Below are 72,089 nucleotides of genomic sequence, written 5' to 3' on the forward strand. Positions count from 1 at the left end.
CATAACACCAGTGAAATCTCACAGAGCTACATTGAGATCTTCTGTGACAACAACACTGTGAGGTTCTGGCAGGCCCAACTCTGTTGCAGAGTACAAATACCTTAATGCCAGTTCTAGTGTTTGAAAATGTGTAAATGGGACGGATAAAAATATACATCCCCGTAATATATACAAGCGCGAGGCGGCTAGTAGGGAAGGAAAAAATCATAGAAAAAGATGGAAGTTGCAGAGGAAGAAAGCAGGAAGCAGTGTGGAGAAAGCTGGTGCGTGAGTGAGAGGGAGAAAGAGAAAGAGAGAGAGAGAGAGAGCGCTCGTAGGCAGCTGAACAGTAAGCCCTAGCATGGTGTTTGGCCAACACCTATGGCAGTTGGTAGTGGTCACTCCCGCTGAGCATTGTGAGGAGCGGGAGTGACCAGCAAGAAGGATGTCTCGCCACGGAAGACAGCGGGAGTTGTGAGGCTTAGGAGGTGGATTCCCCAATGTGAGTGTCCTGGCCATTGGGTAACAGCCAAGTCTCTGTCTGGAAAGTGCTAAACCGAAGCCAGGGATTGGGAAGCCTCCAGATCAGGAATGGAAAAAAGGTCAGCTGCAGGTAGGGTGACTCTCCTGTTGCAAAGCCCGATGGGAGAAGCAGGGGAGCCGCCAGGTAAAAGAAGGCACCTTGCTTTGGATTTTAAAGAGACTGCTTCCAGCCATTGTTTTAACCTCATTTTAAAGGATTTATTTATTGTTTTAACCTTCACTATTTCACTTCTGTTTTTATTGGATTATTTATTTAAAAGATTTTGGAGACACTGCACTTATTTATTTGGACACTTTGTTTTTGTTGTTGTTTTAATAAAAGCACTTGACACTTTTACACCATCCCCTTGCTCCATTTGTTGTTCCTCACTGCTGAGCTCACCGGTGACATTACTGGCGGTGTCAGGTTCAAGGTCTCCCAAAAGCAAGAAGGGAGCATGGAGCAGAACCTGCATTGTCACAATAATAAATACTGTTAAAATAATCAAATGATGAGTGAGAAATAAATGGGCTAACAAAAAATAGGAACACTTGCATAATTCTCATTATAAAGATGTACTGATTGAAAAAAAGGATTATGCCATGATGGAGAAGATAAGACAGAAAGAAATGAAGACAAACCAGAAAACAACCTGAACTATGGATAGTGCTCAAGGAACCAGTAAGATACCTGTAGGCTTCCTAATAAGCAGAATAAATTGAAATGAATGAACTGCGAAGAATAAGGAAGTAAGAAATTATGAACAGAACAATAAAATATTCACTGGACAAAATGGACTGTAAATGATACTCTGTGGTGTGTCTATTTTGATTATCACAAGACTTAAGCCTAGACTAAATTACTCTGCCACTAATAAAGGAAAATCTAATAAGAGAAAACTGGAAAGAAATTGCATAAGAGTAAAGCGAAGTGCTGATTTTAAATAGGAAGAAAATAAACTTCACAAAAGTGAAATAGTAAAACAAATGTTAGTTAAGATATAATTCATCAAAACCAAGTTTGCACTATTCCAGGGAGAAAAGTGACTGATTGTTTATTGAAAAATGTGATATAATATAAGAAATGCTGTACATCTTAAAAACTAGCCTGAGTTAATTAAGACGTGGAAAAATTTTTTGATAAAAGTGAGAAAAATTACATTTCCAGAAGTTAGTACACTAGTTTAAAGTAATTTATAGTCACCTTATTACTATGGTAAGAGTTAAAAACAGGTTAAGCAAGGTTATAAAAGATTACAGAGGTGAAAGACAAGGTCTTTCCTTTTCTACACTTCTGTTTAAATGTCATTTTAAACCTAATGCCATCAAAAAAGCTACTGTACATTTGAAAGAAAAATTTCAACCCGTTAAGGTGTTTACACAAGGCTGTTGTTACTTTGTTAACTAGTGATAAAAAAAACACTTGATAACTCCACTGTACCTACACAAATCTTTAGCATAAAAGAATCTTGTTTAAAATTAAATGTAACAAAATGAGCATGCGTGCCATGGTGAGAATGGGTGAGGAAGCCACAAGGAATAAATAAAACAGAAATGATCAATGTACTGTACAATTTGGAAATTAACAGACAAACAGTGAAAATTAGGAGACATTATTGAGAGTATTAACCTAAAAAAGTTGTGTTATGATTAACAAGAAGCATAAAGATGGAAGGGGATATTTTGTTAATCAGATCATTTTAGCCTCCATGAAGATGTATTTGACAGTAATATTTTTTAATGAAAAAGGATTCTGTGTAAAATAGTGAAAACGTTATTTATATTTTGGGGTTTGAAAAGATTATGGAGGATGGGTGAAGTGTAAGCTGAAAAAAGATGATGTAAGATCTACAAAATACTTGTACTTTATTGATAAAGTTTATAGCAAAAGTTGTTAGACTGGCTATAAATAAGGGGTGTAATACAACCGATAAGAGGAGCTACCATTAAAGATCATGCTCACGAGCTACAAAAGTTGACAAGCATTTCAATGATATGATAATAATGTTTCATCTGCTTGACCACTGTAAGTAGGTGATTAAATGTTTAAAGATCTGAATATGGGTGAATCAAAAGAAGGACATTTGGAGAAAATGAAAATAATTAATGTAACAGCAGTATTTTACCAACAACAAACATGGAAGACAAGGCCTCATAGTAAGTATTTGTGTAGGAATATGAGGTAGGAACTATGAACGTTTATAGCAGTGTGTTACAGACTTAAAAAATATCTTTAAAATCAGAACGGTACAGCAAAAAACAAAAAAAAAAAAGAAGAAGAAATTTGAAGAAAATGAAGAAGAGGAAGAAAAGTAAATGAATTTGAGAAATATCTGAAATTATTCCAAATTAGAACCAAAACACTAGAGCAGGCAGAAACATATAAAGAAGCAAATGATGAAAGTATAAACTTAAAGCAAACCAAAAGCATACAGGGGATCAGAAAGACGACTTTTACGCTGAGCTTTTCTAAGACATTCAAGTTCATAAGTGAATATGAAAGTATACAAAATGTTCACAGAAGACAGCCATAAAGAAATAATTAAAAGAAAAGACTAAGTGAGATGTTTTTGTTGATTAATATGGAAGCCAACAGAGAGCAGCAGAGGAAGTAACAAAAAAAGTAAAATAAAAATGTACAGAACAATAAATTATGATGTTAAAAACCCAAGCATTGAAGAAGCCTTTTGGACTCAGCAGTCTCTGGATAACTGCAGAAATGGGGAATAATTGTCATAGATGATGAAGGATTTCATTCAAAAGGCAAACACTCTTGAAACTGCTACTTAAAATTATTCTTGCCATGAATATATGCTTCAGAAAATCCTCTTGCATTTAATTTTCCTTGCAATGTTGCTGCTGCTGGTGACAGAGTAGCTTTCTTCTTCAATAGATCTTGTTGAAACAGGGCCAGTTTACAGTATGTGGAAATCATCAGTGGGCTTATGCATGTCAGCAACAGTATGGTTGTTTCCTTGCAATTGCAAATTAAATTGATTTACTGTAGGTGATATCACACAAAAATGTGACATTAGTCATTTCTTTGCTGTCAGTCAGGAAATCCACAATAGTGTGAACATTTTCCTCAGCAGACTGGCTATAAAATCAACAAAGTCAGTGTATTCTCTCCAACATTATGCAGAAACAATTTATGATGTTCGCTGACATTTCCTCCACTAGGACCGTGAAGAGGCAATGCTCTAAAATTCTTGTGAATTATAGTTATTCGCCTAACAAAAATTATGCTTTTTTTATAAATTTGGTTACTCTGTGTTGTTGATAATGGTGGCTCAGAAAAATAATTTCAGGTTTTCCTTTTTTAACTTTCTGATTTAGATGTTTTCATTTTTGCTTTTCTAGTTTTAGTTTTTTTGTGTTTTTGTGCTCAGTATGAAGTCATTTGTTGTGTGAGTTCAAGTTGATTGTATGCAATGTTACTTTCTTCAAATAAACTGAATTATAAAAAATAATTTCAGGTTTTTATGGAGAATATCATGTCATTTCCTAACCTACTTAATCCAGACATGGATCAATTGGGTGGGCACAATTAGCATAGGGCACAAGGCAGAAACAAACCCTAGAATGGGTGTGAGTCCATTGCAGAGCAAACACATACCACCAATATACACACTAGGCCCAATTTAGCATCACCAGTTAACCTAACCTGGACAGTGGGAGGAAACCCACACAGACACAGGGAGAACATGCAAACTCCTTGCAGGGATGACCTGGGACACAAACCCAGGTCTCTTTACTGTGGGGCAGCAGCACTACCATTGCACCACCGTGCTGCCCTCCATGGAGAATGGATGTCACAAAGTTTACAATACAATTTGCTTTAATGGATCTCTTACCCAAGAGCCCTGCCTTCAGTTTAAAAGCTTGACATGATATAAGTAACAGATAGAAAATGTATTATTATTATTATAGCATTACTTCCCAAAAAACCTTCCTGTTAAAAAAAATGCTTTCTTTAGATAAGACAGTAGGTAGGACATTCCTATCTTTATATTTGATTGACTTGGGTTAATGGGATTTGTATATGAAATAAAATTAACAAGCCCATAAGTAACCTAAACTATTAAAAAGTGTTGGTCCATTCAGAATCTGTATGTTTTCATTAGAAACTGTATGCTTTTTGGCACTGGCAATGGCATTTGTGCAAGCAAAAGTTCTTCATTTTCAATAGCTGAGTTGCTATAGTATATTAACAGTAGGCTACCTATGCCACTCTAACTTTTGGAGATAATGAAATGTAGCCAAAATACAAGTATTTATGTAGATCTACATGCTAGCAGTAGGCTAATGGTTTGATTCAGCTTACTGATCATCTACAGTGTATTATGCATTTGTCTGAAATGACAGTGGTCCAGAAGCTGTCAAATGAAAATTGCTCTCTTAGTATATCTAAAATATTACACTCTGTCACCAAATTTCATATAGAATAAAGTGAATAAAACAAGAAAAACAGAACACTGTCACTATCATTCATTTGAAGCCAATTTTGTAATTGAAGGAGAGAATAAAGCCATGGAGAGAATATTCAAACCCCTAAAAAGATAGTGATCTGAGAACTGAACTATTGTAATAATGTGTAATTTAAAATATGGCACATTTCAAGATTAGATGAAAAGAAACACATACAAATGATGCTGCAGCGAGCTTGATAATGGTATGTTATGCTATGTACTAGTGATTGCGATAAGCACTGAGCTCTGTTTGGTATATACAGCCTAACCTGACAAGACCTATTGGAAGTGGCTTGTTAATTTTAACTAAATGAGTGGGGCTTGAGTAAATGTTAGTTATCATTTGTGGCCTAGTCTTGTTCTAAGCTAAACTCATCTGTAATAAAGTTAGTCAGGGAACTGAAAAATTAAACTCCATATGCTGCAAACTATACACACAGAAGCATCTGAGGAGCAGCAAAAAGGCATAAGTGGAAACTGCGTGGAAACTGCTTAAATATGAAAGAATCAGCATGATCTCTGGATAAACGGATAAACTTCTATAAGTGCACATTTAATGTGCTCTAAAGTAAGTGAGAACCATGAGCCTAATCCTTTATGACATTTATTAAAATAAAAAAAAATACTCAAAATATGATTATCTTTTTAAAGAAATAAAACATTTTTTTATTTAAATAAAAAAACATTTCTTTATGAATATTCTGCAAGATACTCTTTGAAAACACGTTGCAGAAATGCTTTTTTTTTTTTTCAAAAATGTATTTTCCGTGATCAATCTACAGTGGAGGTTTAGAGAGACAGCTGGAAACCTGGCAAATCTGAGCACGTTTGAAGCAAACACTCTGGACGTATGGTCGACATGGCCAGCCAGCCAGAGTGGAATCTTGCCAGGGGAGCCCAAACCAAAAAAAATATGAAAAAGGGTGCGTGCTCCATAAAGTGTATAGTATGTACACAGAGGGATGCCATTTATGTAATTGGAATCTGATAATACTGTCTGCGTCCCATCACTCAAGGGATGCCATTTATGAAAGTGAAAGAGCATGCCCTTCATAAATATTGCTGTATGTTCACAGAGAGGCTCTGCTTATGCTACTGATGGGACACGTGCTCTGGACTCCAAGGAGACCCCCAGAACCCACCCGGTCTTTTGTGTTTAATAGAACAGAGTGTCCCCCAATTGGCGCCGTCTCCATTCCCTCACCTAGGGATACAAATAAGTTTTGACTGGCACTAATTGTAGATAACTTCTTACAACTCCAACTACAAAAAAAATGGGACCGCATGAAACATGCTAATAAAACAAAAATGAATCATTTGTAAATTTGCTTTGACTTGTGTTCAAACAAAAGCAATATAAAGACAAATTATTTCATCTTTTGCCCAATCAATTGCATTGCTTTCTAAAGATTATGTTTATTTTAAAATTGATGACTGCAAAACCATCCAGAAAAGTTGTGACAGAGTAATAATGAGGTAACACATTGAAATAAAGTGATATTAAACAGGTGAGGCAATCATGTTATAGTGTAGGTTTCCAACAGGTGGGCCAGCAAATAATCCAACACTTTGAGAACATTTCCCAAAGACAAATCAGATGGATTTTGGGCATTCCACCTATTACTATGCACAACATAATTAAAAAATTGAAGGAATCTGGTCAGATCGAGGTGTGTAAAGGACAAGGCTGAAAATCAGTTCTGAATCCGCATTATCTCCAATCCCTCAGATGGCACTGTCTTAAAAACTGTTTTGCTTCTGTAATGGATATCATGAATTGGGCTCAGGAATACTTCAGTAAAACTTTGTCAGTTGCTACCATTCACCACTGCATCCACAAATGCAACTCAAGGCTTTATTGTGCAAAGCAGAAGCCATACATCAACACTGTCAAGAAGTTCCACCAACTTCACTGAGCTTTGTCTCATCTGAGATAGAAAGTATCTCAGTGGAATCATGTTTTATGGCATGACGCTTCAACGTTTCATACATTTCAATGCCCATGGCATGAGTAACTTGTACATCTGTGAGGGCACGATTAATACAGAAAGATATGTACAAATGTTGGAGCAACATATGCTGCCATCCAGACACCATGTTTTCTAGGAGGTCAATACCAAACCACATTCTGCCCAGATTACAAGTGCATGGCTGTGTAAGTAGTAGGCCTACTGTGAGTAGTGTAATTAAAATGAGGCTCATGTTAGAGATTTTTGTAGATAAATGGAAATCCATTGCTCTGTTCACTGTACAAAGAAGAGCTGGATAAAAGCCTGTGGCTTTTAATTTTAAAATATTATTGATTCCTTACAAAATGTAAAGCTATAGATGTGTGTAAGTTTATTTTATATGTAAATTGGACCTTTAACTGAAAAATGTCTGCTATTAGGAAATTATTAAAAAAAGCAAAATACTTTCTTATTTTACAGAGAAGCATTTCAGACTTACTGTGTTAATAAAATGACAGTAAAGCATGTCACAAGAACGAGACATACACAGATAAAGGTTTGAGGCAGCCACCCGTATAATCTGGTATCCTGGCTGCAAAGTCGTTTTCTTATGAAATAACAGCACTGATGTGCCTACAATTGAGTCCAAAACAAGACTGAGGAATTAGGAAAAGGGCAGGGTTTTAAAGGGGAAAACAGGAAGTGAGGTCATAAGGATCAGGCTCATGTTCTTTATCCATTGGTTCGAGCCTGGACGTGATTTCAGAGGGGCCGGAGCCAGTAAGGTCTCCTTCCATTGGCTCGGTCCCGGAAATGATGTCAAGAGAGCCCGATGGAATCTCCCGGGAATGGTCTGCAGGCAAGAGAGAAAAAGAGTCAGTGCACTCTGCAACATCCCGGCATGCCTCAGAACTGCCGTCACTCAAGCCCTTTAGCTGCCTCCCATGCGCACATGTGTGACAAGCAATATTACTGTACTTTATATCATAAAAAAACATAATTAAAACTGAACTACAAATATGCACTGTATATCAACCTTAACCTTAAACATCCTGTAGTTTTTGATAATTACTCAGAACCTTATGAATTTGGAAAATCCACCAATAACTAACGATTGTGTGGCATCTGATATCTCTGCTGAGGAAACACTCAGGGTGTTGCTTCCATCTCTTACTGACTATAGTCCCTGGGTGGCACTGCTGGGCAGCATGCCTAGGGTGCTGGAAATTACAAACAGTGGGTTCTACCACTCTGCTGTTGATCTAGCTGCTTACCTGTAATGCAACTTATTATGCTTCTGCTTGCACTGCCAGCTATAAATGCAATTGAAAAGAAAATTTGTGGGGGTTTTATGTGTTCAATCATATCTGCAGAATTGCCATAAATTGAGACCATCGTAACTTGACACTTGTATGTATCTAGGTAATGTGCACTATCAATGCCACCGGTAATTTTTTAATATGATATATATCCTCTGTAAGAGAACAGACAGACCATGATAAAGAGTTGGGGTATCACCCTGGTGACCCTGTATAATTGAAGTGAATTAAACACAAAGAATCATGCAATAATTATGGAAACATCTTTGCAGATGTGAGTTCCCAATTGAACTGCCTCAAGACAGTGGATCTTCCAATCTTAAGTCCTTCCAGCACGTAGGTGGACAGACAACTGTAAGTGATGACAGTGGTGTTATAGCTGTCAATCTTCTGGCCTGCAGAGGGTAGAGGAGAAGAGACATTAGGACACAATGGGAACTGCTGGATTTCTGGGGAATTACATTTATCAGAGCTCTTAAGCTGTCCTCTATACACATGTGAATGACACCTCAGAGTATCTGAGCTTCTAGAGGTTCTTTTTATCTAAAAATGTGTAAAAATCTTTGGTCTCAAACCAAACATTAGTAAATGAATGGACTTAAATATTACATTTTACCAAGAAGCAGCTATTCATACAAATAATACAAATTCCGAGTATTTTACTCTGGGATGCAAAACTAGAAATCATTAGCCATTACCATCAAAGCTATCATCTATTGCTATTTATATCACCTCCGCAAAATAACTAGAGATTTAGAGGAACTGTAAGGAAGGACATGAGGACAGAGTGTAATTTAATCTTAATAACAAGGTGTTCCTGCGGTGGGCTGGCACCCTGCCTGGGGATTTGTTCCTACCATGCACCCTGTGTGTTAGGATATAGTGGGTTGGATAATGACTGACTGACTGACTGACTGAAAAAAAATCTTATTTCCCAAATTCACTCTTGATTCACTCAGGACCCAACCAATTTCTGCTTTTTCAATGTTTTAGTGTCAATAAGAAACAACAAAACTGGACTTGCTGTTTTTATTTTCATTTTAATTGCAATGTAGCAAGCATTTTTATATGTTATGGGGGATAAGTTAGTGGTTTTTATTTTCATTTTTAAAAATTTCATCATTATCAACATGATTTTCATGCAAATTTCCAGATATTCTGTTATTTAAGCCAATAGTTACTAATGACTATATTAATGGGTCAAAAATTGGGATCTCATAAATTAGCAGGCAGATCATTCCACAGCTTTGGGTGCCCATAACTAGCTTGAGGTCCCATTGTTATTTAATTAATCGTTGGAATTTTAAGAAGACTGACTTCTTGAGATGTCAATGTATGATCTGGTTTGTAAGCAATGAGAAGTTTACAGTAGATAAGTAAGCAGTTTGTTGGCCATTTAATGCTTTATATGTTTACTTGGAGGATTTTGAAATCAGCACAAACTTTAACTGGGAGCCAGTGTAAGAACTTGAGAACTGGAGTTATGTGTTCATATTTTCTGGTTCGTGTAATAATTCTTGCAGCAGCATTTTGAATTAAATACTATATATAATTATATAACTATAAATGACAAACATACAGACAGCATTCCCAAATTCTATCAACTGATATAGTGAAAAGTCAAGCAAAATGACACTTTTATTGGCTAACTAAAAAGATTACAATATGCAAGCTTTCGAAGCAACTCAGGCCCCTTCTTCAGGTAAGATGTAATCATTACATACAGGAGTGTTAAACAAAACAAATGAAAATTGAAAATAGAGTAGTATGGAGGTTATTAGTTAAAAAGCCATGTTCTGTAGAGGTGTATGTAGAAATTAGGAAAATTTATAAATGACTTCAACCCTCACCCTTGAGCTCGAATCTGGGGAGGCATTTTGTTCCCTTTTTAGAATAATAGATGGTATCATAACATCAGTGTCTCCTCCAGAAAACATCTATCAGTCAGTATAGCAAGCAGATTCCACACTCTGGACTGGTAAATTCCTAATTATTATTAGAAATGAGATCAAAATAAACTAAACAGTGTCGCAGGTGGCTGGGGGGGCGACCCGGCTGGGACGCCCTGTAGGACCGGAAGAGGGCTTACACCCACCTCAGACCATGTGGGGGCAACCACCCTGGTTGCTATGGGGACCACGTGTACAGAGCTTTGAAGCTCAACCCTGTAGGGGCACGTGGTCATTGCCAGGGGGTGCCCCGATGCCTTGGGAGCCCTGGACCTCAGCACTTCCGCCACACCAGGAAGTGCTGTGGGGAAGAGGAGCAGGGACACCTGGAATGCTTCCAGGTACGCAGCCGGCACTTCCGCCAGGAAGCACCTGGAGCACAGGTGTGTATAAAAGGGGCCACCTCCCTTCATACGTTGACTAGAGTCGGGTGGAAGAAGGACAAGGTCTCTGGAGGAGGCAAGGAGGTGGCCTGAAGAAGTAAGGCATTGTGTTTGTGTACAGGATTTTGGGGACTTTTGGGGACTGTGGAGCACTTTTGTAAATATGACTTTGTAGAATAAACGTGTGTGGGGTGATTCAAACGTGTCTGCCTGTCTGTGTCCGGGTCATGTTCCACAACAGTTAAGCTCCACAGTCCCTTTCCCAATTGCTCTAATTATAGAATATTGTTCAGATGTGTGCAGTCATGGAATTTAAATTATTTAGAAAATAAATTCATATTTCGCCTCATGTAAGGCTTTCTTCTTTTTTCTGCTGTTCCCGTTAGGGGTCACCACAGCGGATCATCTGTTTCTATATCTTCCTGTCCTCTGCATCTTGTTCTGTTACACCCATCACCTGCATGACCTCTCTCACCACATCCATAAACCTTCTCATAGGCCTTCCTCTTTTCCTCTTGCCTGGTAGCTCTATCCTTAGCATCTTTTTCCCAAAATACCCAGTATCTCTCCTCTGCACATGTCCAAACCAACACAATTTTGTCTCTCTGACTTTGTCTCCAAACTGTCCAACCTGAGCTGATCCTCTAATGTGCTCATGTCTAAACCTGTCCATCCGCATCACACCCAGCAGAAATCTTAACATCTGTTTTTTGGCCAGTGCCACCGTCTCCAGCCCATATAACATAGCTAGCCTCAATGCCTTCCTGTAGACCTTACCTTTCACTCTTGCTAAAACCTGTCTGTAACAAATTAATCCAGACACTCTTCACCCATTCCAACCTGCCTGAACTCTTTTTTTTACCTCTTTTGCACAATCCCCATTACTGATTATTTTCAAAAGTTACAATTATCTTCCGAAAATACCTCTATTATTACCTCAACATGTATAATCTTAAAGCTAAACAGTTTCTATATTCATTGGGTGCCAAAAACTGTAGTAGAAATTTAAAATCTTATTATAAAAGAAACATCCTCTAAAAGAATGACCAGAATGATCAGAGAAACAAAGAATAGGGGTTCATTTTATAAACTATTGAATTTATATACAGTGTCAATCACTGTATACATTTACTCTGGTTGGTTAGTTGGTTTACACCCAAATGACTTATATAAAATAAAAGTCAATTATATTATATTCTGGTTCTTCTTATACCTTTGAGTTGAGCCACCACTCTTGAAATTTCTGTGCATATAACAACTATCCATTCTGGTTGTTTACAGGGCATCTACTGATTACTTCGTTAACTCTTAGTCATCTTTCAGCACATTTTGTTTTTCACTTGACCCTCATCTGGTTTCCTGATATGCCTGCAAAGGTTTCTGACATTTATTAATCCTTTATTATATTTCTTTAAGATGAAAGCTATGTTACCCTAAAATTATTCATCCACGCGTCATGTGTTGTTGACCTTACTGTTAACACTGATTCATGTGAAGCATTTAAGCACAGACCTTTCCACATCATCCACATGTATATTGTAGCTGCATTTACCCAAAATTACCAAAGTTCAACAGCTCTAGTTAGCAAATGGGATTCAGCAAAAGCTTGACGTGCTGAAATGATTCCGCAGACAACATATCTTCTTTTAAAAACTTTAGTAAAAATTCAAAGTAAAACAGTTTACACAAAAAAAATTGATATAGCCAAAAAAGAAAAGTTCCTGTTTAGGAGAAGTTCTGTTTAAAGCTTATAAATCCTGTTTCATTTCTTTAAGTTTGCTTACAGTTGAACGATCAGTTCTAAACAATCAGAAAACTGTATGTCTATCCCATTTTCATGCTGTAAATGGGACTTTCAGTCCCTGCTAGCACTGGGACCTGTTCTAAACACAACTGACTCAATTAACGCACTGTATCTTAGTTATAGCAAGAAAGGTATATCTCATATTGACTTACAGGGATTAAAAGGCTATACCATTGTCTATGACTATGAAAGAAAATTATATTCTATTCAAATTAAACAAACACTAAAATGAGTTTAACTCAAAGCTTTAACTTTCTAAGATTGGCTCTTACATTTCCAGCCACTAATTAGCTATGCAGGAGCAGAGACAATTACTATATTTTACTTCAATATGAGCCAACTAACTTTATTTTTACATTAAGTATTGTTTTCAAGTCACTAGCAGTAACACAGCAAACAAACATTTAAAAATTTCTTATTTCAAACTGTTTCTTGAACCAGGCACAGTTTATTATCTGTCCAGTGTGCGGCTTCGACCCATTACCCAGGAATTGCAGGGTCCAGCATCTTCTTGTTTCAAGGTATTTTTGACTTCTTGAAGTATTGGCAAATACAATACAATACCATTTATTTTTGTATAAAATCACAAAGAGTGTCGCAATGGGCTTTGACAGGCTTGACTCTCTAAGAAGACAAGAGAAAACTCAAAAAAAAAACCCTTATAGGGAAAACAATGGAAGAAACCTTGGGAAAGGTAGTTCAAAGAGAGAGCTCTTTCCAGGTAGGCTGGGCGTGCAGTGGGTGTCAAAAAAATGGGGTAAATACAACACAATATACAGAACAGAACAAAAGTAATCCTCAATACAATATAATAGTGCAATAGAAATATTACAAGTACAGAGCAGAATTCAACAGGAGATTAATTACATAATACAATTTGGATTTTTTCAGAGTCCTGGAGACCTTGTCCATCAAGCTGCCTCCACCAGTTGGCCATTCCACAGCTGAGTCAGTGCTGGGCCAGCCAATCCGATAAAAGGACCCCTCTACCCAATGATTCCTGCAATCCTCCATCAGAGATGACTTTACCTTAGGCAGGCAAAACAACTTGGCAGGTGGGCAGTGGCATCAAGTGCCACATTTGAGTACTGAGAAGACAAACAGAATAGATAAGGATTTTTTCAGAGTCCTGGAGACCTTGTCCATCAAGCTGCCTCCACCAGTTGGCCATTCCACAGCTGAGTCAGTGCTGGGCCAGCCAATCCGATAAAAAGACCCCTCTACCCGATGATTCCTCCATCAGAGATGACTTTACCTTAGGCAGGCAAAACAACTTAGTAGGTGGGCAGTGGCATCAAGTGCCACATTTGAGTACTGAGAAGACAAACAGAATAGATAAGGGTTATTAACAAATTATAATTATCATATTACTAATGTTTTAGTGCTAATGACTAACAACAGAGATGCAGCCTGTACAGTTAATCAGCAGCTCTAGTCATGATATACTAAACTGAAGTAGCGAGTCTTCCGATGGGATTTAAAAGCTGAGACCGAAGGGGCATCTCTTATAGTAGCAGGCAGACCATTCCACAGTTTAGGGGCCCTGTAACTAAAAGCTCAACTTCCCACTGTTAATCCTTGGAATCATAAGCATTCCGGCATCTTGAGATCTTAATGTACATTCTGGTTTGTAAGTCATGAGAAGTTCAGACAAGTAAGCTGGACCTTGGCCTATTTAAGGCTTTATATGTTAAAAGGGGGATTTTGAAATCTGCCCTAAACTTAACTGGGAGTCAATGTAAGGATTTAAGAACTGGAGTTATGTATTCATATTTTCTTGTTCTTGTAATAATTCTTGCAGCAGCATTTTGGATTAACTGGAAGCTGTATAAAGAACAGTTTGAACATCCAGTAAACACCACATTGCATTAGTTAATCCTACTAGAAATAAATGCATGAATTAATTTCTCAGAATCCTGCTTATTTAGAAAATGCCTTAAATTCCCAACATTTACTCTTTAGACCATCTTTTCCAAAACAAATCAGCCATGTATTGAAGTTGCTTCCAGTGTCTTCAAGTGTACTGGTCATTTTTATAATAGAGTCCAGGAGGCATGTTGGGTTGTGTCTTCAATAACAGCAAGTCATTGGGTGTGAGTGCCTTCAAATCATTTGGGTCGTTTGATGTCTTTGTGAGGGGTCTGTTACTGATGATTGATTCAACTTCACACATCACTGTTTGGAGACTTTCTATCATCAAGAATTTCTTGGTTAAGTATTGAGTTTAGAATCTTATGTTTCTGATTTGTCTCTCCCATACTCCACCTTGATGAGAGGCTGATGGTGGATTGAAAATAAATTTGATTTCTTTCTTCATCATAGCGTTACTGATTTTTTTCTTGGTCAAAATTTTAATTGCTTCTCGTAGCCCTCTTTCTCCTCCAACAAAGTTTGTTCCATTATCTGAGTGCATGATTTCAACTTGTCCTTTTCTGCACATGAATCGTTGTATGGCATGGATACAAGAATCAGTGTCCAAGCTGTGTGCAATCCATATGTGCACAGCTCTGATTGTTAGACAAGTGAAGATTACTCCATACCTCTTTACCAGACTTCATCATCTTTTAACTTGAAAGGAACCAAAATAGTCAACTCCAACACTGGTGAAAGGTGGTTGGTTGGGTACTAGGCGATTTTCCGGCAAATCTGCCATTTTTTTGCTTACCCGCTTTCACATTGTATCTTCTGCATTTTGTGCACTTTGCAATGATTTTTCTGATAGCTGAATTTGCTTGTGGTATCCAGTATTTCTAGCGTAACTGTGCAAGCATGTAGTTGTGCCCACAATGACTGATTTCTTTATGAATGTGCTGCAATATAAGAGAAGCAATATGTGAATGCTTGTGAAGAACTGCAGGATGTTTAGCTTCTTCTGGCATTGTAGCTTTGTTGAGTCTTCCTCCAACTTTCAGTATTCCATCTTGTATGACTGTCATATTTAAAGATTTGAGTGTTCTTTTTTACACACAGCGTTTTTCTTTAAAGCCTTTAATTCTTCAGGAAATTCTTGCAGTTGACTGAGGCATATAAGCTCTGTTTCGGCCAAATGTTCTGGAGAAATTGGATTTGGTTTTAAAGTTAGTTTATACTTTTTCATGTGCTCTGTGATGAGTATTTCTTGTTCTTCTGGAGAATTTCTTGATTGACTGACTTTCTTTCATGTTTAAGTGCAGCAGTATGTCTTTACACTTGAGCCAAGCCACTGCTTTCTTCAAGTGTAGCCAATCTGAAAAGTGGGTGATTAGATTGTTGATGGGTTTGGTAAACTCTTCTACTCTTCTCATGTTAACTGTGATTTCTAGATCATCTTCAGAAAGTGAATAGTTCAGTTGATCTGTTCTTTTTGGCTACTTTCATTCTGACTTCAATAAGAAACCTGGACCTTGTGACCATGTGGCGCTTTTGAGAAATCTTTCTATGCTTAGCCCTTTGGATGCTTGATTAACCGGATTAAGAGCAAATGTGACATACCACCACTCTGAAGGTTGTGAGTGATCTCTGAGCACAGAGATTCAGTTGGCAACAAAGGTCTTGAATCAAGTGCTTTCATTTGAAATTTATTTCAGCACTGTGGTGCTATCAGTAAAAAATGTAGATTCTTGTAGGGGAATTTGAAGCTCACTTTTTAGCATTTTGTCCATTTTGACTGACACAGCGGCTGCTGTCAGCTCCAATCTAAGAATCGTGACCTGCTTCAATGGTGCAACTCTTGATTTGCCCATCAGGAATGAACAATGCTTTTTGCCTTCTTCTTTGGTTAAGACAAGTTATGTGATATGTGCAATTTCCATCTTCACTGATATCTGCAAAATGGTGCATTTGCGCTGTCTTTATGGTTCCAAACCATGCAGGTTTAATGCATCTGTTCACATTGTAGTCTGTTAGTAACTGTAATTCATCCATCCATTTTTTCCATTTCTGAACATGTTTGACTTCTACTTTTTCATCCCACCCACATTTGTCTTTTCACAAGTCTCTTAGAATAAGCTTTGCTGGCAGTATGGGGGATGCTAGAAAGCCAAGGGGGTCATAAACTGAGCTAACAACAGATGGAATAACACACCTTATAGCGGGCTTGTTTTGTAACTTAATATTTAATTTGAAACTGTCTGTTTCTGTGCACCACTGGACACCCAGGGCATGCTCTGTGGTAACAGACTGTGGCTCAAGTCTAAGTCCATTTGTTCAAGAGCTCTGCCTTCTTCAGTAATAGACAATAAAACTGCTCTGTTGTTACTCACCCACTTGGTCAAATGAAATCCACCTCTGAGGCACAGAGCTTGAAGGTCCTTTGCCAGCTTTATTGCTTGTTCTTCTGTTGCCACTGACTTTAAGCAGTCATCCACATAGAAATTATTGAGTAATGTGTTAACAGCTTCTTCAGGAGATGTATCTCTGGCATCTTCGACTGTTCTACGCAAAGCATAAGAAGCACAACTGGGTGAAGAAGTAGCACCAAAAAGATGTACTGTCATTTTGAATTCTTCCAAGTTTTTGCTTAGATTACCTTCAGGCCACCACAAAAAGCGTAAGAGATCAGTGTCTTTATCTGGGACTTTAACTTGGTAGAACATTGACTTAATATTTAACATTAATGCTACTGGCTCCCTTCTGAATCTTGTAAGGATGCCAATGAGGGTGTTAGTTAGGTCAGGACCTTTCAATAATTGTTCATTAAGTGAATTTCCCTGGTAGGTGGCTGTGCAATCAAAGACAACTTGTATCTTATTTTTCTCTAGATGATACACTGTGGTGGTTTGGCACCCTGCCCAGGGTTTGTTTCCTGCCTTGCGCCCTGTGTTGGCTGGGATTGACTCCAGCAGACCCCCGTGACCCTGTAGTTAGGATATAGTGGGTTGGATAATGTATGGATGGATGGATGATACACACCATGATGTAGAATGTACCACATCCTGCCTTCATTGCAATTCAGGCTTTCTTTGGGTACCTTGACAGGGCAACCCTTGTCTATAATGTCTTTCATGAAGGCTTTATATTTTGTGGAAGCCTGAATTTTTGCTCAGTTTTCTCTTGAGCCCAAGAGCACACTGTTCAGTTATACAGTGATTTTTTTGGCACTTTAAGTGTTTCATCCTTCAAATGCAAATTTAAACAATAGTGACCCACCTACCAGACTTCCAGATTCTGAGGCTATGTGCATGAACCTCATGTCCACCTTTGACATTTCCTCATTTTCTTCACAGCTGTGCTCTGGAAAGTCTGTGTTATACGGTTGAAGCAACATTTCTTCTATTTCTGTTATTGACACACGACTTATTGAATGTTTAGCCAGCTTACCACTATGTTATGTGAAGTCGTCTGTTTCTTGTATGTCCCACAGATCATCCATCCAAGTGTGGTCTTTATGGCGTGAGGTTCACCTGGTTTGTTTGGTATGATTTGCCACGGCTCGAAGGCCTTGGGGATATTGGCACCTATTAAAAGATCAACTTCAGAGTCTATGAATGGTAAACGTACCTCTTCAAGTTATGTCCACTTCTCAATGTCTTCTTGTTGGGGAATATTTTCTCTTCCCACTGGAATAGACACCTGCATGTAGACCTTTGGCAAATCAGTGTCAGTCAATGTCCAACCCGCTATATCCTAACACAGGGTCACGGGGGTCAGCTGGAGCCAAACCCAGCCAGCAGAGGGCGCAAGGCAGGAACAAACCTCAGGCAGGGCGCCAGCCCACCGCAGGATACACACACACGCACCAAGTACACACTAGGGACAATTTAGGATCGCCAATGCACCTAACCTGCATGTCTTTGGACTGTGGGAGGAAACCGGAGCACCCAGATGAAATCCACGCAGACACGGGGTGAACATGCAGATTCCACGCAGGGAGGACCCAGGAAGCAAACCCAGGTCTCCTTACTGTGAGGCAGCAGCGCTACCATTGCATCACCGTGCCACCTTTGGCAAATCAATATATGCGTTATCATTGAGACCACAGACTGATAAAACAGAGCATTTTCTTAGTATTTTTGAATCATCATCATAGTTACTTAGTTTTGAGGAATACTTGTGTTCTTCTCCCTTGAAGTTTTAACTGTCTCAGAAGCTTTTCAGTGCAGATTGTTACTGTACTACCGGGGTCTATAAAGGCGAATGTTTCTACATACCTTTCACTCTTCTTGGATTTTACCTTAATGGGATCCACATGCAGTGTGCATTCTTCTCCAGCCCCAGTAAAGGCACAAGTTCCCATCTTGGTTTCCCCTTCAGTCGATGTTGCCACATTTGCTGTAGCTATAGATGTTGCTCCACCCTCTTTTTTGATATGCAGGATATCTGGGTGCTGCAAAGAACATGTCTGACATTTCATTCCTTCTTTCTTTCTTATCAAAGTGCCCCTGTTTTAGACAACAAAAACCATAAACCTTTATATTTTAAAAAGTCAATTCTTTCCTTATGCAGCAGTTCTTTGATTTTACTACATTCAGTGAGAGTACGCTGGCCACTGCAGACTACACAAGAATCCCCTTTTCAGCACTGTCGGAAATACCATATTTTTCGCTCCTTAAGATGCGCCTGACCATTAGACGCACCTAGGTTTAGAGGAGGAAAACAAGAAAAAAAATATTCTGAACCAAATGGTGTACTAATATATTTAATAAAATATAGCAGAATAATATTTCAACCATGTAAAGTCAACAGCGGTATTAAGAACCATCATCACTGTCATTAACAAATGAGGAGAGACTTTAAGGTTCAAGCACTCTTCTAGTTTTCTGGAAACCCCAAGAACTCCTCATTGCTAGCTCAGTTGCTCACAATCACTTTACAGGAGCACGTACAGTACCTATCACGCGGCATAACCTGTCCAAAACCACCAGGGGACAAAGCACGCTTGGACCAATGCTCCCTGAAGTTATATCGCGAGTCTAGTCCATTCTGCATTTATAATGCCACAAAGCCCTTCATCTTGTCTTTTGTTGTGGGGTTACACTTTGAAAAACGAGAATGCGGTGCAAGTGCAGCCCGCAATTCAAAAAATTGCTCTGCATGCCTGTTTGTCTCGTCTGACAGTAGCTGAAAGGCAGCCTCCGGAAAGAACAGCCTCAAGTAGTCCAGTGGCTGGTAATCTGTCAAGTCCAAAAGCAAGCCATGCTGTCTTGTGAAGTCTGGTAGCCAGTTTGGCTCCCACGGATCAATGTCTGGGTATTCCTCCCACACGAACCTTGCCGTAGGTCCATCGGCTATGCGAATGCGCTCAGCTGGGGCAGCATCGGCTGCTGTCCGATCAGCTGATGCCAGTTCCTCACTCCCTTGCTCGATCTCCTGATCACTCTCAACAAAATCAGATTCTGAAAAATCAGAGTCCGACTCAGCGATAATGCTCAAAACATCGTCTGCTGAGTATTTTGTTTTCTGCACACGCTTCACTCCCTCGTGAGATGTCGATGCCATCTTGCCTGTGTTTACATTTGTTTGCATTTCGTAACTCACGCACACGCAGGGATTAGATGCTGAGTCAATGAGTCTAACATTCCTCCAAGCAGAGAGGGAATGCCTGTAGCGTTTTGTCGCCATTAACAGCTGATTGTCACCCTCTAACCCTGAATGTTGACTTTTGTCAGGTAATACACATCACGGTCTGTGTCACAATATTCGCTCCATAAGATGCGCAGACATTTCCACCCTTCTTTTGGGGATAAAAAAGTGCGTCTTATGGAGCAAAAAATATGGTACTTGTAGTGAAAATACTTCTTGATCTCTGGCCACTCTTCAGCGGAGACCTACCCTTGTTGGTCTTTTCCTTTTTCTCTGTGCTACCATGTGGAAAATCTCCGTACACGGGATGCATCATCAGTTTAGCCTGTTGGTCAAGAAAGGCAGCTAAGTGGTCAATACCTGCCGTTCTATCTTCCCTTTCTTGAAGTTTGTAAGCCGAGTTTCAACACTTACCTCGCAAAGAATATGGGAGCTTTCAGAGTATTGTACGTATGTTTTGATTGCTGTTGAATGCTCACGGCTCCCTATTTTGGTCAAGACGTTCATACAGCTATTAAGAAAGGTCGCATAGTCTCTTAGGTCTACACCATCATTCTGCTTTATTTGAGGCCATTTCAATACTTTTTCCAGATAAGCATCAGCTATGAATATTTGGTCGCCATAGTAACTTTCAAGTTGCTTTCTGGCTTCTTCATAGCCTTCCCTCGATGGCAATTGTGCACAGCCTTTAGCCATTTCTTGAGGATGTCCTCTAGTACACTGGACCAAATAATCTAATTTATCTTGGGGGTCCTTTAATATGTCACCTACAGCATGATCAATGGCTCTGATAAAGTCTGCATACTGTAAGCCAATGGGTCACCTGCGAATAAAGGGACTTGTCTGTGTGGTACTTCACCTTGCAGTGCAGGAAGAGCAGGAGCAGGAACAGGAGCTTTCTTTTTTGGGCTAACGTTTTAGCCATTTTAGTAACTGCCTTCTGACATTATACTTGATTTTGCATGAGCACGTCAATAAGATCATGTCTGTAAGTCTGCAAATGGGCCCCTGCATTAGTTGCAAAATTTTCTTGTCTTTCAGACTTGAGTTCATTCAGCCTTTGTAGGATGCTATCGAGTGTTGATTGTTCAACCACGACTGTCACAGGGGGTGACATTGCCATGGTGCTTAGCAGGGAAGACAAGCCACATTTATTATTGAGAACGTGCTTTAACTGAGAAGCTTGCAGCACTCTGGGCTTTGGACGATCTTGTAATTGCATCTCTCCGAAGTGATTACCAAGCTGTTCATCAGGTGGATGTGCTAAAAGGCTCTTCATATCTTTAAGACATGTTTCTGTAGTGTCAATACATTCATTACAGATCTTAGAGCTTTCTGCAAATGTCGTTTTTGTTTTTTAATTGCGACTTCTTTATTTAGCACTGATATTAGACTTCTATTCAGCTCCTCAACCTGACAATGCATCTCACGAAAGGTTTCAAACTTCTTCGCTACTTCAGTGAGGTTTTCTGGAATGTCTTTAAGGCTTTTGATTTCAGCCTCAAGCTTAGAAAGTCGATCTTGCCTTTTCTTTATGTGATCTTTAAGATCCCTAATCAAATTCTCTGCCTTTGAGTCTGTACTCAGATCACTCCCGGTAACTTCACCTAAACTATGCTTGGACATCACCATGTTCACAGCAGCTCTTGTCTCTGACAGCGTGTTTCCTAGCCACAGCTACATCACAGTTGGGTTCTCCAGCAGCACAGAGGGTTTCCTTTCAGCCAGGCCTCCTTAACTCAAGCAAAAGCACACATGATCCTCCACTATGCCTTGCATTATATCACAGTCACTTAAATCTTCTCAAATTCAGGTACAGGTGACCTTTCTTTCATTTACATTCATACAGAAATAGAAGATAAGGGGGTTTGAATGCATGCTAAGGAGTTGCAGTCGGATCATCTGCTGGCTTCCTGCTGCTGCTGCTGCTAGCAAGCTGCGTGTTCTGCTTGTCGTTTGTCGTTGTCTTAAGAGCTGGGAGCACATGATGTCTGACTTCCAAAAGCATTCCAACAACTGCTTGGTTAGATGTCCGTGAACTTGTTTCAAATGTTGTCTCACTGCCTTGTCTCACATGACGTTACAGTGTCTCTCGCGGGATGTCAAATTGCAATCTCTTGGCACCAAGTCTCATGTTTAAGGTCCCTGCGAGACGCTCCATGGCCAATCTCTTTCATCTCATGGGTCTTTTAACACTAGAATTACCAGAACCTATGAAAAAACTCGTAGATCCGTCCCACCTTAAATCGCTTCTTAAATCCGTTCGCAGCTCTCCGCCAGTGTCTTTTGTCTTCTACATGTGCAGATAAAGACAAGCTGCAAGCAGCCGTCTATTCCACCCCCCCACCAACTTAGAACGTGCATGAACTTCTCCCAGCTCATGCCTTGATTGATTATCTGGGATTGAAGTGGAGTTTTAGAGTGGAAATAATAGATTGTTATTTGGAACACACGCATTTCATGTGTGTTCCATTTCTACAGTAATCTGTGTAAACACATTTTTAAAACAGAAATGTTTTTCATATTCTAGTAGTAAATGAGAAAATGTAGGCATAAACTATATAATGTATGAATCCTGAAGTCCAAATATCAAAGAAACGCTTTCACAAAAGGTACAGATATAACAGAACAAGTGCGCTTTTATTCAAAAATATAACTGCAGGAAAAAAAGCCGCCTTAGCATGTGACATTGACACATATTTATCATGACTGCCGCGGTGGTGCAACAGTATCCGCTGCTAACTGGGAATCAAAAGGTCACGAGTTCGATCCTGCACGACTCCCTTTTGAGAAGTGAACTGCTCTTATTTTTACTATTTTAGAATAAAAACATATGTTTGATTTCAGTCTGTAACAGCCGGTGTAATTTATGATACTTGTAAAGGTTAGCTTTGTCTTTTTTTTTTTTTATTCACTTTTCATTTTCTCAGTCGCGTTCAGGATCCTTCCCCTCCCCTCCCCATCTGACACTGCTGTTTACACATAAAGACGTGCTATAGCTCTGCAGTGTATCATGATACATACTACCGCTGTTTCTTTTGTATTCCAGGACATGCAGAGGAAAGCATAGTAAAGAGCAGTAACTTCAGCGCTATATGAAATCATCAGACACTCCCCATCTGACACTGCTGTTTTTACATAAAGACGTGCTATTATGCAATATTATTTTTTAAACGAACAGCGTCAGATCGGGTGTAAATTTATACTGACGCTGTTAGAGTCAGATCAGAAGCTGAATAAGCTCCTGTTCTGACTCTAAGTAAAAAGCATGAATTAATCAACAGAAATAACCGCGATCAACATTTTAAACTTAATGATTTACAGTACATACCAATTTATAAATTTTATGTCCGTTTGAGGTTAAAAAGAAAAAAAAAACAACACTTTCTCCCCAGCTGGGAATCGAACTCAGGTCTCGGAGGCACAGTAGGGTTGCTGCGCTCTGAGTCAGCAAATCTTAATGTTATGCCATGAAAGGTGTCGTATTGTTCTTGAACCTTTTGTGAAAGTGTTTATTTGATCTTTGGAGTTCAGGCTTCACACATTCTATAGTTTATGCCTACATTTTGTAACATTTATTACTAAAATATGAAAAAGTTTCTGTTTTAACAATGTGTTTACACAGATTACTGTAGAAATGGAACACACATGAAATGCATGTGTTCCAAATAACGATCTATTATTTCCACTCTAAAACTCCAGCAGTTCAGTCACTCCCACATAATCAAACAAAGCATGAGCTGGGAAAACTTAGTGAACGTTCTGCGACGGTGGGGGATGGAATAGCTGTCTGCTTGCTGCTCGTCTTAATTGCCATATTTAGAAGACAATATATGCTGAGAGGTGAGAACGGTTTTAAGGTGGGCTGGATCTACAAGTTTTTTCGTAGACTCTGGTAATTCTAGTGTTAAGTGTCTTCCGAGAAGATCACGTCTCATCTCCTTGGTCTCCCTTCCACCAAGATTTTTTTTTATAATAGAGAGAAAGGTTTGGCAAGGATTTTATTGCTGCATGTTCTTAATTTTGTATTGCAAACACAAAAGACTGACAGTCAAACTTTACATGCTTTCTTTTTTTTCTTTTCTTGAGTTTCTTATAAAGAAATAAAACGTTTCATATTAGTAAGCCTCTGCAGACTGTTGTAACAGTTAATTTAAAAGCAGGTTTTATACATTATGGCATACTGTGTAATTTACTTTCTAAATCTGTTCAAAACAAGCAGAAACTCCTAGTTTTCACAGGCAAGAATCGACCATCTGGCAGCACTTCTTGGAAATGCATATGGCCTGGTTGACTACAAACTCCAATGTACGTGCAGACTAAACCTAGGCAAGCAGCAGCATTGCAAATTCAAGATGAAAAGGATATTTTTATTGTCTCTTAGACTTACAATAATCAAGGAAATAATACTCAGTTTGACCCTCCTGACATTACTCCATGCACAAAGCAAACTAAAAAATACATCAAACTAAAATCACATGAAAAGTAAACACAGGGAGAACACAAAATATTAAAAAGATTGCAAACAAAGCATCTGGCCCCAAGGCTTTCCTTTGTTGGTAAATGATTGGTCCATCTACTTAGGTGGCCTCCTACTTCTCTTCCCGTTGGTAATGTTTTAACATGAGTTTCAGTCTCAGTGTCTAAGCACTCTGAGTCTATATTCTATGAACAGTGTAAAACAAGAAGAACCAAAAAAATGGATTGATTTGGATTAGTGAAGGGTAGTTAGTCTATTTAAGGGGTGTGCCTGACAGAACTGAAGCAGGTGTGAGATCCTGCCACAGAGAACAGAAAGCAGGAAAGGAGAGCAAACAGCGAAGGCAGGAGGCATAAAATTGATGATTGCTGGCAGTTTTAAGGGAAGGTGTTGACACCTGGAATCACACATATGTATGACATTTTGGATTAATGATACATAGGTTTGTATATCAAGGATTGCCAAGGAGAGTTTTTGGTCAGTTTTCCTCTTGACCAACTCAAGGAAGTGGCAACTAAAAGTTTCTGTGATACATGCACAGTGGAACTTTATCCTAGTTAATGCTGTTCTTATTAGATATTGATAGCAGCCACTTTGCATTTAGCCAGCATATAGAAACTAATTTTTCTCAATTTTTTAGGAATTCTGCTTAATGTTTGTAAATTAGTGTGTACTAAGTGTGAAGCATCGATTTACTATAAAAAGAATATTGGATTTGCCATGCCAAGCAAAATAGGGAAAAGCCGACTTGTACTTACAAATATAGAACTTTAATATACACTCTCTGTGCATTAAAAACTAGATAAACAGGATGAATTCTGGCAAGGGTGGAAATAAACTTACAAACAGCTGTCAATTAAAAAGTGGTAAGTGGTGATTGATCTTCCAAGGTTGCATAAGGTGAGGAAAAGCACACTTACACATTTAGCTTGGCCTATCTGATTAATTCTCTGTGTTTTTAATGCTGATACAATGAGATGAAATTTACCTTTCACACATAGAAGCCAGGGGAAAAATAGAATAAAAGATGGGTTAATTAGGTTCTTGTTAGATTTTTGATAACTAAATACAATGGTATTTTGAAGGAGTCCTATGTATTGACAAAATGGAAGCAATTAATATCTTTAATTATCAAAATATTATCCTGATTGATATATGCAGACCACAAAATATGTAGTACTTATAATGTAAAAAAATTATGTTTATTTATTTTTAGTTTTTAGCTACACCCATCTAGGTACAGTACTGTGACAATATCATATCATATATTCTAACTAATCAAACTAATCAAAGCACCGTGATGTCCCTACATTGATGGATTAAAGGCCAAGAAGTCCACATGACCGTCATCATCAGATTCTTCCATGAGAACCCTGAATACAATGAGGACTGATTGAGGTCATTTATGTTAGCTAGAATGTCTAGAGGGGGCTGGGCGCTCTCGTGGCCTTGGAAGCCCTACAGATTTTATTTTTTTCTCCAGCCGTCTGGAGTTTTTTTTTGTTTTTTCTGTCCTCCCTGGCCATTGGACCTTACTTGTATTCTATGTTAATTAGTGTTCCCTAATTTTAATTATTTATTTTGTCTTTTTTCTCTTTCTTCATCAAGTAAAGCACTTTGAGCTACATTGTTTGTATGAAAAGGTGCTATATAAACAAATGTTGTTGTTGTAATGTTCTTAACAGTAAATATTTTACTGTTGTTACATAAAAGACCTAGACCTGGTCTCTTCTTCGCTTCAACTACAGGGACATCTCCTTAAAACAGTGAGTGCATACTCTCAAGCAAACATCATTCAACAGAATTCTAAACATCCCCATTATCTAAGGAATACTCAGGAATTCTTTTCAGTAAGTAACCTGCACAGTCCACAGCATTCTGCAAATAGAAGCCTGAAGAGAAGTTCATGAGAAGAGCCAACAGGGAAGCAAACCAGTAGCAGTACTACTGTGATCTTTTGTAAAGACTTCATTCATTCTGAGGGTATGGCATTGTTAAGGGGTGCAGGATTGTGAGCTGTGTAAAGTTCTACAGGGGCCACATTTATAAATCTTTGTGGAGATTCAAGCATGAAAATATGTGCACACCAAAAAAACAGGAAGGCAAAAAAAAAATCACATTTATTAACCCTGATGCATGCACAGTTCTATGCAATTTACTTTTTATAAATCACAATTACCTTGTAAATATACATACATAAACATGCCTTGAACGTTGTCCTGAAACATCCATGTATGAAGCATGCTAATCAAACTCAAACATATGCAAACATAATGAATAGCTCCCCACCTGACACATTGTGACCCCTCAACCTGATTCAAGAATATCTGAATGTGCTCTACAAATGAGAGAGCAAGATCATGTGCAGCATTATTATACCTCTCCTCTGCATTCTGGAAGAGCAGAAAAGGCTTAAGACTGCAGACCATGAGCAGGTTGTCACTTTTATCTGACGTATGTAATTACAATAAATTACAATAAATAGTACAGGCCATATGAAAAACCTATCAAGAAGCCATTCACCATATACAATACCATCAAGTCTGCCAAAGCTATTTGCCTCAAAATAAATGAATTATGGGTTGACCCAGGCCACTGAGAGATGACTTTTGTAAGCAACAGCTTAGCATTACAAATGGCTTGTGCATTAATGGAATGTAACTGCTCACAGTTAACAAAACCAGCTTCATTCTCCCTTGGTGCACTTATTACAATGTGAGAGCCGTACATTTTTTTGATTATGTAAGGAGAGCCAAATGTCATTGCAAATTGCCTTTTTATGTTGGCAGAAACATGTTATGTTTAAATATGCCATATGAAAACTTGTTGTAGTGCCTCAACAGTTGATTAATGGCTTCTATCACAATGGGTATGATGGAGTGTAGCTTGGCTGAGATATTCCTGACCTAACGGCCAGTTCCATGGGAAGTGAGAAGTAGCTGAAATAAACTGATAAGAAAAAAAATTCAGTGCAGTTTCTAGAATTGCCTTTCCTAAAAAGGAACAAAAATACAGTCTGTACATCATATTCATCACTTTTGAGGTTTAATATATTTGTCGCATCAATGCACGTTATAGTATTGGCTTGGTGAAATGAATTATTATTATGTGCGAATTGTCAGTTAGCTTGTTTGCCTGCATTTCCCTACTTGATCAAGGGTGTTTTCATTTGCCAGCTTTTCAAAATGTTGCGTACGTATGAGTCAGAGTTGCTGTAAATACAGAATATGCAGAATACAAAATACCCTATTAAGTTTTCTTGTATCAGTACAGACGTTTGCAAAAAGAGCCTTAAAATGTATGTATGCAGATGAGGATTCACTAGTGCATCACATTCTTTGATATACAGTATATTAAAACGTTTTGACAATATAATTGAACATTTTATTTCATAATACTTGTATATATTTTATTATACTTGTAAATATTTTATTTTTATACAGTACTGTATTAAGGATTTGTTCTGTTCTGTGTATTGTATTGTATTGACCCCCTTCTTTTTGACACCCACTACACGCCCAACCTACCTGGAAAGGGGTCTCACTTTGAACTGCTTTTCCCAAAGTTTCTTCCATTTTTTTCCCTACAAAGGTTTTTTTGGGAGTTTTTCCTTGTCTTCTTAGAGAGTCAAGGCTGGGGGGCTGTCAAGGGGCAGGGCCTGTTAAAGCCCATTGTGGCACTTCTTGTGTGATTTTGGGCTATACAAAAATAAGTTTTATTGTATTGTATTGTATTTGCCTTAAAATTAATTTATAATGCACATTTATTAGATGATGAAGGCCTGAAGAAGGAGACTGAGCAGCCTCAAAAGCTTGCATATTTACTCAGCCAATAACAAGTGTAATTTTTCTTCACTTTTGATTACAGTTAAAATAAAAAGCCTTTGGGTCTTTCAATTTAAAATACTGTTCCTTTGGTCTAGCTACATCACCTTGGCTAAATTTAGACAAAGTTAAGGAATGTAGAGGGGTCCATGATATGCCACTGCAGTGCAAAGCAACTGCCAAACTTACAAAACTATATCCATTGGCACAGACACATTGTTTTGACACACTGCTTCCGGCTATTGACGTTTTTGTCATAAAGATCTATTTGAAATTTGCTGAATAGTCTGTAGGGACCACTGGATATCACTAAGCCACTCTTAAACACCTATATTACAGTCTACCAAAGATTTCTGCATAATATAAAGCATCTAAAACACCTGGAACTTACTCGTTTAACACTAAATAGAACGAAGATTGTGTATGTTTAGTTGCAGTACGAAAATAAACAAAGTAAGTTTCAGATACAAATTACATTTCCTTTTACACTGGAATGGGCATGTACTGTTATATAAATACAAGTACTATACAATGCTTAGCAAAATAAAATAAGACAATTTTAAAAGAAAAAAAAATTAAACTGCGTTTGGATGGTGAGGGGATGGAATTTTGGAGGGGTAGATATATTCTTTCTTGTCAACTATCTTTTAAAATATTTTCATTTGATAACAGAGCAAATATAATAGCAAAAAATGAAAGGCACCACACATTTACACAGTGGGAGCACGAAACACCCTCCTATGAACAACTGAGACACAGCTGCCTATTACCCACTTTTCAATCCCCTCTGGACTGGCAGGCAATTGAAATGTTTCTCTGGTGTGCTTATGTTCTTAAATTTTTTTCAGATACAGATACAGAACATGGGTTTCAATGTGAATAGTGAATATCTTTTCTTGCATATAAAGAAGGATTGGTGAATATTTAAGTAGTAAAAACCAACAATGCCACTGGTGTATGAATACACAGAACTTGAAACATTATCTGTGTTGCACAGCTGCTGTAAGACATTACAATATTTTATTTCATTTCATTGTGCTTTTTAATACTTATTTTGTGTACAGAGAAGGGAAATATGAAGGAAAACTGTGTTTTTAAATAATTTAGCTAGAAAGAAAGGCAGTAAGGCAAGGTGCAAGATTAAGGTCTATGTAAGTATTCTTCAATTCAGTAGAAAGAACCCACAGCATTTTCATCCTAACAAAAAAGTAAAAATTTCTTACACTCAATAAACCAGCAGTTAAATTGCAAAAAAGCAAATACAAAGAAGTAAAGAAAAATCACTTGCAAAGCATTATTACTAATACAGTATAGCTTATTTATAGATCTTTTTTTTTGTTATGGAAGAACCTACTGTTCCTACAACATTAAAAAACAATTATTCCTGAGCTTGAAAAAAAAATATGGTCTATCACAGACCAATCGTGGTGAAACCAGTCTTGGGACACATTAAGCATATTATTTCAGAATGTTAACAAATGCCCCCAGTTTGCATGTCAGTACAACTGGTCCACAGAGAAATAAATGTGAAGGAAACTGAACCAGCACCCTGACCTCTCAGATGTACTGCTGGCCTTTCTTACCCATCCTACTGGGTGTTGTAGCCAGAGCATATGTGATTGGACCCACAAGATTGTGAAGTATCCATAGGCAAAGCCTATGGTAATCCACAGTGGTCCTTACGTGCAAATCAGTTCTCAGCCCTAGGTGAAAGGGCAAAAAACAAATCAAACCATCCAGAAACTGCTTTCCGCTGAAGTCTACTCCAGGCTAGTTGGTGCTTGTGAACATAGCTCTTTCTAGCAAAATGAATGGTAACCAGCATGGAAGCCAAAACTATGTCAACTTGTTCTCAAACATTTTAATTGGTAAAAAGCCCCATTCACTGGCATTGACACTAAACATGAAATGTGCAGCCATTAATGGGTCTTTTTTGGATGGAGAGTTTCTGCTGCTGCAGGATGAACTGAACCAAGAGAAGAAAACAGAGCATAATGTATAAATTTAGGCTTAAACAAGGAAATTTCCATTGCTGGTGGCATAACCCGTTCATCCTAGACAAAGGGCTAATAATAATAACTATATGCTGGGGTACTATTTATAGACTACTCTGCATTTAACAAGGTGATGCCACAGGCTAATCAACAAGCTCTTAGACTTAAGATTTAGTGTCATATTCTGTACTTTAATTTTGGACTTCGTACCTGGCAAACTAACCACGTATAGACTAGCAGCATCACCTGTAATGTTGATTGATCGGCAAAGCATTTTTCGCAGCGATTACATGCTGTGCTCACCAGTGACCTAGTTTGTCAAATATTTTCCTGGAAATTCACCATGTGGCCAGCTTAGTCAAACATTTTTTTTCCAAGAGGCCCATGGAACTTTACAAGGCCAATATGATATCACAGAGCTTTAGTGGCCAGATGCAGAACTTACACATATGCCTACTGTAAGATTGTCAACTTGGTCATCACATGAGGAAAAAAAATATATATCAGCTCAGCTAATAAGATGCACTGAGACAACTCCCTCCCACTCTGTCCAGAAAAGAGTGCCGCACAATATTTTTCCCAGTCTCAAGCAGCAACTGTTTCTTCCATTCTCATTCATTTCAATCCCCTACTGCAAAAAATGTAAATGTGTCATTTAAAGTCAACATATGTACTCATTCTTAATATAAGATATGTTCACTTAAAAAACAAAATTGAGAACAGATATTTTGACTTGATTTTAGAAAGGATGTCTTAAATATCTTATTTAGGAAAAATCCTGTGAAAAAAATCTTAGTTTACACAATATTACAAGTAAGAAGTATTTTAATACATCATTATATTTTGGAAAAGTAAGTCTCAAGATTAGTAACTTTTGTTTTGAGAAAAAAATGATTTGCTTGATCAGGATAAAATAATGTACATTTAATGAAAAAAATAATATATAGTAGCCGACGCCCACTGTAGCGTACGGCGGTATAAGAATAGGAACGGAAAACGGTGAGAAAGGAATTCAGAAATCAAGAAGAAATAAATACTTCTTGAAAGACGCAGTATGCATGTAGAATTTCCGGCCAAGCAGGATTACACGTGAAAGTGATAAATAAATCAGGCTTTCCGAATTTATGTACTATGGCCATGGCATCCTGATAGTTTTGTTCCATGTATCTTGGACTTCCTGGAAATGTGAACGGTAATATGATAATTTTGCCTACATGCACGTTATTATTTTCAGCGTTTGCTTGCAGTACGTCTGATAGTTCCACACACCACATCTTGTTGATGTAATCTGAGATAGTTGAGACGCGCGCCCTCTGTTTTAACATACGCATCTACTGCTATTGTGGGCTGCATCAGGAGTGGGCAGGAGGAGGAGTATAGGAACCTAATCAAGGACTTTGTTAAATGGTGTGACTCAAACCACCTACACCTAAACACCAGCAAAACTAAGGAGCTGGTGGTGGATTTTAGGAGGCCCACACCCCTCATGGACCCCATGATCGTCAGAGGTGACTGTGTGCAGAAGGTGCAGACCTATAAATACCTGGGAGTGCAGCTGGATGATAAATTGGACTGGACTGCCAATACTGATTCTCTGTGCAAGAGAGGACCGAGCCAGCTATACTTCCTTAGAAGACTGGCGTCCTTCAACATCTGCAATAAGATGCTGCAGATATTCTATCAGACGGTTGTGGCGAGCACCCTCTTCTACGCGGTGGTGTGCTGGGGAGGCAGCATTAAGAAGAAGGACGCCTCACGCCTGGACAAACTGTTGAGGAAGGCAGGCTCTATTGTTGGCATGGAGCTGGACAGTTTGACATCTGTGGCAGAGTGACGGGCGCTCAGCAGGCTCCTATCAATCATGGAGAATCCACTGCATCCACTAAACAGCATCATCTCCAGACAGAAGAGCAGCTTCAGTGACAGACTGCTATCACTGTCCTGCTCCACTGACTGAGGAGATCGTTCCTCCCCCAAACTATGTGACTCTTCAGTTCCACCCGGGGGGTATATGTTAACATTATTCAAAGTTATTGTCTGTTTTTACCTGCATTTTAATTACTCTTTAATTTAATATTGTTTTCTGTATCAGTATGCTGCTGCTGGAGTATGTGAATTTCCCCTTGTTATGTATATGTAAGAATTGAATACTAAATATAAGGTCTATTTAATGTTTCAAATAATTGCATTGAATGTGTGATGTGCCTGCACCCTGGTATTAAGGTGCACATTGCAGCCGGAACTTGTTTTATACATAAAATGGTGGAAGTTTGGTAATTGCTGTATTTGTGTCTGTCTTTATCAACTTATGATTATACTGTTGGTTTAAGTGTAAAAACACAACAGAATTGGCGACGAGAAAAAAATGAACCTGCCGCATGCTGACTGTTCAAAACAAACTGAGCTTCTCCGCTTTGCATTGCGTGAATTTCCATGTTTTCTATGAGCTGCGTGGCATACTGAAGAGCGCACATTGGGCCTGCCAGAAGAGACACGGATAAAACACAGAAGTGAGTAAAGAAAATCTTAAGAATTTGAAACAAGATGTATGGATGTGTAGGACAAATGGCTGCTTTTGACAGCACCGAGGAGGAATGGGCTACTTACATTGAGAGACATGAGCAGTACTGCCTCGCAAACGATATCAGGAATGAGAGAAAGGTGGCTGTGCTTTTAAGTGTAATGGGTCCGAAAACTTATAATCTGTTGTGCAGTCTAGTGGCACCGTTGAAACCCGCAGAAAAATCATTTAAAGATATTGTGGATGTATTGCAAGCACATTTGAACACAAAGCCGATGATTATTGCTGAGTGGTTTCGCTTTTATAAACGGGACCAGCAGAAACACGAGTCAATTGCGGACTATATTGCTGAGCTAAGGCGGCTTGCAGAGCACTGTCATTTTGGCGAGGGCTTGTCCGACGCGCTGAATTTCCCATTGGGATTAATAAAGTATCTATCTATCTATCTATCTATCTATCTATCTATCTATCTATCTATCTATCTATCTATCTATCTATCTATCTATCTATCTATCTATCTATCTATCTATCTATCTATCTATCTATCTATCTATCTATCTATCTATCTATCTATCTATGAGATCGACTCGTGTGCAAGCTTCACAATGAGAGCATACAAAAACGGCTCCTCACAGAAACAGGTTTACCATTACAGCGCGCACAGGAAATAGCGATTTCAATGGAAACGGCGGAAAAAGACGCCTTACAATTTAACAGAAAAGTGACTTCACAGTGCAGCCTCAATAAGGTTGTAGCAAAGCACGCTGAAAAAATGCCATCCTGTTTTAGATGTGGAAAAAAATCGCACGTTCCGACTGAATGTTGGTTTAAAGATAAAGAGTGCAGACAGTGTAATAAAAAGGAGCACATCCAGAAAATGTGCAGAATGAACGAAAATAAAGGGAAGTCACATAAAATGGGTAATAAAAGCAAAAAGGTGCATGAAATTGATAAAACCAACTCCAGTGACTCTGAAACTGAACATCTGTCTTGTCTAGAGCTCCATTCTATTAAACACACTGACCGCAGAATAATATGGGTGGCACCCAAAGTGGAAGGAGTGACATTAAAAATGGAGTTAGACACCGGATCAGCCCTGTCAATTATTTCAGAAAAAGATTATAAAGAAAAATTTCCAAATGTGAAATTGAAAGGCACTTCAGTAATACTAAAAACATACACAGGTGAAAAGATTGCTCCCATTGGTAAGCTTAAGGTGACAGTTGTGTATGAAAGCCAGAGACATCTGCTGGATTTATATGTGCTACCAAGAGGAGGTGTTCCCTTATTTGGACGTGAATGGCTAAAAAGTATCCAGCTTAACTGGCAGTCCATAAAAGAAATGCAGGTCACCTCAGGACTGAGCATATTTCCTAAGCAAGAAAAGCTGAATTCACTATTACTTCACTATGCACAGGTGTTCCAAGAGGGAATTGGGACTCTCAAACATATCAAGGCACACATTGCAGTGGAAGAGGATGCACAGCCAAAGTTCCATAAGGCTCGCCCTGTACCACATGCTATTCACCCTAAGGTTGAGGCAGAGCTCAAGCGTTTAGAAGGACAGGGTGTCCTCTCCAAAGTCAATTGGTCTGAGTGGGCAACGCCCATCGTGCCAGTGATCAAGAAAAATGGTGCTGTACGCATCTGTGGTGACTTTAAAGTCACAATAAATCCTGTACTACATGTCGACCAATATCCTCTACCGCGCATGGAGGATATCTTTGCCTCACTTGCTGGTGGCGAGTACTTTTCAAAGATAGATTTGTCCCAAGCATATTTACAGATGGAATTAGAGGAGTCATCTAAAAAGTACCTCACTATTAATACTCACAAGGGACTCTTCCATTATAACAGACTGGTTTTCGGAGTTTCGTCTGCTCCTGCTATGTGGCAGAGAGCAATGGATCAGGTGCTACAGGGCATCCCTGGTACTCAGTGTTACTTAGATGACATAATTGTAACTGGTACAGATAATAGTGCACATCTGACAAACCTTGAAGCAGTCCTTACTAGGCTGTCAGAATTTGGACTGAAAGCAAATAAAAGTAAATGCCAATTCTTTAGGGACTCTTTAGAATACTGTGGACATATTATTGATAAGAATGGCCTCCATAAATCCCCAGACAAGATTGATGCTGTCCTGAAGGCTCCTCAGCCTGAAAATGTGACCCAGTTACGTTCTTTCCTGGACCTTGTAAATTACTACCATCGATTTTTGCCAAATCTTTCAACAGTGTTGCATCCACTAAACTATTTGCTACAAAAAGGAAGTAAATGGGAATGGTCACAAGATTGTGAACAAGCGTTTAATACTGCCAAACAGCTGATTACATCTGATGAAGTGCTGACACATTTTAATCCAAAGTTGCCATTGCGCCTGGCTTGCGATGCATCACCGTATGGCATTGGTGCTGTTCTTTCTCATAAGATGCTTGATGGCACAGAACGACCAATTTCTTTTGCATCAAGGTCTCTAAGTCCTGCTGAAAAGAATTATGCACAGATAGACAGGGAAGGTCTAAGCCTAGTGTGGGCGGTAAAGAAATTTAATCAATACCTATATGGTAAACATTTCACATTAGTTACTGATCATCAGCCCTTAGTTGCTATTTTCAATCCTCATAAGTGTGTTCCAACCATGGCTGCAGCAGGCTTACAATGATGGTCTTTGTTTTTAGGCGGCCATGACTACCAAATTGAATTCAGAGGCACAAAACAACATGCAAATGCAGATGGACTTTCCCGTCTACCTTGTGAGTTTAAGGGAACTCAAAACCTTTCCGATCCAGCTGAAATTTTCCATCTAACACAACTGGAGCCCTTACCCATTACAAGTGCTCAAATTCAGAAAGAGACAAGTCGAGATCCCACTATGGCCAAATTATTTGACTTGATAATAAAAGGTTGGCCTTCTAGAAGTGATGCTGATCTCCCTGAGTACTCAAATTGACGTGAGCAGTTATCAGTTTGTCAAGGATGCATTATGTGGGGCACAAGAGTGATTGTACCACCCAAACTTCGTACAAAAATACTTGAGGCACTTCATGAAGGTCATTTAGGTGTTGTAAAGATGAAAAGCTTAGCCCAAAGCTACATATGGTGGCCTGGAATTGACCTTCAAATAGAGAATCTGGCCAAGTCATGTACAGGATGCCAACAGACTCGGCGACAGCCCCAAAGCGCTCCCCTTCATACCTGGGAATGGCCAAGCTCTGTCTGGCAACGACTTCACATTGACTATGCAGGACCTTTCCATGATCGAATGTTTCTCATTGTGGTTGATGCACATTCAAAATGGCCTGAAATTTTTTGCAGTAAAAAAGGCAACATCATCTAAAACGGTAGATATACTCCACACCTTATTTGCATGTACAGGACTTCCAGAACAACTAGTCAGTGACAATGGAACTCAGTTTACATCTGCTGAGTTCCAGGCATTTGTAAAAAAGAATGGCATTAAGCACATCACCTCCATTCCTTACCATCCTGCAACAAATGGTCTAGCTGAACGTTTTATTCAGTCCTTCAAACTATCTATGAAAGCCATGGAAAAGGAAAAAGAGTCACTACATACGAAAATTGCAAGCTTCCTTCTAGCCTATCGAAACACAGCTCACTCAACCACAGGTCAGACTCCAGCAATGCTTTTCCTGGGAAGAAGCTTGAGATCACACTTAGATCTGCTAAAACCTGATTTGCGTATACATGTGCAAAAGAAGCAGTGCTTCCAAGACCAAAAACAACACAAGCTTAGAATATTTGAGGTTGGACATAAAGTGCTTGCTAGAGACTACCGACACTCAAATCAGAAATGGCAACCTGGTAAGATTGTGTCAAAGACTGGTCCACTGACATACACAGTGCAGGTGGGGCATGATACAGTCTGGCGCAGACATATCGACCAGCTTCTAGATGCACAAGCTCAGGAAGACACATCACAAGACAAGGCTGAGGAGCTGATCATTCCTCAGAACTCAAATGAGTTTACCTTCTTGACACCTGATTCATCCCTTGCTGCTGGTGAATCTCAGCCTCAAGAATCTGCTGAATCAACCTCATCTCAAATGTCTGCTCCACCTACACAAGAAAGACACTATCCTGAGAGGATTCGTAAACCTTCTGAAAGGTTGAACTTGTAGTTGATATTAATGTACAAAGTACTTAAGAGTCTGTTAGCTTTGGTAAGCTGCATTTCACCATATATAAATGTTTCAGTACACCGTAATAAATGGTGCACTTTTATATAGTATGCTTTAGCTGTCTTTATATTCATGTTTTGTATCCATGCCAAGTGTTTTGTAGATATGATATATAAAAAAAAAAAAAAAAAATACTGTTACACATCCAAGCTGGGTGGGAGGAAATATTATGTATATGTAAGAATTTAATACTAAATATAAGGTCTATTTAATGTTTCAAATAATTTCATTGAATGTGTGATGTGCCTGCACCCTGGTATTAAGGTGCACGTTACAGCCAGAACTTGTTTTATACATAAAATGGTGGAAGTTTGGTAATTGTTGTATTTGTGTCTGTCTTTCTCAACTTACGATTATACTGTTGGTTTAAGTGTAAAAACACAACACCCCTTGGGATTAATAAAGTATCTATCTATCTATCTATCTATCTATCTATCTATCTATCTATCTATCTATCTATCTATCTATCTATCTATCTATCTATCTATCTATCTATCTATCTATCTATCTATCTATCTATCTATCTATCTATCTATCTATCTATCTATCTATCTATCTATGAGATCGACTCGTGTGCAGGCTTCACAATGAGAGCATACAAAAACGGCTCCTCACAGAAACAGATTTACCATTACAGCGCGCACAGGAAATAGCGATTTCAATGGAAACGGCGGAAAAAGACGCCTTAGAATTTAACAGAAAAGTGACTTCACAGTGCAGCCTCAATAAGGTTGTAGCAAAGCACGCTGAAAAAATGCCATCCTGTTTTAGATGTGGAAAAAAATCGCACGTTCCGACTGAATGTTGGTTTAAAGATAAAGAGTGCAGACAGTGTAATAAAAAGGAGCACATCCAGAAAATGTGCAGAATGAACGAAAATAAAGGGAAGTCACATAAAATGGGTAATAAAAGCAAAAAGGTGCATGAAATTGATAAAACCAACTCCAGTGACTCTGAAACTGAACATCTGTCTTGTCTAGAGCTCCATTCTATTAAACACACTGACCGCAGAATAATATGGGTGGCACCCAAAGTGGAAGGAGTGACATTAAAAATGGAGTTAGACACCGGATCAGCCCTGTCAATTATTTCAGAAAAAGATTATAAAGAAAAATTTCCAAATGTGAAATTGAAAGGCACTTCAGTAATACTAAAAACATACACAGGTGAAAAGATTGCTCCCATTGGTAAGCTTAAGGTGACAGTTGTGTATGAAAGCCAGAGACATCTGCTGGATTTATATGTGCTACCAAGAGGAGGTGTTCCCTTATTTGGACGTGAATGGCTAAAAAGTATCCAGCTTAACTGGCAGTCCATAAAAGAAATGCAGGTCACCTCAGGACTGAGCATATTTCCTAAGCAAGAAAAGCTGAATTCACTATTACTTCACTATGCACAGGTGTTCCAAGAGGGAATTGGGACTCTCAAACATATCAAGGCACACATTGCAGTGGAAGAGGATGCACAGCCAAAGTTCCATAAGGCTCGCCCTGTACCACATGCTATTCACCCTAAGGTTGAGGCAGAGCTCAAGCGTTTAGAAGGACAGGGTGTCCTCTCCAAAGTCAATTGGTCTGAGTGGGCAACGCCCATCGTGCCAGTGATCAAGAAAAATGGTGCTGTACGCATCTGTGGTGACTTTAAAGTCACAATAAATCCTGTACTACATGTCGACCAATATCCTCTACCGCGCATGGAGGATATCTTTGCCTCACTTGCTGGTGGCGAGTACTTTTCAAAGATAGATTTGTCCCAAGCATATTTACAGATGGAATTAGAGGAGTCATCTAAAAAGTACCTCACTATTAATACTCACAAGGGACTCTTCCATTATAACAGACTGGTTTTCGGAGTTTCGTCTGCTCCTGCTATGTGGCAGAGAGCAATGGATCAGGTGCTACAGGGCATCCCTGGTACTCAGTGTTACTTAGATGACATAATTGTAACTGGTACAGATAATAGTGCACATCTGACAAACCTTGAAGCAGTCCTTACTAGGCTGTCAGAATTTGGACTGAAAGCAAATAAAAGTAAATGCCAATTCTTTAGGGACTCTTTAGAATACTGTGGACATATTATTGATAAGAATGGCCTCCATAAATCCCCAGACAAGATTGATGCTGTCCTGAAGGCTCCTCAGCCTGAAAATGTGACCCAGTTACGTTCTTTCCTGGACCTTGTAAATTACTACCATCGATTTTTGCCAAATCTTTCAACAGTGTTGCATCCACTAAACTATTTGCTACAAAAAGGAAGTAAATGGGAATGGTCACAAGATTGTGAACAAGCGTTTAATACTGCCAAACAACTGATTACATCTGATGAAGTGCTGACACATTTTAATCCAAAGTTGCCATTGCGCCTGGCTTGCGATGCATCACCGTATGGCATTGGTGCTGTTCTTTCTCATAAGATGCTTGATGGCACAGAACGACCAATTTCTTTTGCATCAAGGTCTCTAAGTCCTGCTGAAAAGAATTATGCACAGATAGACAGGGAAGGTCTAAGCCTAGTGTGGGCGGTAAAGAAATTTAATCAATACCTATATGGTAAACATTTCACATTAGTTACTGATCATCAGCCCTTAGTTGCTATTTTCAATCCTCATAAGTGTGTTCCAACCATGGCTGCAGCAGGCTTACAATGATGGTCTTTGTTTTTAGGCGGCCATGACTACCAAATTGAATTCAGAGGCACAAAACAACATGCAAATGCAGATGGACTTTCCCGTCTACCTTGTGAGTTTAAGGGAACTCAAAACCTTTCCGATCCAGCTGAAATTTTCCATCTAACACAACTGGAGCCCTTACCCATTACAAGTGCTCAAATTCAGAAAGAGACAAGTCGAGATCCCACTATGGCCAAATTATTTGACTTGATAATAAAAGGTTGGCCTTCTAGAAGTGATGCTGATCTCCCTGAGTACTCAAATTGACGTGAGCAGTTATCAGTTTGTCAAGGATGCATTATGTGGGGCACAAGAGTGATTGTACCACCCAAACTTCGTACAAAAATACTTGAGGCACTTCATGAAGGTCATTTAGGTGTTGTAAAGATGAAAAGCTTAGCCCAAAGCTACATATGGTGGCCTGGAATTGACCTTCAAATAGAGAATCTGGCCAAGTCATGTACAGGATGCCAACAGACTCGGCGACAGCCCCAAAGCGCTCCCCTTCATACCTGGGAATGGCCAAGCTCTGTCTGGCAACGACTTCACATTGACTATGCAGGACCTTTCCATGATCGAATGTTTCTCATTGTGGTTGATGCACATTCAAAATGGCCTGAAATTTTTTGCAGTAAAAAAGGCAACATCATCTAAAACGGTAGATATACTCCACACCTTATTTGCATGTACAGGACTTCCAGAACAACTAGTCAGTGACAATGGAACTCAGTTTACATCTGCTGAGTTCCAGGCATTTGTAAAAAAGAATGGCATTAAGCACATCACCTCCATTCCTTACCATCCTGCAACAAATGGTCTAGCTGAACGTTTTATTCAGTCCTTCAAACTATCTATGAAAGCCATGGAAAAGGAAAAAGAGTCACTACATACGAAAATTGCAAGCTTCCTTCTAGCCTATCGAAACACAGCTCACTCAACCACAGGTCAGACTCCAGCAATGCTTTTCCTGGGAAGAAGCTTGAGATCACACTTAGATCTGCTAAAACCTGATTTGCGTATACATGTGCAAAAGAAGCAGTGCTTCCAAGACCAAAAACAACACAAGCTTAGAATATTTGAGGTTGGACATAAAGTGCTTGCTAGAGACTACCGACACTCAAATCAGAAATGGCAACCTGGTAAGATTGTGTCAAAGACTGGTCCACTGACATACACAGTGCAGGTGGGGCATGATACAGTCTGGCGCAGACATATCGACCAGCTTCTAGATGCACAAGCTCAGGAAGACACATCACAAGACAAGGCTGAGGAGCTGATCATTCCTCAGAACTCAAATGAGTTTACCTTCTTGACACCTGATTCATCCCTTGCTGCTGGTGAATCTCAGCCTCAAGAATCTGCTGAATCAACCTCATCTCAAATGTCTGCTCCACCTACACAAGAAAGACACTATCCTGAGAGGATTCGTAAACCTTCTGAAAGGTTGAACTTGTAGTCGATATTAATGTACAAAGTACTTAAGAGTCTGTTAGCTTTGGTAAGCTGCATTTCACCATATATAAATGTTTCAGTACACCGTAATAAATGGTGCACTTTTATATAGTATGCTTTAGCTGTCTTTATATTCATGTTTTGTATCCATGCCAAGTGTTTTGTAGATATGATATATAAAAAAAAAAAAAAAAAATACTGTTACACATCCAAGCTGGGTGGGAGGAAATATTATGTATATGTAAGAATTTAATACTAAATATAAGGTCTATTTAATGTTTCAAATAATTTCATTGAATGTGTGATGTGCCTGCACCCTGGTATTAAGGTGCACGTTACAGCCAGAACTTGTTTTATACATAAAATGGTGGAAGTTTGGTAATTGTTGTATTTGTGTCTGTCTTTCTCAACTTACGATTATACTGTTGGTTTAAGTGTAAAAACACAACACCCCTTGGGATTAATAAAGTATCTATCTATCTATCTATCTATCTATCTATCTATCTATCTATCTATCTATCTATCTATCTATCTATCTATCTATCTATCTATCTATCTATCTATCTATCTATCTATCTATCTATCTATCTATCTATCTATCTATCTATCTATCTATCTATCTATCTATCTATCTACTGTTGGAATAGTTTGCCACTGGAGTGCAAAATACTAGATGTATTCCTCATTGCTAATCTGTACGTGTAAAATTGGCATTGAGTAAGCTTTATTCGCTTGGAGGTTCTTTTATCGGGAACATGTTGTAAATCTTTTTGCCAGCCAATGTCTCCGTAAGGGAATAAAAGTGGGTAAACCATAGGATTGCAATTCATATTGAGCGTGGAAATCTGTTTACAGGACTTGCCTATGGGATAGATGCAAATGTCCCTTTCGGTAGGCATTTCGCTATCTTCTCAGACAAAAATCACTGCAACATCGGGGTGACATGTCGGGGCATTGTATCGTTGTAAATCCTGCCTAGGGTTTTCCTTGAAAACCATTCGTACAGATGCTGTTGGATTGGACTGAGCGATTTCATGCATGTGTTTGTATGATTTAGCAAAGGGGTTGGTGGTTCTGAGAATGCAGAGTTTACTTTATTTTGTAAGCGAACTTCAGTAGCTTGCGCTGTGTCAAAAACATACAACTGTTCATATCTGGAGAGGTAGAAGTGTTAGCGTATAGTGGAGAGATTTAGTGATATATTTGCCCGTGTATTTTATAAACAGTATGGTCAATGGCCAGGAGGTTGAGTTATCTGTGCAACCATAGAAGCAAACACTAGAGAAGAGTTGTATTCTCGAATGTGTTCACGATAATTTTTAGCTTCTGATGTTTGCTGTGTAAGAAGCTGTTGTAAAGACACAGGTGGCTCCCACAAAGGTGGTAAAGCTACTTTACCGTTGTGGCAGCACCTCGAGTACTTGTTGGATGTATTACGCTCAGCAGGCCAGTATAGTGCATGATATGGAAGAGGACAAATAGGAATCAAGAAATGCCGTGTAGGCTACGTGTGGGCGGGACTGATTTTGAAGTGGAAGCAGGACGAACCAGAAGAAAAATATATATAAGAGATACATTACACTAAGAACCAAATTGAGTGATAACTCTTAAATATCGACACTATAAAAGATGCCAATAAAATGTGTTCTATACATTTATTTTTTTCTTTCTGCCTATTCACAAGTTCTTAGACAATGAAAATAAAACTGGTGGACTATTTCAATTCATAGCTAAGGACTCACATATTTACATTAAGTGTGGAATGTGCAGTATTATCCTTGAGGTCATATTTTATTGACCTATGGGAGGAGCCAAGGAGGTTGGGTGCAGGGCGAGTTGGGTGATGGCCGAAGGCGGGGACCTTGGTGGTCCGATCCTTGGCTATAGAAGCTGGCTCTTGGGACGTGGAATGTCACCTCTCTGAAGGGGAAGGAGCCTGAGCTAGTGCGCGAGGTCGAGAGGTTCCTGCTGGATATAGTCGGGCTCACCTCGACGCACAGTTTGGACTCTGGAATCAATCTCCTTGGGAGGGGCTGGACTCTCTACCACTCTGGAGTTGCCCCCGGTGAGAGGTGTCGAGCGGGTGTGGGCATACAGTGCATCCGGAAAGTATTCACGGCACATCACTTTTTCCACATTTTCTTATGTTACAGCCTTATTCCAAAATGGATTAAATTCATTTTTTTCCTCAGAATTCTACACACAACACCCCATAATGACAACGTGAAAAAATTTTACTTGAGATTTTTGCAAATTTATTAAAAAATAAAAAAATTGAGAAAGCACACGTACATAAGTGTTCACAGCCTTTGCCATGAAGCTGAAAATTGAGCTCAGGTGCATCCTGTTTCCCCTGATCATCCTTGAGATGTTTCTGCAGCTTAATTGGAGTCCACCTGTGGTAAATTCAGTTGGTTGGACATGATTTGTCTATATAAGGTCCCACAGTTGACAGTTCATGTCAGAGCACAAACCAAGCATGAAGTCAAAGGAATTGTCTGTAGACCGCCGAGAGAGGATTGTCTCGAGGCACAAATCTGGGGATGGTTACAAAAAAATTTCTGTTGCTTTGAAGGTCCCAATGAGCACAGTGACCTCTATCATCTGTAAGTGGAAGAAGTTCGAAACCACCAGGACTCTTCCTAGAGCTGGCCGGCCATCTAAACTGAGCGATCGAGGGAGAAGGGCCTTAGTCAGGGAGGTGACCAAGAACCTGATGGTCACTCTGTCAGAGCTCCAGAGGTCCTCTGTGGAGAGAGGAGAACCTTCCAGAAGGACAACCATCTATGCAGCAATCCACCAATCAGGCCTGTATGGTAGAGTGGCCAGACGGAAGCCACTCCTTAGTAAAAGGCACATGGCAGCCCGCCTGGAGTTTGCCAAAAGGCACCTGAAGGACTCTCAGACCATGAGAAAGAAAATTCTCTGGTCTGATAAGACAAAGAATGAACTCTTTGGTGTGAATGCCAGATGTCACGTTTGGAGGAAACCAGGCACCGCTCATCACCAGGCCAATACCATCCCTACAGTTAAGCATGGTGATGGCAGACTTGAATCCGATTGAAATTCTCTGGAGAGATCTTAAAATGGCTGTGCACCGACGCTTCCCACCCAACCTGATGGAGCTTGAGAGGTGCTGCAAAGAGGAATGGGCGAAACTGGCCAAGGATAGGTGTGCCAAGCTTGTGGCATCATATTCAAAAAGACTTGAGGCTGTAATTGCTGCAAAAGGTGCAGCGACAAAGTATTGAGCAAAGGCTGTGAATACTTATGTACATGTGATTTCTCAGTTTTTTTATTTTTAATAAATTTGCAAAACCCTCAAGTAAACTTTATTCACGTTGTCATTATGGGGTGTTGTGTGTAGAATTCTGAGGAAAAAAATGAATTTTATCCATTTTGGAATAAGGCTGTAACATAACAAAATATGGAAAAAGTGATGTGCTGTGAATACTTTCTGGATGCACTGTACATATTGCTTGGAGCCTGTTCATTGGGGTTTACCCCAGTGGACGAGAGGGTAGCCTCCCTCCGCCTTCGGGTGGGGGGACGGGTACTAACTGCTGTTTGTGCGTATGCACCGAACAGTAGTTTGGAGTACCCACCCTTTTTGGAGTCCCTGGAGGAGGTGCTAGAGGGCATACCTTCTGGGGACTCCCTTGTACTGCTGGGAGACTTCAATGCTCACGTGGGCAATGACAGTGAGACCTGGAAGGGCGGTGTTTTGTTATTGGACTTCTGTGCTCATCACGGATTGTCCATAACGTACACCATGTTCAAGTGGTGTTCATATGTGCATTTGGCACCAGGACACCCTAGGCCTCAGTTCGATGATCGACTTTGTGGTCGCGTCATTGGACTTGCAGCCACATGTCTTGGACACTCGGGTGAAGAGAAGGGTGGAGCTGTCAAATGATTACCACCTGGTGGTGAGTTGGCTTCGATGGTGGGGGAGGATGCCGGTCAGGCCTGGTAGACCCAAACGTGTTGTGAGGGTCTGCTGGAAATGTCTGGCAGAGTCCCCTGTCAGAAGTAGCTTTAACTCCCACCTCCAGCAGAACTTCGACCACGTCCCGAGGGAGGTGGGGGACATTGAATCCGAATGGGCCATGTTCCGTGCCTCTATTGTTGAGGCGGCTGACCGGAGCTGTGGCCGTAAGGTGGTCGGTGCCTGTCGTGGGGCAATCCTCGAACCCATTGGTGGACACTGATGGTGAGAGATGCCGTCAAGCTGAAGAAGGAGTCCTACAGGACCCTTTTGTCCTGTGGGACTCTGGAGGCAGCTAATAGGTACTGGCAGGCCAAGCGGAATGCAGCTTCGGTGGTTGCTGAGGCAAAACGTTGGGGCATGGGAGGAGTTTGGGGAGACCATGGAGAACAACTTTCGGACGGCTTTAAGGAGATTCTGGTCCACCATCCGGTGTCTCAGGAGGGGGAAGCAGTGCAGTGTCAACACTGTATATGGTGGGGATGGTGTGCTGCTGACCTCGACTTGGGACGTTGTGGGTCGGTGGGGGGAGTACTTCGAAGACCTCCTCAATCCCACTAACATGCCTTCAAATGAGGAAGCAGAGCCTGGGGACTTGGAGGTGGGCTCCCCCATCTCTGGGACTGGGGTCACCGAGGTGGTCAAAAAACTCCTTGGTGGCAGGGCCCCGGGGGTGGATGAGATATGCCCAGAGTTCCTCAAGACTCTGGATGTTGTAGGACTGTCTTCAACATCGCATGGACATCGGGGACAGTGCCTCTGGATTGGCAGACTGGGGTGGTGGTCCCCCTCTTTAAGAAGGGGGACCAGGGGGGTGTTCCAACTACAGAGAGATCACACTCCTCAGCCTCCCTGGAAAAATCTATTTGGAGGTCCTGGAGAGGAGGGCCCTTCAGATAGTCGAACCTCGGATTCAGGAGGAACAGTGTGGTTTTCGTCCTGGTCGCGGAACAGTGGACCAGCTCTACACCCTTAGCAGGGTCCTGGAGGGTGCATGGGAGTTTGCCCAATCAGTCTACATGTGTTTTGTGGACTTGGAAAAGGCGTTCGACCGTGTCCCTCGGGGAATCCTGTGGGGGGTGTTCCGGGAGTATGGGGTACCGGACCCCCTGATAAGGGCTGTTTGGTCCCTGTACAACCAGTATCAGAGCTTGGTCTGCATTGCCGGCAGTAAGTCGAACCCGTTTCCAGTGAGAGTTGGACTCCGCCAAGGCTGCCCTTTGTCACCGATTCTGTTCATAACTTTTATGGACAGAATTTCTAGGCGCAGCCAGGGCGTTGAGGGGGTCCGATTTGGTGGACTCAGGATTGGGTCACTGCTTTTTGCAGATGATGTTGTCCTGTTTGCTTCGTCAGGCCTTGATCTTCAGCTCTCTCTGGATCGGTTCGCAGCTGAGTATGAAGCGGCTGGGATGGGAATCAGCACCTCCAAATCCGAGACCATGGTCCTCAGCCGGAAAAGGGTGGAGTGCCCTCTCAGGGTTGGGGGCGAGATCCTGCCCAAGTGGAGGAGTTCAACTATCTCTGGGTCTTGTTCACGAGTGAGGGAAGAATGGAGCGTGAGATCGACAGGCAGATTGGTGCGGCGTCTGCAGTGATGCGGGCTCTGCATCGGTCTGTTGTGGTGAAAAAGGAGCTGAGCCGTAAGGCAAAGCTCTCAATTTACCAGTCAATCTAAGTTCCTACCCTCACCTATGGTCATGAGCTATGGGTAGTGACCGAAAGAACGAGATCACGAATACAAGCAGCTGAAATTAGTTTCCTCCGCAGGGTGTCTGGGCTTTCCCTTAAAGATAGAGTGAGAAGCTCAGTCATTCAGAAGGGGCTCAGAGTAGAGCCGCTGCTCCTTCACATCGAGAGGAGTCAGATGAGGTGGCTCGGGCATCTGATCAGGATGCCTCCTGGATGCCTCCCTGGTGAGGTGTTCCGGGCACATCTAACCGGGTGGAGGCCCCGGGGAAGACCCAGGACACGCTGGAGGGACTATGTCTCCCGGCTGGCCTGGGAACGCTTTGGGATTCCCCCAGAAGAGCTAGAAGAAGTGGCTGGGAAGAGGGAAGTATGGGCATCTCTGCTCAAGCTGCTGCCCCCGTGACCCAATCTCGGATAAGCAGAAGAGGATGGATGGATGGATGGATTAAACAGTTTAAGTCATACTATTTTTATTGTTCATACAGAAAATAGAGAGTAAATTAATTCCATAGCATAGCTTTCTTTATTTGTGCAATTAGCTTTCTTTCCACAATTCAAGTACTTGTTCCAGCAAATTGATGACATTTGCCAAAAAGTATTAAAATAATAGTTTAAGTTTCTGGTAGAACAGGAAAATCGCCAGAGTAAATGTTTAAGAGCAAGGGAACACCAATTAAGTGAGTATAGATGACTGCATTTCTTTTTATTTTTCCTTTGTATACAGTTCTTCGAATTCAAAAAACCTAATTATTATCATTGTTATTATTGCTATTGGTGAGATCTTGGTAAAATGTTATCTTTAATAATAAAAGGCAAAGCCCTCACTGACTGACTGACTGACTCACTGACTGACTGACTCACTCACTCATCACTAATTCTCCAACTTCCCATGTAGGTGGAAGGCTGAAATTTGGCAGGCTCATTCCTTACAGCTTACTTACAAAAGTTAGGCAGGTTTCATTTCGAAATTCAAAGCGTAATGGTCATAACTGGAACATATTTTTTGTCCATACACTGTAATGGAGGAGGCGGAGTCACGTATCGCGTCATCACGCCTCCTACGTAATCACGTGAACTAAAAACAAGGAAGACATTTACAGCACGAGTCACACGCGGGAACGAAGGTAAATGACGTTAATTTTTGACTGTCTTTTAATACTGTGTGAGCATACATATTAACACATGTGCAATTAAACGTGTGCATTTACGGGGTGATTTCTGAGGCTTAAAAGCTCACCTTTTATCAAACGCGGGAAGAAAGGTAACTGACGTTGTTCACTGTCTTTTAATACTGTGTAACCATACATATTAACACATGTCCAATTAAACGTGTGCATTTACGGGGTGATTTCTCAGGCTTAAAAGCTCGCCTTTTACTAAAAAGGTAAATGCAAAACTATTTTCAATCAGTTTATTGAAACGCTCCCGTTAAGGATTGCAATAACATATTCGCGAGATAAAAGAACGAAGTAGGGGGAAATGGAGGAACAGCCGCAAACAGCGAAGAGCAAAAAATTAATTAAACAATTGAGAACGGAGCGAGTTAAGCATACAAGCATGTTCATAAGGGAAACAAAGCACGGTGTAAAACGTAAGTTTAAATTAACTTTATAGAAACGCTCCCGCTGCGGATTGCAATAACATATTCACGAGATAAAAGTTTAATGAGAAGACACGAGGTATAAACGAAGCACACGCCGTGGCGCAACGTTAGGGGCAACAGTTTCAACCATTCTATGATCTGCTTCTCGCAACTGAAAGACGGCACATGGCGGATGTTAGCCGACGTTAGGGGCTTCAACTATGGCGCTGACGCAACATCTCAGTGCCAACACTTTGCAGACTGTACTTAAAAGACACGCCCTCCTCACTGGACAGTTAAAAACACCAATCAAACTAACGATGACATCAAGTATTACCCAATCAAAAGTAGGAAAGGAGGCATCTTCATAAAATGCGTGTGGGATGATTTGCATGAGACGCTGCTTTAAAAAAAAAATGATAAAAAAAATACGGGATAAATCCCGTCCAGTATTGATTCAAAATGGGACGCGCAATTTCATTCTCAAACGCGGCACGATTCCGTATTTTAAAGGACGGGTGGCAACCCTACAGTGCCAGGTAACCACCCATACAATCAGATTGTGATTCAGACTAGGAATGCAATGAATGTAATTACCCCGATCTACATACAAGGCGAAAGTCTTGCAACATTCAAAGATGATGGTTTGGGATAATTAGTACTTATTAAGTACAACATTGAACATAAAAGAGCTTATGAAGCCTTGAACCGAAAAAAGCAAGATCTCAGAGATCGTAAAAAAAAAAAAGGAGGTAATGTCGTTTTACTCGCTGTAGATTTTAGTCAAACATTACCAGTTATTCCACGAGGGAGACCAGCAGATGAACTCAACGCGTGTTTAAAATCCATGCTTCTCCCACGGTCGGTTATATGTCGCGTGTTCTCGGGTAGGTACACCAAAAAATGTATACATTTAAGCATGTAATGGGCAAAGAAAAAATGAGGTATACCCGAAGGCACTGCAGTAGTACTCAATGTAACTTTACTTCTTAAATGTTAATGTTTTACTGTTTAATAATTTATACGCTTCTTATATATTGTTCAAATTCTTTTATCAAAATACCAGTGACAGCGCATGGAGTGAATACACCATACGCATCTGCCCACGGCCGCCCTGGTGTGCGCAGATAGGAGTTGATTCTAAAATAAACATAAAAAGAGTAATACATTCATCACCCATAAAGCGGATAGCAGACGTATTATATGTGTACCACATTTCAAGTCAATACGTGAAACGGTTTGCAAGCTACATGTGATTTAAAATCCTGGACAGACCAACGAAAAGCCACGGTAGCAAATTATACAAGAAGATTTTACTGTTTAATAATTTATATTTATATGAAATGTGCTTCTTATATATTACTTCATATTCTCATATGATAATGATGTTAATGTTGTTTATATTGATTTCTATGTTATTGTAAGTGCATCTATGTGTGTATATGTATGTATGTATGTATATATATATATATATATATATATATATATATATATATATATATATAAAAAATATATATATAAAAAATATATATATAAAAAATATATGTGTATATGTATATATAATATATCTGTATATGTGTGTATATGTGTGTGTATATGTGTATATGTATATATATATGACAGCAACACTCATAACAATGACAACACAATTACATTGACAATCATGTTACGTTATTTTTAAAATGTTTCCTTTACTTTTTCATAACCTCTTTAACACACTACTTCTTCGCTGCGAAGCGCGGGTATTTTGCTAGTTTCTAATAGAACATAGTGTGGGCACACCAAAGTAAAGAAATCTGAACATTATCCGTAAAGTGCCATTTTTCAATACTCTTTAACAAAGTGTATGGTAAGCTTTCAAATAAAGAACACCCTCACAGCAAAATCTTTGGTGTTGTTTGGTGTTATTTTTTCAGTGTTAATTTTTTTTGAGTTAACAAGTGTTGATTCTGGTGTTGATTTGAGGACATCAACACTTGGAGTGTTACAGAGTGTTTGGATTGAGTGTTATTTTGGGGAGTAGGTGTACATTACACTAGCAAAGAGTGGATTTGATTTCCGGCGCTGGAACAGCACTTCCTTTTTCTTTAATTTTGGCCGTTACTGAATGCACTGCGAGAAGGTAGGTAAATTAAGGTGAGAATGATACGACTGAAAAACAACTGAATTTCAATCACTACATTTTTACAATAGCAAGTATATTGCCATTTTACTCTTACAAGTGAGATTTATAATGTTAGCTTTTAATGCTAATATTAGCAAATTAGAACCTTTGATAAACAGAAATAGACTACTTGTTATTTTACCAAATTAATGATTGAGTAGATTATGGAGGGATATTTCGGTTCAAATACCTCTTAAACTCAAAGCGGCCCGGTTTCGGACCTACAGGGGTTCAAAAAGTCTTTTAAAACACCTTTCACCACATCATATAGACGAACTACGCCATGCACCAACACAAACAACCTTGTTTCAAAGCCACAGCTCTGTACTACACACTCATAGTGAGATTGAGCGTGATTTTCACGTATTGTCGAATATAACTTCAGAAAGCAACAGCGAAAATAGACATAGCGTTAGCGAGATATTCGCCGTTAAAGAGAAGGTGGGTACGGCACCAATGATCTGGTGGCTCTGGCTAAGTGGGTCATGCCATTACAGTCTTTATGTCATTTTACAGCTGGGACTGAGCCGCTTCCAACGATATATATAACATGCCCACATCTGAAAAAAGGATAGTGCCAAAGATAAGAAAAATAAATGCAAATGTGAGGGATTTTTTTTTTGTTGGTGTGTGTGTGCGTGCATATACGATGTGTGTCTGTGTGTGTACATATGTGAGAAATTATTTATATGTTATATAAATATTTTATATTATTTGATATAAATTGTATATTATGGAGCCATGGCGTTGCCTAATGCTGCAACTATTTATTTTTTGTGTTATCAACATGAAACTTTTCACAGGTGTAGCCCAGATAGAAATGTGTTTAAATCTCTAATTAATGTAAAAATGTAAATGTTGTGTTGTAAACTGTTAATTTTAGTGTAATAGTTTGTTTACGTAGCTATGATGACTTTTATTTTGATAACCGGAAGTGGCAGAAAAAACGGAAGGGCTGGAGGAAGAGAGAAAAAAGAAAGAGAGAATGTGACGCCAAGGTGGTGTAGCAGAAAGTTTGAGAGATAAATTATCAACCAGATAATTTACCGGGATACGAACTGCTGAGATAGACGAAGAAGTTCAATTAGATATTTGCAGGGTCTATCTGGTGAGGAACGACTTGTTAATTCAACGAGGGGAGTAACGGAGCGAACTACCAGAGGCAGGAGTTAACTCAGCTCTACAAGTTAATGGTGTACGTTTGCTTATTTGGAGGGCGGAGACATTTTTGGATTTACTAAACAGCGGCTACCTGCGCATAGACAGAGGCAGAGAGGTCAGAGGGATTTGTTGGACTGATAACATTGCCAAGTAAGGTACCTTTTTCATTTTATTTTGTTGCTCCTGTTGGAGTGAAAGGACCGATACGTTTTTGGTCGCAACGCTCCCAAGCCACGAATCAGGCCTGCAACGTTTTGTTTCAAATAGAGTGACAAGACTGAATGTGTTTTATTTTAGTATTAATAGTGTAATATAGTTCCTGATTATTTTCAGTTTATTAATTGTGTTGGTTGACTTATAATTAAACGGGGAATTCATTATTGTTTTAAAACCCAGTTTCCTGGTGTTTATTATAAGTTGGTGTAAAATAAACTATTGGGTTAGGAACGAATGTTAACAGGTAATTTCTTTTACCATTATTTGTTATTATCTAACCAGTGTATTGCTAGAATTATTTGATAATGTTTTATTCATAGTGACCCGAGACTCAAAATATTAAAGTAATTAGAATCATAATAAATTAGGCATTGGAGTAAAGAACTCAGGGCCCCTTTCTACACACAGTTAGAGTAGACGGGCTACACAGGTACAGTTGACATGGCTGCAGCTCGAAGCGGGGTGCCACCATCGAGAGAGACATGAAGAGAGCAAACCAAATGAACAACTTCTTTAACAGTTTTGACCACCCTAACCCACTCTCACTCTCACCTCGAAGTACTGCACCCTCCACACATCCTTCTGCTGATATCAGCATAGGAGAGACATCCCCACCCACAATTACAACAGCGCAGGTGAGCAGAGAGCTGAGGAGACTTCTTGCCAGCAAATCAGCGAGTCCAGAAGGAGTATTGCCATGACTGCTGAAGGTCTGTGCATCGGAGCTTGGGGGTCCTCTACAGCGCATCTTCAACCTGAGCCTGGAACAGGGGAGAGTCCTGAGGCTTTGGAAAACATCTTGTATCACCCCAGTCCCAAAGGTATCACGTCCTAGTGAGCTGAATGACTTCCGGCCTGTTGCTCTGACGTCATATGTGATGAAGACCATGGAGAGGCTGCTGCTTCACCACCTGAGGCCACAGGTTCAACACACCCTCGACCCTCTGCAGTTCGCATATCAGGAGAAGGTGGGAGCGGAGGATGCCATCATCTATATGCTACACCGATCCCTCTCCCACTTGGACAAATGCAGTGGTGCTGTAAGAATTATGTTTCTAGACTTCTCTAGCGCCTTCAACACAATCCAACCTCTACTCCTTAGGGACAAGCTGACAGAGATGGGAGTAGATTCATACCTTGTGGCATGGATCATGGACTATCTTAAAGACAGACCTCAGTATGTGCGTCTCGGGAACTGCACGTCTGACATTGTGGTCAGCAACACAGGAGCGCCACAGGGGACTGTACTTTCTCCGGTCCTGTTCAGCCTATATACATCTGACTTCCAATACAACTCGGAGTCCTGCCACGTGCAAAAGTTAGTTGACGACACTGCTATCGTGGGCTGTATCAGGAGTTTGCAGGAGGAGGAGTATAGGGACCTAATCAAGGACTTTGTTAAATGGTGCGACTCAAACCACCTACACCTGAACACCAGCAAAACCAAGGAGCTGGTGGTGGATGTTAGGAGGCCCAGACCCCTCATGGACCCCGTGATCATCAGAGGTGACTGTGTGCAGAGGGTGCAGACCTATAAATACCTGGGAGTGCAGCTGGATGATAAATTAGACTGGACTGCCAATACTGATGCTCTGGGTAAGAAAAGACAGAGCCGGTTATACTTCCTTAGAAGGCTGGCGTCCTTCAACATCTGCAATAAGATGCTGCAGATGTTCTATCAGACGGTTGTGGCGAGCACCCTCTTCTACGCGGTGGCATGCTGGGGAGGCAGCATTAAAAAGAAGGACGCCTCACGCCTGGACAAACTGTTGAGGAAGGCAGGCTCTATTGTTGGCATGGAGCTGGACAGCTTGACATCTGTGGCAGAGCGACGGGCGCTCAGCAGACTCCTATCATTATGGAAAATCCACTGCATCCGCTAAACAGTGTCATCTCCAGACAGAAGAGCAGCTTCAGCGATAGACTGCTGTCACTGTCCTGCTCCACTGACAGACTGAGAAGATCGTTCCTCCCCCAAACTATGCGACTCTTCAATTCCACCCAGGGGGGTAAACGTTAACATTATTCAAAGTTATTGTATGTTTTTACCTCCTTTTTTATTACTCTTTAATTTAATATTGTTTTTTGTATCAGTATGCTGCTGCTGGAGTATGTGAATTTCCCCTTGGGATTAATAAAGTATCTATCTATCTATCTATCTATCTATCTATCTATCTATCTATCTATCTATCTATCTATCTATCTATCTATCTATCTATCTATCTATCTATCTATCTATCTATCTATCTATCTATCTATGTATGTATGTATGTATGTATGTATGTATGTATGTATGTATGTATGTATGTATGTATGTATGTATGTATGTATGTATGTCTGGGAATACCTTGACCTTGAAAAATACGGCATTTTAAAACAAAAAATTGGAAAAATCACATTGGTTTTTGAGTAAAGGAATGCTTAAATTTGACACAAACATAATTTCTAGCACACGTGAGAAGTTATATGTCAAGTTTTAGTGGAAAAAAATGACTGCGCCTCCTTTACTTATTGGATAATGAGTGTTTATTATAGTGGAAATTGCTGATAAATGCCCTCAGGTGACAAGGGATTAAATAAACAACTACAGAGATAAAGAAATAAGTGAATACATGATTTAATTAATAAAGAAATAAATAACATACATTCCTAGTTAAAATTAATCAATTATACTTAAATTTCCTGCGGTGGGCTGGCGCCCTGCCCGGGATTTGTTCCTGCCTTGTGCCCTGTGCTGGCTGGGATTGGCTCCAGCAGACCCCCGTGACCCTGTGTTAGGATATAGCGGGTTGGATAATGGATGGATGGATGGATACTTAAATTTCATGTCATTTTTATCAACCAATAACATCTTATACTTAATTATTCACAGATTTATTTATCTAAACATGTATTTATTTAATTTTGACAAATATATCTCTCCATATTAAATATATTTATGTTCTTAAATATTGTTTGTAGCAACAACTAAGTTAAAAAGATGCAATGACAATTTAAGTTGCATTAGCCAATATTAGCCTGTTCTACCTAGATTGTTGAACAGCTGCTCTCTCTAAGCTAACATCGAAGTTCTTTTATTAGGGGTCATTATGCTGGTGAAGGTGAATTATCTTCAAGTACATTGCTAGTTGGATTAAAATTTGAAGAGTTTCTAAACAAAGGTAAGTTTGAATTTAATTAAGCGTTAGCTAATGTTTCTTCTGATTTGAGAAATTCATTTTATTGGCATTTAATATCAAATTTCTCCTGTTTTAGTGACAAAACAGCAAATGATGCACCTCAAGTCTTTGATGAGACAGATAACTAATGTGGAGGAAGATATTTTTCAAGAGTTGATTCAGAGCAACCCACAGATATGCTGCACAGTAAAATGTCCTCCACAAGGACTTTTTGCTGACCTGGATGTTTCTGATGGTGTATAATTTCTTTCAGAAATGTCTTCATAAAATATTTGAAAATTAATCAATATTGATCTTCCCTTTTTGAAATAAGAATTTTCATCCACTGCTACCCCAACACCAAGTACATGCACTGAAATGCTTTCATACTCCAGTGATGTAGAAGGGTTGGAAAGAACACAGTTGAACCTGTCTGCAAGCTCAGACTTTAGTAATGCCAGAGAAGACAGGAGGTTTAGTAAGTACAAACATTCCCTCCAGCGTGTCCTGGGTCTTCCCCGGGGCCTCCACCCGGTTAGATGTGCCCAGAACACCTCACCAGGGAGGCATCCAGGAGGCATCCTGATCAGATGCCCGAGCCACCTCATCTGACTCCTCTCGATGCGAAGGAGCAGCGGCTCTACTCTGAGCCCCTTCCGAATGACTGTGTTGTTTTGCTGTATGCAATTTCATTAGGTGAATCAAGACTTTATTTTGCTGTTCAATACTGAAACATCTGCAAAATTGCTTGAGCAGTGGGAGACAGCATTCAAGCAGAAAGTCATCAAAGAAGCAAAGTCCCTCACTTTGATAGCAGAAGTTCAAAGTTATATCAGTGCAGTAGTGAAACAACAGTCTGAAAATGGTAAGTGGTATTTTGAAGTTTTAAATGGCAGGCAGGGCTCTCTGTTCTACATATAATTAATATTTCTGAGCATTGACCCCTTCTCATTTTCCATCAGACTGGGATAGTGACATGTTCTCTTCCTTGCTGCTGTTGTATTTGCTACCACCTTCTGCAGGGAGAAACAAGGCTAAAATCAGTCCAACTGATGCTGTTGACAGGCTTGTATATTGTCTTTGCAATGTGTTGTACAGTCATACAGTAGATGATTGGTACTGAAGGAAGTTGTTCTCTTGCTTTTCACCCAACACCAATATGTAATGTTTATTTTTTAGTCTTATTGGTGACATGTAAATTTAATATCAATTTTAACCATAATGCAGTGGTCTATTATATTTTCTTCTTCCCTTGGAACATGACATGAATTACAAACACTTGTAACTTGTGATTGCTGACAACCTCCAAACATACTGTGTTAAATTTTAGCTGTAGCCCTTTTCATATTTTCAACCTGATAAAATGTTATTCATTGTTTGAAGTGTTTAACGTATTAAATAATTCTCTTCTGTTTTGAAATTGTTGTGTATTTATCAAAAGCATCATGCATCATTCTTTTATAGTCCTGCACCAGCATTGAAGAACATCTCAGCAGGAGAGAAGGTCACCAACCATACCTACATGCAGTAGGACAAACCAAGAAGAGGATCGACAATGTTTATGTGGTTGTTGACAAGCAGCTCATCCCTTGTGCAGGAACCACCTCCTTAAGTGCCATAAATGAGCTTTTCAAAGTTCATTACGTTTCAAACCTCGCCTATGAAGAATCTCTGGCAAATGTCTGGAGCCATTTATTTAATGTTATCCTCTTTAAATGATCACCACTAGCACTTTATCGTTTATTTTTTACACAATTGCCATGTTTATAGTGCCGCGTATATTGATGAGCTCAGTGTTACAGAGCAGTGTTTGCACAAAAGGATTAATAGCAGCTGTAACCTATATGTACATATACATGTAAATTAACCCTTGTACCCCCCATAAATTGCCATTGAGACCGGGGTTTTTTTGTTAATTTAAATGCTCTTGGTTGGGAAACCTGATTTTTTGTTTTACTGGTTTTTAAATATTTTATAAACCGTTTTGTTTAATAAAGCAAACATTTTGAAAAGTCTTAATTCTTGTTTTTTTAAATCTGGTGTATAATGTGTATAGATTAAACTTTTATTAATGTGACATTAGCTTCTAAATAAAATGCGGTGGAGTAACTTAATATTGCATCTAAAACAATGCAATGCCAGATCTACTAACACTCACTGTTAACATATTGACACTCCACACTTGACAGGTGTTAAAATCAACACTGTAAGAGTTATTTTTTAACACCAGCAGAGTGTTTTGGGAATTTAGTTTACATCAAATGTATGTTCAAAACACTGCTAGTGTTAAAAAATTTAAACTTACATTGTTGATTTCAACACCTGACGTGTGAAAAATATAACACTACACAAAGTTTAACTCAATTTGGTGTGGACCTATATAAACTCTAAAGAAGAGTTAAAATTAACTCTGTAGGTGTGAAATTAACACTTTGGATTTTTCTGTGTATTATTGAAAATATGTAATATTAATACTCTTAATGTGAATATTGATGTTTAAAATAAAAGGTCAGGATCAGAAGCATTGATACTTTAGTATCGATCTGCCCATCCCTAGTCTTTTTTTTTCCTTGATGGTCAAGTTGCTAGCAACACTAACTTACTGGCGGAAACATTACACAGCTACCTCTGGGATTGTATACAGATAAGCTTATATGTCAAGAGGTGGACAAAACAAGTGGAAAAAATTGGACGATGAAATAGTGGCCATTTTAAAAGGTAAGCAAGCAAATGTTCCTACAGCCAACTAGTTTAATGTGAGCCTACTGTCTCTAGTAATACGATATACAAAAATAATAACTAAAAATATATTAAAGTACATTTTGGATATCTCAAAATTAATTTAACATATTAAAGTGAACTATAAATGAAAATAAATATTTTTCCAGATATCTCAAATTAACTTCCTGATATTTTAAAATTGGCTTCTGCTCAATTTCAGATATTTTACAAGATATTTTAAGATATATCAACTTCTATATCAAGATATCTTAAATACATTTTAATATACTGTATCTTTAAAAAGACAGTATGTTATTTAAAGGTATCTGAATATCATTTTAAGAAATACAGTTAAAGGTATTTCCAGTGCACTTCAAGAGATCTCAAAATACTGTAGCTACTTATCTACTTTGAGACAGCAGAAATGCATTTAAAGAAATCTGAAAATATCTTCTTAAGCCTTTTGAGGTATCAGAAATACATTTCCAATACCTTGAAGTGCATACAGTCAATTTGAGGTACCTTGAAATGCAGAGGAAGTTACTTTAACACATCTGAAAATGTATTTTGTTTATCGTAAAATCGGTATCCTGAAGTGAGCTTCAGATATCTGAAAAGATTAACTGAATTTTAATGCACTTTGAGATACCTTTAAAATGTTAATGGCACTTCTTAGACTAACTTTTAAACCTAAAGCTGGTCAGCATCCCCTGAGCAGCTTCATATGAATATTTACTTGTGTTTCTAAAAACAAAATGTAAAAGATTATTTTTTTCAAAAATGAAATATCATAAATGTTTTGTAAAATTTTGTTTAAAATGATTTTTAAAATTAACCCCCCCTTTATACAGATACTCAAAGATTCACATGCTAAACATCAGTTCAAATAATGCTTCTAGTCTGATGATCAATATATTTCTAAAAAAAGAAGCACAATTTTTATCTGTTAGCTTGATGGCAATACATTGTGAAAGGTACCTGCCACACTTATGAAATTATGTACAGTAATGGGCCTTGTTATATATGTTTACAGCTGCAAATATCATTGATGTGTTGCTGAGAACCCTTACCTAATGTATAATAATTTAAGGAATCTTTTTCCATAGCACAGATAACCTTGTTCAGAGAAAATCTGCCTGGGAAGCAGTAGTAGTTACTTCACAAGTATCACAAGTTAGTTAGTTATAGAACCATAATGATGTGGGTTTATACTTTAATGTTTTTCATGCCTTGTATAGGTTACAACATATAAAGATGGTAAATTAAATTGGACTAAACTAATGTGTGGTGGTATTTTTCAACTAGTGTTTTCTACACTATATATCATACTACAGCATGATCTGCATCCTAAGGAAGAATCTGAGATATACCTTTCAAAGACAAAGAAAATTATAAGTTATAATTAACTGAAGAAAAGAAAAATGGAAAATATGTTATATGCAAGAAAGTAAGCTTTCATCATTACATTTAAGTGTTTGTTGTATGCTTGGATATTAGGTGATCTTTTGGTTATGGATTAGCTTTATCACATTTTGGACAAGAATAAGTAATACATTGGAGAAGTAAAGAAATGGAATAATGAATGGAGTTTTGTCAAAAGGGTCAGTTTTAATGGGGTGTGGAAGAATCTGCTGGAATCACCTATGGCAATAAATGAAGGTAAACTATTGCCTTTCATAATTTATATTTTCATTATTTGACCTTAAACAGTTATATAGCTCATTGCATTACTGAACATTGTTTCTTTCCCCAGCTACACTTTCAAAGAAGCTTGGACATGCAAGTGGGGCTTTGACATGTCCTTGAGGTGAGATGTATTAAAAAGTTTATTACCTTGAATGTAAACTGAAAAGTCAGCTGTTGTCTGTTGATGTTCATTTATTATTTACTTATTTTTTTCTTTCAGGCAACAGAAAACTCTGACATCTACCTTTAAAGACTTCCTCTTTCCAACCAAGTGTTGCTTGCGAGTTCTTTAAACTGCCCACTGGCTATTGGAGATATACAAGTAACAATGTTCCCAAACGAAATGCTTTCTAAAGGTGACTTATACCTTATGGCATATTACTTTGCACTCCACGTCACATGCTCAAATTGTGTGGGTACACTACTGCCAGTGAGTCAATCAGAGGTTCTCCTGGATGCAATTCATGACCAAGACCTCAAAAGTTCCCACAAAAAAGTCATTCCCTGATTGGAGATTGTTTATTGGACACTAAACACAATGGGCAGAATTTTTATGGATGTGTTCTTAATAATAATAATAATAATACAGTAATTCTTTACATTTATATAGTGCTTTTCTCACTACTTAAACAGTTCTTGGTAATTGGCTGTTAGTTAACCTAAAAATGTGCTGGTGTACTGAAAGCTTTAGTTGGTGAGAATTTCATTTTTTTGTGTCCTCTGTTGTTTTGTTTATTATTATTTAAAGTTTTTAAAAATTTTTTGACCTGAAATGTTTTTGAATTTTGATCACCGAGTTCAAGAGGCAACCTATGTAATTTTATTTGCTCAAGAACAAATATAGAATTATGGCTTTCAATTGAAATAATGCAGTAAAAGATAACAGTGCTAAATAAACACAATGTTACCATTTGTCTCATCTTTGTACCAACAATTTTAACTAAAAATATGTTGTATTGTGATTGTGTGACTTATTTTTCCTCTTTTAGCCTTATCTCAAGCAAAGTTTTCTTGTTGGATTGTTTTTACAAGTAAATTATTCCATTTGAGGATTTCGTGACTAAATGAGGTATAAAAGATCAATTTAAGAATATACCATAAATTCAAAGATAGAAACTAGTAAGTAACTTTTAAAACAAAATAATTAATCTCATATTTCTAGATTTAAGAATTTAAATCTTGCCAAGTACATAACAATTTGCAGTGTTATCAGAGCTTTCTTATTTCTAGACTGAAACAACTTATTTTAAGAATTCAAGTAAAATATATTGCTATATGGATAATTTCACTAGTATTAAGTTATTTTTTACTCAAATTCATTTTTTATTTCTTATATTTTAGCTAATCATTTTTCCATTGCTGTATGTGTATTGCCGTATGTGGGTTGTCTGTTAACTTAAAAAGGTAAAAACGTGTCCTGAAGCCACAAAGGTTGAGAAGCATAAAAAGAAACAAAAAAACTTGCAGTATTACTAGTTTGAATATATAACATTTATCATTGTTCTCTTGAAAAGTCTTGCTTCCTGAAAAGTTTTTGCTGATTGTGACAGGTACCTACTGTGTATGCACAAATATAGTTTTGGTTTTACTGCATCACGTAGGAACTCTGAGATGTAGACATTTATATGTTTACTGACAATAATGTATTTAATCACGTTTATGTTTCACATAAGCTATTGAATTCAATAGAATTAAAAGTGTTTTGCTCCTGATTTTCTTTTGTATTCAATGTCTGGTGCATTGTGTTGCAGTGTCCAACAGTAGTTAGCAAGCATTGATGGATTCCAGTTGCCTTGGTATCATTTCTGAATCATAGCAATGTCCTGGTGAAACCTTTCACCATGCTTGTCACTGACAGCACCGAGATTTGCGGGGAAGAAGTCCAAGTGTGAGTGGAGGAAATAAATCTTGAGTGACATGTTGTGCTTCATTGTCTTGTATGCTTTGAGAAGTTTGTCTACCAGCTGAATGTAGTTTGGGGCTCTGTAATTGCACAGAAATTGTGAACAACGTCTTTGAAGGCTTTCCAGGCAATTTTTTCCGGCCCAACTAACATCTTCAAACCAATTGTCACTCATAACATGTCTGATCTGGGGGCCAACAAAAATGCCCTCTTTGATCTTGGCGTCAGATATTCTTGGGAACATCTGTCTTAAATAACGAAAACCTTTGCCTTCCTTGTTCAGTGCTTTCACGAAATTCTTCATGAGTCCCAGCTTTATGTGAAGAGGAGGCAAAAATATTTTTGCTGGGTCGACAAGCGATTCATGTGCCACATTTTTCTGTCCTGGAACTAACTTTTTACGGAGTGGCCAGTTCTGTTGAGAATAATGGGACTCTTTGGCACGGCTGTCCCATTCACAGATGAAACAACAGTACTTTGTATAGCCGAGCTGCAGTCCTAGTAACAGAGCAACGACTTTAAGATCTCCACAGATATTCCAGTTGTACCTGCTATACTGGATGTGTTTCAGCAACAGTTCCATATTCTCATACGTTTCTTTCATGTGTGCTGCATAGCCAACAGGTACTGAAGGATAAACATTGCCATTGTGTAGCAGAACAGCTTTCAGGCTTAACACTGACGAATCAATGAAGAGACACTACTCTTCCGGATTGTGATCACAACCCAAAGCCAAGAACAATCCTTTAATGTCACAATAGAAACAGAGACTGTCGGCTTGTGCAAAAAATGTGGTTATATCATGATGTCGGCCTCGAAACACAGAAAGTTTTGTACCTGGTGACAGCAAACACCATTCCTGCCGTCTCGAACCCAGCAGCTTGGCTTTTGCTTTTGACAGACCCAAATCCCAAATCGTTCAATTCGAACTGTGTTATCAGATGTGGATCGCCTGATGAGCACGGCTCAAAATCCGGGTCAATGTCACTGTCAGTACCCTGCATTGCAGTTTCTTCATCTGGTTCGTCTAAGGTTCAATCGTCTGGTGGTTTCGGAACTGGAAGACTACTGTAATGTGGCACGGGTCTCACTGCTGAAGGCAGATTAGGATATTCTGCCTTGTCTTGTTTTTGGCAGAGAAACCAGACACATTAGTCAAACAGAAGTAACAGTCCATCACACGGTCTTTCTGTTCTCGCCATATCATTGGACAGCAAACGACATCGTCTTTCGAGTGCCTCTGAGCTAGGCTCTCAGACTGACAGCACATGTCGCACAGCAAATGTTAGTGCCCATTCCTTGTCTTGATCATCAATTTTGCAGCCGAAATACAGATGATAAGCTTTCTTCACAAGAGCAGTCATCCAACGTCTCTGAGGCACAAGTGTATATTCACCACAGATATAGCAGAATGTATCGCGGCTGTTACGACATTGACGAGACATATCGCTTGACACCAAAACGTCTATAGCATCAAGCTTACTTACTGTTATATTGCTACAGATACTATACTTTACTATACTGATACTATACATACACACTGACTATCTATATTAACCAAATGAGCAGGATCGGTATATGCAAGCCACCTTTATAGCAAGCTGAGACAGCGTCAAGCTCGTTCAGACCAGCCCAGGCATGCCCAGGATGTCAACTTCCACAGAACAGCTTCCAACCTGGCCTGATTCCATGCCTGGACATGCCCAGGCTGCACAAACCGTTGTCGATAAGTCACTTACGGAAGCGAAAATGTTTGGATACAAATATAAGAAAAAATCATGACAAAACTTAAGATTTCTCTAAAACGATACGTGATAGGTAACGTTTGATGTGATATTCGTGATCAGCACCCACAAATCTATAAAAAAAAAACAACAGTGTTTAAGAAGCAAAAACTTTGTTGTGCAGTGTTATGCATGTGGATTAGCCATGTGCTTAGCAACATCTTAAAAACAAGCCATAAAGGAGCCCTCCCATCATGAGAAAACACATGACCATAATAAAAAAATAAAGATTTATTACTTTGTACAAGGTGCTTCTTTATTCTTGATGGAAGAAGAAAGTGTGAAGCATCTACACATATAACATGGGAAACAAAGAAGAAGTTCCCTTTGTGCCAGAGCCACATCTTCATATAATGGAACATGCCAGTCCCATGACACCACTTCCTCAAGACTGTCACACTCTCAGTGAAACAATCTATATTTTATTTACCTATTTGCTAGCCTGTTTGAGGCATGGTGGTACAGTGGTTAGCATTGCTTCTTCACAGCTCAGATCACATATTTGGCCACAATAATTGGTCAAGCATACAGTAGATGGGAGGCTTTTCCCTAGCCCTCAGGGACAATTAAGACTATTGCATCATTATAATCCCCTCACAACTAGTTCAGTTCCTACTTTCCCATTGACCTTAATGCATTTTGCAGAGTTCTTCAAAGTTTGCAAACATTTCCGTGATTTCGTTGAACTTGAGGTGAAGCCAATTCAGTGGGGTTTGCTCATCAATAATCACCTATACCCAGCCTACCTTTATAAGGCTAGTTGTGGTCCATTAAAAGTGATGGATGGGTGCCCCCCAAGTTTATGGATAAAAACCCATATTAAGCAATTTCTGAAAGACTTTCCTGGTTCTTGAATTCTAATTTTTGCTTCTGATCTTTTACTATTGTCTACAAGTGGCCCTTGAATAAAGATTGTTTAGTTACTGTGTCTTGTGAGTCAATAACAGTATAAATGACAGACAACCATTCATATCAGATTGTCAGTTTCGTTACATAGTTCATGTGATACATCTATATATTAATGATGTTGCTTACAGTATTATATTGCAGAAGAATGTGTCATTTATGATCTGCATCTAGTTATGCATATTTACACAATAGGCTGTTCTTGTCAAAAATATCTGTCCTCATTTTAAAAGCCGATTAGAACATTGGAACAATTATAATAAGAACAACCCGTCAGCCCAACAAGTCTGCCAGTTTACCTTGACTAACATTGAGTCAAGTCTTGAAGGTGACTGATACCTTTGTCTTTACCACATTACTTGGTAATTTATTGTAACTGTCTTTAGTTCTTTGTGTGAAGAAAAACTTTATGTTTATTCGAAATATGCCTTTAACAATTTTCTGTCTGTGCCCTCATAATCTCGAAGAACTAATTTGGGATTCACTGTACTTATTGCTTTTATAATTTCAGAACACTTTAATCATGCCACCTCATTATCTTAATTTGCTTAAACTGAAAAGGTTCAGCTCCTTGTCTCCTTTTTCCTCATAACTCCTACCTGTCAGTGCCAGAGTCAGCCTACTTGTTCTTCTCTGTTTTTTTTATAGTGCTGCTATGTGTTTTTGTAATATGTAGGTTAAAAGCGCATGCAGTACTCTAGATGAGACCTCACTAGAGCGTTATATAGCTTAAACATAGCCTTCTTCTTTAATTTGTACTTAATACATTATATAACCTAACATTCTGTTAACCTTCTTAATGGCTTCTATAAGCTGCTCGGATGTTAAAAATGACCATTAAATCTTCTAGGTTCTTTATGTATGGACTACTTTCAAATTTCAATCTTCCCATTGTGTGCTCAAACCTAACATTTCAACTTCCTTTGTGTAGTAGTACATTAGAAACAGTTTGATCAGAATAAGTCATTCAGACCCACAAAGCTTGTCAATCCAACCACTTATTTTTTACAAAATAACATTGAGTCAAATAAGGTAATACAATCTTCTTCTTCTTCTCCCCCATTAGGGGTTGCCACAGTGGATCATATTCTTCCATATCTTTCTGTCCTCTGCATCTTGTTCTGTTACACCCCTCACCTGCATGTCCTCTCTCACCACATCCATAAACCTTCGCTTAGGCCTTCCTCTTTTCCTCTTGCCTGGCAGCTCTATCCTTAACATCTTTCTCCCAATACACCCAGCATCTCTCCACTGCACATGTCCAAACCAACGCAATTTCGCCTCTCTGAGCTGACCCTCTAATGTACTCATTTCTAATCTTGCCCATCCTCGTCACACCCAATGTAAATCTTAGCATCTTTATCTCTGCCACCTCCAGCTCTGTCTCCTGCTTTCTGGTCAGTGCCATCGTCTCCAACCCATATAACATAGCTGGTCTCATTAACGTCCTGTAGACCTTCTCTTTCACTCTTGCTGATATCCATCTGTCACAAATCACTCCTGACACTCTTCTACACCCACTCCACCCTGCCTGGAATCTCTTTTTCACCTCTCTTCCACAATTCCCATTACTCTGTACTGTTGATACCAAGTATTTAAACTCATCCACCTTCGCTAACTCTACTTGCATCCTCACCATTCCACTGACCTCCCTCTCATTTACACACATGTATTCTGTCTTGTTCCTGATAACTTTCATTCCTTTCCTCTCTAGAGCATATCTCCACTTCTCCAGGGTCTCCTCAACCTGCTCCCTAATATCACTACAGATCACAATGTCATCAGCAAACATCATAGTCCATGGGGACTCCTGTCTAATCTCGTCTGTCAATCTGTCCATCACCATTGCAAATAAGAAAGGGCTCAGAGCCAATCACTGATGTAATCCCACCTCCACCTCAAATGCATCTGTAACTCCTACCATAGACCTCACCACAGTCACTCTTCCCTCGTATATATCCTGTACAACTCTTATATACGTCTCTGCCACTCCTGACTTCCTCATACAATACCACAACTCCTCTCGAGGCACCCTGCCATATGCTTTCTCCAGGTCCACAAAGACGCAATGCAACTCCTTCTGGCCTTCTCTATACTTCTCCATCAACATCCTCAGAGCAAACATTGCATCTGTGTTGCTCTTTCTTGGCATGAAACCATATTGCTGCTCACTAATCATCACCTCACTTTTTAACCTAGCTTCCACTACTCTTTCCCATAACTTAATACTGTGGCCGATCAATTTTATCCCCCTGTAGTTACTGCTGTCTTGCACATCCCCCTTATTCTTAAATGTCGGCACCAGTACACTTCTTCTCCACTCCTCAGGCATCCTCTCACTTTCCAAGATTCCATTAAACAATCTGGTTAAAAACTCCACTGCCATCTCTCCTAAACACCTCCATGCTTCCACAGGTATGTCATCTGGACCAACGGGACTTCCATTCATCATCCTCTTAATAGCTGTCCTTACTTCCTCCTTGCTAATCCTTACTTACTTCCTGATTCACTATCTCCACATCATCTAACCTCTTCTCTCTCTCTCGTTCTCTTTATTCATCAGCCTTTCAAAGTACTCTTTCCTTCTGCTCAACACACTCTCCTCACTTGTGAGTACGTTTCCATCTTTATCCTTTGTTACCCTAACCTGCTGCACATCTTTCCCATCTCGGTCCCTCTGTCTAGCCATTTGGTACAGGTCCCTTTCTCCCTCTTTAGTGTCCAGCCTCTCATACAACTCATCATACGCTTTTTCTTTAGCCTTCGCCACCTCTCTCTTCACCTTGCGCCTTATCTCCTTGTACTCTTGTCTACTTTCTGCATCTCCCTGACTATCCCACTTCTTCTTTGCCATCCTCTTCCACTGTATACTCTCCTGTATTTCCTCATTCCACCACCAGGTTTCCTTTTCTTCCTTCCTCTGTCCAGATGTCATGCCAAGCACCCTTCTTGCTGTCACCCTTACTACATCTGCTGTAGTTTCCCAACTGTATTGTAATTCTTCACTACCACCTGTGACGATGTGGGCTCGGCTTCATGCTCCCATCGGCTGTTTGGGAGCCCTTGAACCCAAAACCGTCGATAATGTTACCGAGATGAGCTAGAGAGTGAGGCAATAATAGCAAGGGAATGGTACAAAAATGTGCAAAGTGCTTTTATTACAAGACAATCAAAAAGCAGTCAGTGTTCAAATTAAAGTGCTGTGCAGTTAATTCCACAGTTCAAATAAATAATCTAATAAAAGAAACGTATGGAGGTTAAAATACACAAAACAACAATCCTTTAAAATGAGGTTAAAACGTTTTTTCAGGAAGCAGTCTTTAAAAAACAAATGACAAGCCCGGTGCTTCTGTCCTGTTAGCATTAGCATCTCACCTGCTTCTCCCATGCGGGCCCTGCAACAGGTGAGACACTCTCATTGCAGCTGACCTTCTGCCTACTCCTTCTGCTACTGTTGTCAGACTTGCCTCACCGATCCTTGGCTCCGGTCGGCTCCTCCAGACAACGACTTGGGACTTCCTCCCACGGCCAAGGCTCTCACGTGGAGGACACCATATCCCATGTCCAGACTCCCGCTGCCATCTGCGGCATCATGCAGAGAGTCACCCGTCTCCCGGTCACTCCCGTCCTTCCCGAAACAAACTCTGCGGGAGCGACAACCACTACTATGCCCAGGGTGTCGGCCTAACCCCAGGCTGTCTGCTCAGCTGCCGCGAGCCAGCTTTTGCTCGCTCACTCACTTGCACTGGCAGACACTCTCTGTCTTTTGCTTGATTGCTTGCTTCCTCCCATAACCTCCGTCTTTCTTTTTTTATCCTTGTTCTCTCTTTTTTGTCTTAATAATCCTCTCTTCTAACCGGCTCACGCTTCCCTTTATGCCGAGGGACATAGCAGCTGCAGCCCATTAGCCACAGGAACAATCACGGATGTGGGCAGTCTCTCACCAGTGCACTTAGGTGAGAAACGCCCACACCGCAGATCGCCCTGCGGCTCACTACAGCCACCACGTCCCCTCAGTAAGCCGCGAGCGCGGTGATTATTTTAAACAAACTGGCCTTTGCTAAAGGAGCTGTGGACTCATAACACCACACCACCCAGTACCTGTTATGTCTCACCTCCCTAAACTCAACCTTGCAGTCTTCCTTTTTCAACTTCCACCATTTGATCCTTGGCTCTGCCCTCACTCTCTTCCTCTTCTTGATCTCCAACGTCATCCTACAGACCACCATCCTATGCTGCTTAACTACACTTTCCCCTGCCCCTACTTTGCAGTCTTACCATTTCCTTCAGATTGACTCTTCTGCATAGGATGTAATCTACCTGTAATCTACCATCTTCCTCCACTCTTGTACTTCACCCTATGTTCCTCCCTCTTCTTAAAATACGTATTCACCACAGCCATGTCCATCCTTTTGGCAAAATCCACTATCCTCTGACCTTCTTCATTCCTCTCCTTGACACCATACCTACCCATCCCCTCCTCGTCTCCTCTGTTCCTTTCACCAACATGTCCATTGAAATCCGCTCCAATCACCACATTCTGTCCCTTGGGAACACTGTCCATCACTTCATCCAAATCACTCCAAAAATCTTCTTTCTCATCCATTGCACACCCAGCTTGTGGGGCATATGCACTAACAACATTCATCATCACACCTCCAATTTCCAGCTTCATAATCATTACTCTGTCTGACACTCTTTCACCTCCAGAACATTCTTGACATACTATTCCTTCAGAATAACCCCTACTCCATTTCTCTTCCTATCCACACCATGATAAAACAATTTGAATCCACCTCCGATCCAACCTTTCTTCTCTCCATCATATCGGCTGACTATTTTCCATTACCAATCATACTGCCAACATTCAAAGTTCCTACCCTCAGTTCCACTCTCTTTAACTTCCTCCTCTCCTCCTTCCTCTGGAAACGTCTCTCCCCTCTTCTTCTCCGTCTTCTTCTTCTTTGGCCAACAGTAGCCCAATTTCCTCCAGCACCCTGTTGACTAACAGTACTGGTGGCGGTCGTTGTTAACCCGGGGCTCGACCGATCCAGTATGGAAATTTGTATTGTCTGCATATTGATGTGGCAAAATTTTACACCGGATGCCCTTCCTGACGTATCCCTCCCCATTTATCCGGGCTTGGGACCGGCACAGAGAAACACACTGGTTTGTGCATCCCCTGTGGCTGGGTTAAATAAGGTAATATAATACTTTACGTTTACTTACATTCAATTTTATCTATCACAAATCTCCCGAAGCTTGCATTCTGTCCAAAGGTCTTTACCACTCCATCCAGTCTGGTATCGTCTGAAAATGTATCCAGCTGGTCAAAGTAATTAATAAAGTTGATCCTAAATGTGTATTCAGTTAAACAGTAAATTATATAAAACAAGTAATAATTAGGAATGTGGAAATTCTATCTAGAAGCAACATAGCACTTCATACAATTGGCTCTGAGAATCCAAAAAACATTTTTGAGTTTTGTAGATGAAGCGGGGATATTTATAACTTTTTGAAAAACATCTGAAAGATAGATGGACGAGTTTTGCAATTAGCTAAGTAAGTAAATGGGCCTGAATGGCTTTTCCTACTTGTTTTTGAAAGATGTGGAAAAAACTTATGTTCTAATTATTCCATCAATAAGACATAACACCAGTCCATCATAAAAAACACTCCTTTACTTAATCACATTAGGTCAACTGAGTACCAATTAATTTAACAGCCTATTCTGAGAATGTGAGGCCTACAAACATTTTGTGAAGTGCAAGAGCTGCCTATTACACCATTGTGCAGCTTCAAGTTTAAAACAAAAGCTAAAAAAATGAAAAAAAGAGATTACATTTTACATGTACTGTGGCAGGTATTGTTAGCAGATGTGAAGAAGGGGATGTAATTTTACGCTAGACTCAAAAATGTAAAAACATAAAACTAAACAAGAGGAACATAATATTTTCACACCACAATGTTTTCTGATGTTAATAAACATAAAACTGAAGATCAGGTTACAAATTATGTCCAGTATTGGGTAAATAATAATACATTTGATAATTATATTTTAATAAACATTTAATCACTTTCTGAACCTGCTTGGTCCATTCAGTAGTGGTCAGTCTATCTCAAAAATATCAAGTTCAAGGAAAGAATCAGACCTGGATGAATTGTGAATTCAGTGCAATGCATACTCATACATACACCAAGTTGAATAAAATCAGTTTAAAGTTGCCTGTTGTTTTGTCTTGGTAGAGTAATATATATTGCTCTACTTTCCCCAATTGTATTATTAATATGTAGCCTTAGAATGCCTAATCTCACAGACTTACCACTGTTTATAAGGTATTATTGTATATAACTTATCCCCACCTTCCCTTCTATATCTATAACCTCAGGCAATTAGATGTAGTAAAAAAGACAAGCAGAAGTTAAGTTACAGTTTAAATAATGTATTATTGATAATATTCATAAATAATAACAAAATGAAAAGTATATTTGAATATTGGCAACTATACAACCTGATTAAATGATGATATGTAGTTCAGGTGGCATACAGTCTTCTAGTTACTTAAATGTCTCTAGTTAAGGCATCATTGGTGCTCAGCTTTCAGCCACATGTCTGTTCAAAATGGCTGCTGAGCTCTGCTGTTCATTGTGTTCTCTTCATCATCACAGGTTAGCAAGAGAGATGCTTCTTCATCATATGTTGGTTGGTAAGAGAGAGAGCGAGAGGTTAAACACATACATTTATAGATGTTCTGTCCAACCTCTACAGCCAATAGAACATCATGGTACTTAATAGCCTCCAAGACAAGCCAATTCCAAACAGCCATACTTTAGACCAATGGGGGAAATAGAACATCTTAACACCTGCCCCCAAACCATATGTTAAAGTACACCTTAGCCCATTTGCGGGGGTAGAAATGACTTTAGCAAGGAAACACTTGCCAAACTGGTTTAAAAAACACATCCCCCAAATCCTGTCGTAAAATTCAAACAGACCCATTCCTAAGGGGGGGGTAAACATTAAATTACATTGCTTTGTCTAAATTACAAATAAAGATATACAGTACAAAATATTCATCAAGTTATATGTAAAATCTCACATCACAACACTCCACCCCGATGAATGTTTTGTACAATGTCTTTATTAACAGTCTTAATTGTTTAAAGAGTCTGTTGCATAACTTGTGCTTTGGTTTGCAGTATTTGCTGTCCCAGTGTTAAAAGTTGTCCGTGACCATTTGTCCATTACATATCTTCTTTATTTCAAAGACAATCTGAAGAACTTGGATGCGCTTCTGATGAGTTGTATCTGCTCCAGCTTGCTTCAACTGTTTGTGTAGCTTTCTGCAGTCTTCATATTTCATCAGATATGGTAGTTCAAAATGAGACAAGTCCACACCTTCCACTAAACTAACCGTACTGCAATTTAAGTCTATTGTGAATTCTTAAAACTGACCTTTGTTCTTTACTGGTTTTGTGTCTAACTGCTAATTAGACCCCTGTCCCAAACTATTCATTTAAGCATATGCAGCTGTACAATTAACATCAAAATTTCAAAGGTAACATGCCACAGGTGCCAGTACAACCAGTTCTGCCCAAGTGAGAGCACATGTGCCACTGCATAAACTGTTCACAAAACCAACCTGTGTGGCCCCTCTTCACACATTTGGGGTTGATTTAGTTGCCTCTTGTGCTTTCCTACCCATGGTGCAACTCTTGACTGCCATCAGCCTTTACCAGTATAGGCTGGCATCACCACCATGAGACATCACAGCTATGCAACTCATCATTCCCCCTGTAGGCCACCCCTAGAGTTGTTTGCTCACCATATGCGTACTCGATGTGCTAAACACCTTGGTTCAGAATTAGCCCACTGGTCCTCTGCTTGCACCACAGCTGACAACCTCAGCAGGGCTTCCGTATTTTCCCAATTAAAACTATACCTAAACATCGGAACCCATATAACTTGCAAATGTACCTGCTGCACCCGCTTTCCTGAAAAGTTCACCAATTTTCTTAGTATACATTTTCCTTAATAATAGTATTAATTATATTAATTGTCCCACTTAATTAATTAATACCCAGAATGTATACTGTATGAACCCAAAATTAA

The sequence above is a fragment of the Erpetoichthys calabaricus genome, chromosome 7, assembly GCF_900747795.2.
Source record: "Erpetoichthys calabaricus chromosome 7, fErpCal1.3, whole genome shotgun sequence".
Lineage (NCBI taxonomy): Eukaryota > Metazoa > Chordata > Cladistia > Polypteriformes > Polypteridae > Erpetoichthys > Erpetoichthys calabaricus.